The following is a 67,147-nucleotide window of genomic DNA, read 5'->3' as shown; positions in this document are numbered from 1 at the left end:
ACTCCCACGCTGCACGAAAGGGAAAGGACGGGTGACACTGCCATGCGCCTGTGTGTCCTCCTCCTGGCTCGGCCCCTGGGTGCAGAGATGTGCCCAGCCGTCCCCATGCCTGTGGGACCCCTCTGGGGTTGGGGTCTTGTGTGGGGAGGGGGGAGAAAGGGGCACATGTGGGTCTCTACCAAACCCACATCTAAATCCCCTGGGCTCTGTGGCCCTGGGGTCAGTGACAGTGCTGCCAGGGGGCAGCGAGAGTGGATGGGGACAGGGATGGGGACAGGGACGGAGATGGGGACAGGGATGGGGAAGGGGACAGGGATGGAGACAGCTCTGCTTCCCCCACAGAGGGGTCCGGCTGTGTTGCAGGAGGAAATGGGGAGTTAAGGGTGCGTGGGGGCTGTGTCCGGGCCATGGGGGGTGGATGGATGAGACCCCCACGTCCCCACGGTGAGTCACCTCTGGGCAGGAGCGGTGGTCTCGCAGGGGGTTGTGTATTGGCCCATCAGACACAGCTTAGCAGCCATTCTGACCAGCTTTTCACCGGTGTCATTGTTCGGAGGGGTCCTGGGCTTCAATCTCTATGCAAAGCCCCCCCCGCTGACCCCCTCCCTGCCTTTCCGGCTCCCTGCCAGCTCCTCCTGGCCCCTAATCCCCCAGCAGTCGGTGGGGGAGAGGGCCAGCGGTGGGGCATGCGGCAGCAGCAGGGGCGGGGGGGGGATTTGCAGTTAGGGCAGCCCCCCCCCCCAGCTCACCCCTGGCCTGGTGTGTGCACGCACACGCATGTGCACCCCTCTGCGGCACAGCTGCGCCTGGCCTCTGTGTCCCTGGCAGAGTGTGGCAGCTGTCCCCTGCCTCCCCGGGCACCCCCAGGCTGCCAGGGCACCGCCACCCCCTCCCCAGCCATCAGGCAGGAATCCCCCCGCTGAGTTCCCAAGTGAGAAAAAGAAGAAAACAAGGAAATTTCCAGAAAATTTCTCTAGGAGGAAAAATAAAGGCCAGAGTGGAGGGGGGGTATGGGTGGGGGGGAGCGACTCATTAACAGGGGGGTAGCAAGTGCTGCAGCACATGTGCTCCCTGACGTCACGACGTGCTAATTCATTCCCGTTATACCATCGCCGGCGAGGATAAATTCACAGGCACCCCCCCCGCTGCGAGATCAGCCGTGGCAGCCACCCAGACGGGTGTTGGGCTCGCGAGCATCCCCGCTGCGCCCATGGATGGGGACCTGCCACCGCCACCCCATGTCCCCCTTGCCCCTGGGGGTCCCGGTCCTGGCTGGTGCCCACAGTGGGGTCCAGCAGGGTGCAGGAAGGAGGATGGCTCTGTCCCCAGGGTGTCATGTCCTTGAGTTTCCCCCCGCCTTACACAGTAAAGTGACACCGGGGACACAGCCCTCCCTGGGAGACACAGCGGGACTCCTGGGGCGATGGTTGTCACAAGTGTCCCTGCGCAGGGAGGACTCGCTCAGGGCCAGGAGGGAGAGGAGAGCTGGGAGCCGTGTCCTGGCCGTCACCTCGAACAGCCTCCGACGGCCCTGTCTGACGGTGACAGAGATGCTCTGGGGCATCCTCAGCCCGGGATCCAGGTTCGATGTCCCTTGGGATGGGACAGTCTCTGCGCCAAGTGGCCTGAGCTCAGCCCTCCATGGTGAGGGAGCACTGAGAGTTGGATCCAAACCTCCCTCCAGCTGGACAACGGCTCCACAGCAGCCGAGCTGGCCGGGCACCCTCACCTGCAGGGCCCTTCCTGGAGGGCAGGACCCCTGGCACCTCTCGGGGCCAAATTCCTTCGCTTCAAGCCCCGTGCCTCAGTTTCCCCTCTGCTGATGGCTGATAAAACCCTGCACTTTGCACATCCAAGCATCCCCGAGAGCGTGGGGCTGCTGGCTGTGGGCACCAGCGTGTGTCCCCTGTGCCCGAGACCCTCCTGGACACCCACTTGGTTTCCGGCGCTCGCCGAGCACCGGTGCCCGTGGCGGGGCCGGGGAGGATGTGGCTGACGGTGCAGGATACGCCCCGTGGGCCAGGGCCACGCTTGCTGCCGCACAGGCTCTGCCCCACCGGCCGCAGCCGTTCCCGAGCCAGCCGCAGCACCGAGCCCGTGCCCGTCCCCAGCAGGATTTCCAGTTTCCTAAGGGCCAAGCCCCAGCATCGCCCCATGCCTCAGTTTCTCCTGCTGCAGCTGCAGGGTGGAACATCCCCATCCTTGGGGTCTCCAGTGCCAGCATGGGATGGGGGTCAGAGCCTCTGTGGGTGGGTTACCCCAGACCCCTCCTGCTCCACGTCACCTCTGCAACACGGCTCCATCCCGCATCTCACTGTTCCTGGGCATCAGCCCCAGTGCCGGCAGGACCAAACCCCCAGCAGAGGTGCTGGGCAGGAGCCAGCCCCACGCAGGCTGCAAGCCCATGTCCCCATGTCCCCACATCCCACCGTCCCCATGCCACCCTCCAGCCCAGACCCCAGGCAGGTGCCGGTGCTGCTGTGGGGATTTGCCTTCCCGGTGGGAATTTGGCTGCTGGGGACCAAGGGGAAACTGGGGGGTTATTTTCTGAGTAAATGGCATTGTTCCTGTTTTCATTATTAAAACGAGCGCGAAGGCACCGGGCACCCACGGGGGCTAAATTTGGTCTCAGGGAAAACCAAAAATACTCCCCCCACCCCAGAGGAATTTGCATCTCGCTGCTGCTCGAAGGCAGCGCGTTGCTGAGAAGTTCATGGAGGCATGAATGCAAACCGCAGCGCGGCCGGGCCAGGCTGGCCACCTGCCACCCACCCGGGGGACCACCAGCGCACCCCAGCCCGGGGCTGCATCCTGCACCCGGCTGCATCCAGCCCTGGGTGCTTTGCAGCCCAGGGGCTGAAGGGCACAGGGTGAGATGGAGCCACATCCCTGCTGTACCCCGGAGTGGAACAATGCTGCTGAGCCCCCCCAGTAGCCTACCTGGGCTCCTACCCTGCAAAGCCCCCTCCTGCACCCCCAGTTTGGCCATCCCACAGTCGGAGCACCCCAGGCACCCTGTTGTGTGTGTGTCCCCCCCCTCCCCAGGTCCCATGCCACCAACCGTGCCCTCTGAGTCAGGGCGGGCAGGGGAAATCGAGTCACGGGTGGTGATGGGTGGGCAATGAGGCAGAGCCAGTGGCCGGTTTGGGGGGCTCAGCCCCCACTTTGGTGGGTCCTGGGGTCCCTGTCATCCCCCCACCGCCACACCTCACCCTGCACCCTGGCGCTGTCGCCCTCCTTCCTGCCCCAAACCACCCGGCACTGGCAGGCGGCCACCACCCTCCACCCCAGCCTTCGGCAGCCCCACTGCAGGGGGAAGCCCCACGGGGGGGGCCCGGGGGGAAGGAGGGGAGCGGGGGGGGGGGGGGGGGCGTGATGAGCTCGTCCCACCGTGGGGCTTCCCCTGAGCACCCTCAAACCACCTTCTGATAGGACAAATCCTGACCAGGGCTGGGAGGATGCTCAGCGCCTCCAGCCACCGGCCCCTGCTGGAAGGGGAGCACCCATGGGTGCTGCCCCTTCCCCAGCACTGCCTGGGCCAGCCGGGGGTGACAAGTTGGTGGCAGTGCCGGGGGGGTCAGCAGCCGGGGGGGGGCCCAGCAGACGGCTCCTTAATCTCGGGGAAGGAAGCGGCTCTGGTTACGGAGCTGCCCTCGGTGTAAAAGGAGAGCAACAGGAAGAAAAGTCATTAACATCGTTCCAGCCGCTGCCATCCAAAACCCTCCTGGTGCTCAGCCCCGCGCCCCCTGCGCCCCCGCCACCACCGCCGCCACGCTGCCGGGGGCCCTGCCGTGGGGTGCCACCGTGGGGTCTGGCCAAGGGACGCCCCCCCCTGCTTCATCCCCGGCCACTCGAAGCCCCAGCACCCAGGGTTGCGGAGCTCAGCGGTGGTGGGTGCATTGCCACCTGCCTGCAGGACTGATCCTGCCCACAGCTCCAGGGACTGAACCGCAGCTTGGGTCCTGGCCCTCCTCCTCTTCCTCGCCCTGGCTGTGGGAGCCTGCGTGGGTGGTGGCAGTGTGCACGGAGCAGCCACCGCGTCCCTGTTGGGGTGCCACCGTGTCCGGGGTGCCACCGTGTCCGGGGTGCCACCGTGTCTGGGGTGCCACCGCCCCCCCGTGCATGGGGCAGTGCATCGATGAGCATGGGGCTGTGTGGGTGTGCAAGGGGTCTGGGGTGGGGGTGTGTGCAAGAGGGCTGGGGGGGGCTGTGCACAGGCGTGCAAGGAAGCTTCTGTGTGCTTATGTGCAGGGAAGCTTGTGTGTGAGTATGCCTGGGTGTGCAAGGGGCCAGGGAGTGTGTGTGTGCAAGAAGACACGGGTGTGCGAGGGTGTCAGTGTGTGCCCAGGTGTGCGAGGGGGCCAGTGTGTGTGTGAGGGGTCTGGGGTGTGCTGTGGGTGTGCAAGGGAGCCTGTGCATGCATGGGTGTGCAAGGGCTTAGCGTGCGCACGGGTGTGCACGGCTCGGTGTGTGCAAGGGCTTAGCGTGCGCACTGGTGTGCAAGGGCTCGATGCGTGCACGGTTGTGCACAGGGGCTGCTGTGGGTGTGCAAGAGAGCCAGCCATGTGCGTGCAAGGCTGCCGGCACGAGCGTGCCCGCGTGCGCGCAGGAGGCCTGCCGTGTGCGCGTGCGTGCGTGCAGCACGGCAGCGGAGCGGGGGGGGGGGGGTGTCCGCTGGGTATACCAAGGCCCCCCCGCCAGCACCCAGTGGGCCGGGGGGAGCCTGTGTCACCCCCCGCCACGGCCCCTCGCCCCCCTCCTGTACGAGGCGATTTGCTTCAGCGGGAGCCAGATCCTGGGTGAAAAGCCGCGGCTGTGGGGAGTGCCGGGGGGCTGCAGCCCCTGTCTGGCCGGCTTAGCGTGACGTGGGCGCGTGGGGCTGGGGGCTCAGGCCCCCGGCCCTTCCTCTTCGTCAGCGGGAGGCGAAGGCCGGGGAGTGATGTGTGCTGAGCGGGCGGGGGGACGGTGGCTCCGACACGGGCTATAGCTTCTGACAACGTGCAGCCCCGCTGGGCACACGCGTGTGCGGCATCACCCACGCCGCTGCCACGGCCCTCCCGAGAGCCCCCGTTCGGGGGTCCGGCCATGCAGGGGTCCCACGGGCTTGGGGGCATGGGGGACATGGGGATGTGGGGGGCTGGACCCCTCCAGGATGGGGCTGAGGATGCTGCCGCCCAGCAGAAGAGCTGGTGGTGGCTGGTCCTGCCCCACGGGGGCCAATCCTGCCCCTTTGGGTCCCATCGTGTCCCGCAGAAACCCAGCTGGGTCTGGAAGGTCCTGCCACACAGGACCCTATCCCATCCCGTAGGGTCCAATCCTGCCCTGCAGGGTCCCATCTTCCCTGCCAGGGTCTGATCCTGCCGCAGAGAGTCTAGTCCTGCTTTCCAGCCACCCTGCAGGAAACAAGCCTGCCCTACAGGGTCCAATCCTGCTCCATAGGTTCCCACCCTGCGCTGCAGGGTCCTGTCCTGTCAGGAAGGGCCTCATCCTGCCTACTTGGGTCCTATCCACTCCTGCAAGGTCCCATCCTACTCTGCAGGGCCCTATCCTGCTATCTAGGGCTTGATCATCCTCCATAGGGTCCAATCCTGCCCCATGGGGTCCCATCAGGTCCTATGCAGTCCTACAGGGTCCGACGCAGCTCCAGAGGGTCCATTCCTGCCCTGGGGGGTGGTGCGGGCTGGGGGAGGCAGCTGGAGGCAGGGCAGTGGTGGGGATGGACACTCACTGCGTGCCAAACGGCAGAGCCGGGAGATAAAAATACCCGTGGGGGCCCTGCGACGGAAGTGGAGGTGTCGGCACCGGCTGCTAGGGGCCGGGGGGGCCACGCTCCGGTGTCCCCGTCCCTGCCGGGGACCCTCCTACCCAGCACCAGGATCCCACCAAAGCGCGTGGCAGCACCAGCCGGTGGGTCCCCACCATGCGGAGCTGTGCACCCTGAAACGGGCAGGAAGAGCGTGGCCAGCACCCATCCCACAGCGGGAGCACCCGGGCTGGCGCGTGCCCACCGCCACCGTGGCGGCAGGGTGAGGGGTCTCGGGGAAATGCAAAGTGACAAATGATGCCCCGCGCGCGTTAATTGATGTGACGCGGGGCTGACACCGTGGTCGCACCTGGGGCCGGCGCGCGGGAAGAAGGGGGAAAAAAAAAAAAAAATAAATATCCAATCAAATGTTAAAAATAGGTCAGGGGGAAGGAGCCGGAGCCGGTTTCATTTCAGCCGGCGGTTAAAGAGCTGCCCGTGGGTCCAGCCGGCGCGGCGTGAGCCCGGGTGGCAGTGGGGGCGCGAAATGAGGGGGGGGAGCGATGGGGATGGAAGGGGCCGGGATGCGCCGTCGGCACCGTGTGTCTCTGCCGGGGTGGTGGGACCCCAGCCCCAAATCCCACCTGCCCCAAGCTTGGCTCCTCTGAAGCACCAGGGCTCGGTGTCAGGTCAGGATGGTCCTGCTGGCACCGTCAGGGCTGGATTTGTCCCCAAAGTGCCACTTTCCTGCAGGCGCTGGAGGGTTTAGAGGGACCCCGAGGGTTCCTGGGGGGGTTCAGGGCAGGGTTCAGGGACTGCTGGGGCTGTGTGCCCCGTTAGGGTGGCTTGGTGCCTGGGGTGGCCTTGTGCTGGCAGTGGCCGTGGTGGGTCACCGGGAGTTCAGGCTGCCGGCGCGGGTGTCGATGGCCCCGGGCACCCGCCTGGTGCTGGATGTTGGGCCACCGGCCAGAGCGGGGCCACAGCGGGTCGTGGCCGTCACCGTCCCATGTGTCCCCTGGCCACAGTGAGGAGCCAGGACCTGCAGCCAGAACTGAGGAGCAGCTTCCTGGGGACACATCTGCCACAGGGCCACCACCGCAAGAAACACACGCAGGGACTGGGGACACATTTGCTGTCCCTCCCTACATCCCCAGCGCTCCCTGCACCACAGAGCATCACCTCCGGCATCCCGCTCTGGTGACAACCAGGGACAGAGGGGGACAGGGCACAGGGGGACTTGGGGAGGCATTTGTCTTCCACGAGACACCCCCTGCCTTGGATGCTCGATCCGGGTGACCCCGAGTTTAACCCCACTTACGGCGCCAGCAGACGCTGCCCCCGACGCAGATGGGTTGTGACAGCCAAGAAGTACCCCCCGGCGGGCGCTGGCGAGGCGCTGGCCGTGGCGGGGGGGGGCACGAGGCCCATGTCACGGCGTGTTGGCTCCGTCACCTCCCTGCAGTGAGATGGCGGGTCCCCCGCGCGAGGCTGGGCCCCGGCCGGCAGCCTGTGGGTCCCTGGGGGGCCTGGTGGCACTTGTCTCTCTGCAGCATCTGTGATGGCTGGCGCTGGGCACATGGCAGCCGGGGCTGCGTGTCCCTCCTGCCCGCCGTCATTTGAGGCTGTGCCCCCCCCCCGGTGGTTGGGAATGGAGGTGGGGGTCACCACAGACGGATAATAAAGAGCTGATCCCATCACAGGGGTGAGGACGGACACCGGGGTGGCTTGGCCGGGAGGGGACACACCACATCCTCCCCAGGGCAGCAGGATCAGCACATCCCAGGCGTGAAGGGCAGGAGGTCCCCGGGGACTGTGGGAGCCACCACGGCCCCCCCAGGCTGTGGGGAGCTGGGGCTGGGGAGGACGAGGCACGTGCGAAAACCTTCTGTCTCTCCAGGAGGAGCATCTGTGACAGGCCAAGCAGCTGCCGGCACACGTGCAGGAAGGGCACCCGCAGCCAGCGGTGCCACCGCCACAGCCGGAGGTGGCAGGGGGGTCACAGGCAGCTGCTGCCTGCAGGGCAGGAGGGCTGGGCACCCCGGGGGCCATGCATCCTTCGTGGGGGAGGGACCAGACTCCCTGGGGATGCAGGCACCCCAGGGTGATGCAGGGCCCAAACACCCCAGGTGGATGCAGGCGCCTGGGAGTGATGCTGGCACTGGGTACCCAGCCTGGACACGCTGATGCAGCGACCAGGCACCCAGCTGGATGCAAGTACCCAGGGTGACGTGAGCACCCTGAGCTGGTGTGGGCACGCAGGGTGATGCTGGCACTGGGTGCACAGCCTGGCTGCAGGCGCCCAGGGGTGATGCAGGGACCAGGCACCCAGCTGGGTGCAGGTACCCAGGGTGACATGAGGACCCCAGGCTGATGCGGGCACCCAGGGTGATGCTGGCAATAGATACCCAGCCTGGACATGGGCACTCAGGGGTGATGCAGCTGCATAGGTGCTGCAGGGTGGGTTTGGGGACTGGGATTGCAGCAGGGGTGTCACACATGGGAGGCATCGTGGCACCGTGAGCCCTGCAAGGGGTGGTGAGGCACCCCAGGGTGCAGCAGCCCCCAGGAGCCCCTGTTTCAGCCTTGGACTGGTGTCCCAGGCACCCAGCTGGGTGATGGGAGCACCCTGGGCTGGTGTGGGCACGCAGGGTGATGCTGGCACTGGGCGTACAGCCTGGTTGCAGGCACCCAGGGGTGATGCAGGGACCAGGCACCCAGCTGGGTGATGGGAGCACCCTGGGGTGATGCGGGCATTGAGCATCCCTGGGAAAGGGCTGAGCTGAGAAGCTGAAAGCAGCAGCCCTGGGTCCTCTGCAGAAGATGTGGGCCAGGAGCTGAGCCCGCAGCCACCGCTGCAACCTCTGCCCATGGGGCCAAAGGGCTTCTCCCGGAGGGCACGGGCGAAGCCCCCCGTGCCAGCTGGGGTCCCTTCCCCGGCAGGGCAGCCTCTCCATTTCTTATAAACGCCTCTGGCGATGCTCCCCTGTGACATGGCAGCTCTGGGGCTTGTGGTTAAACCCCAGGGCTCCGGCTTTGACTCACACCGGATCCGTGGCAGAGAGGGGCCTTTCGGCGCCCACGGCTGGAAAGAAACGCTCACCCGGGCAGGAGCGCCGGGCGCTTCCCTGCAGCGCCGTTTCCTATAAACCCCGACGGAGAGGCCACGCTGCCGCCACAGCCCCCCAGCCCGGGGGTCCCCCCTGGAGCCTTCCTGGAGCCGGGGGGATCCCTGCAGCTCGGTTAAAGGGGATCGGCTGGTGCACGTGGGTGATCCCTATGAGTGCACGGAGCCCTTCGACGGGCAAAGCGGGAAGGAGTGCGGAACACCCAGGGCAAGACATCAGCACAACCCTTACTAGACATCAGAGAATCCCCCTTCACGGCACACACAGCCAGGGACACCAGGACGCTGTCTTCCCTGCTTGGATCTGGCCCTGAACACCCAGCAATGGGGCAGGAGCATCCCTGGTCCCATCCCCTGCCCCCCTCCCCGTGCCGCAGGACCCAGCTGCTGGAGAAAGCAGGACCCGAGTAGTGAGAAGCGTTTCATTTTCCCCCTAAAAGATAGAAAGGCTGAGAAAAAAAAAAAAAAGAAAAAAAGAAAAAAAGAGAAAAGAAAAAAACCCCACAACCAACCCTGAAAACCTGCTGGAAAAAGAAACTTTTCAACCTGCCCAAAATAAGAGGGGTTTTTTGCTGGGAGAGAGGAAAAAAAAATAATAAGAAAAAGAAAGTTGCTGGATGGGAAATGGCAGGTGTGACCTGCTGCGAGGCTGGCACAGGGGCTGGGGACACCGGGGACACTGGCACGGAGCCAGGCGTGCTGCAGCCTGGCCCACCAGGGCTGGGGGGCACAGCCCCGGGGTGGGGAGGGGGCTGCCCACACGTGGGGGGCTCCTGGGGACGGTGCCCTGTGCAGACACTGTGACATCCCTGGTGTTCCGGGGATGATTCCCCTGGGGATGCTCCCGCTGCCCTCAGGACAGGCTGGAGGAGACGGACCCCAGCCCGTGGCGCTGCGGGAAGCCCCCCACTGCCCAGCCCCCTCATGGCGGCTTGTCTCTTGTCACTGCAGCTGGCACAGCCAAGCTGCACTGGGGACCACAGGCCTCGCCCACCAAGACCCCCTGAACGCCGATGTGGGTGCTCCCACCCCTCGCTGCCAGCGGGACCCCCCCACCCCCGCCCCAGGCATGGCCACCACCCCATCCTGGTCGCCAGCCACCACTGCAGGGTGAGATGCTGGTGGCAGTAGGGGGATGCTTGCAGCCACCTGGTCCCCTGCCCCAAGCCATGGGGACAGCAGGGCCACATCGCCCCCCCCCAGCACCCCTGGGGGCAGGGCAGCTGCAGAGGCACTGCAGGGTGGGTTTGGGGGCCGGGATTGCAGGGAGGGGTGTCACACACGGGTGGCATCGTGGCACCCTGAGCCCTGCAAGGGGTGGTCGGGCACCCCAGGGTGCAGCAGCCCCCAGGAGCCCCCGGTTCAGGCTTGGGTGGGTGCCCCAGCCTAAAGCCCTGCCACCCTGGGGGGGTGAGGGTGAGACCAAAACCACAGCCCAGCGCTGCGGTTTGCAGCTCCCTCCTGCGAGGTGTCGAGGAGGCGGCAGCACCCGGGGGGGGGGTCAGAGGAAACGGGGCCGCACACACAGACACAGAGCAGCCCCCCCCTTCCCCGGGCAGCCCCGCTTGCCCTGCACGCCGGGCCACGGAGCCGCAGCGGGGTGGGTGAGGGAAACTGAGGCACGGCGGTCCCAGGCTGCGGGAGGCATCGGGGTGGGGGGAGCGGTCCCTCTCACAGTGGGGATGTCTCAGGGTTTCCCCACACAGAGCGGGGACGAGGCAGGGTGGTCCCCACTGGTGAAGGGTGGGGTGTGCAGGGGGTGATGTGCCCGCATCCTGCTCACGGGACGTGGCAAGCTGCTCAGCACCGCGACCACAGGCCACAGCACAGCCACCGGGCACGGAGCCTTGTGCTCTGCATGAGCATCCCAGGGCCACCACCAGCCCCTCATCATCACCCTCCCCCCCCCCAGCACCATGCAAAGGGCAGCCCCCAGGCTTCGGAGCTGAACACCCCAAAGCAGAGGTGCTGGGACCCCCGAAGTCACACGAGCATCACGCACTCGGGATGGGGGCGCATCTGCCCCGGGGTGACACGTGTCCCCAAGCCGCCTGGTTCCTCCTACAGGGCCCAGGAGCCTGCGAGGGGCTGGTGGTTTTGGGGGGGGGTCTGGTGGTCTCAGTGCCCCCGGGGGAGCCCTGCAGCCTCTTGACTCAGCGGCTGCCGCCCCCGGAGGAAAGCGGTGCTGAGTCGGTGGCAGGATGAGTAACGGCACCCGCCGTTTGACATTTATCACGTGATTTCAAAAAAAGTGAGAGAAGCCGGGGGGGGGGGAGTGGGTGGCAGGGCAGGGTGGGGGCTGGACACCCCCTGCCCGCTGTTGGGCCACACCTCCACCCCCATCCCAGTGCATTTCCAGTCTAAACTGGTGGATGGGGACAGAAGGAGCCTGGCCATCCTCTACACCACCCCGAGTATGGATCAGGCCTCATCCTTGGTGGGTGCAACCCCCCGGCCCAATTTGCTCTTTTTGGGACCCTTCCCTGCAGCATCATGTCCCCATGGGGGTCAAGGCGTGTGTCCCCCTGGCTCAGCCCCCTTGGTGCCTGGCATGAGCCGGTGCCCAGCTGGGGGGCAGATCCGGCTCAGCCGTGGGGTAGGGGCTGCTGTTCCCCCCCCCTCCCCTGCCAGATGCAGAGATCAGCCGGCGATAACGCCCGCCGTGCCACTGCCTCGCCGGCAGCACCGAGCCTATCTCCTTCACACCATCGCCCCACAGCCTGCTGTGCCGCAGCGGCTGGGAACCAGCTCGTATCCTGCTTGGGGAGTGGGGACAGAGCCCCCTCCCCACCCTGCAGCCTCCCCTGGGCAGAGGGGACTGAGGACGGTCACAACTCATCACATGGATGCTCCCTGCCGGAGCCAGGCTAGATGAGAGCTGGGATTTCCCACGAGCGGCTGAGTTTAGGGGTGTCTCGGCACCCAGGTCATGCACCTACATCCCCCAGGGTGCAAAATCAACCGAGACCCCCCGAGGGCCGCCCCTGCAGCCCCCTGCCCCTCAGCCCGCAGGCAGGGGGGCTGTAGGCCCTACAGTAACACGGAGGAGCGGGTCTCGGCTGTGCTGCCGGAGCAGTGGCACCCATGGCGGTGGGAGTGGGCTTCCCCGGGCAGCCCCCCAGGACAACCAGGAGGATCCCACCGCCACCTTCACCCCAGCCATCACTCCCCACCCCCTGAGCCCTGCGGGGTGTCCCCACCCTGGGCTGGTTTGGTGGCACCGTTGGGGAGGAGGAGCAGCTTTAGCGAGGCTGATGACGAGCAGGACACCGGAGGTGTGAAGCCTGGCAGCCCTCCCCACTCCCACCAGCTGCCCGCGATGCTCTGCGACCATCACCCTGCCATCATGCCCAAGCGCATCCCCTCCCTCCGCACTCCCCCCGGCGCTGCCCTCCCACCCCACTCGGCGTTTTGCTCACCTGGGGGGTCTCTGCTTCCTCCACGGTCCCAGCCCTGCCACCTTCGGGACTGCACGCTCGACGCATGCCATGTTGCTCACCCGTCGGCTCCTCCTGGGGGGTTTGGCGTAGCCCCTCCACTCCCCTCACCCAAATAACAGGGAAGGGCAGCTCTGCTCCACACCGGGGTCCCATGTGGGGCTGGGGGGGGGGCCATGCCCATTTTATCCCCCGTGGGCCACCCCACGAGCATCACCAAGGTAAGTGGCTCAGGGCTGTGCCATTGTGCCATGGGCGCTGTGGGTGAGCCGAGCCCAGCACCCATGCCAGCACCATCACAACCACAGTCCCCCCGCGCCCACCCTGCAGCCCCCCCCAGGCCTGGGACAAGCCCAGGGGGGGATGTCCCCAGCTACAAGGGGACCCTGAAGGTGCCCGTGTGGCTGCATGCCGGTGCTGGAACTGGCAGGGCTGGGGTTTGGCCATGTCCCTGCTGTCACCCGTGGGGCTGGCAATGGTTTTTGTTTTGCTTTTGATTGTCCCATTTCTTGCTGCCTGCTGGGCCACTAAACCTGAAACGTGCCACCGTGCCGGGAACGGGGCCACGGGTGCAGGTCACCCACAATGGGCACCCTGAACCCCGTCACCCCTGCGGCTGGGCCCTGGTGACACCAGTTGGCTTTGCCAGGGCTGGATGTGCCAGCACCAGGCTCACCCCCTGCTCCAGCCTTGGGGGGAGGTGCACCCACAGCCTGGCCCCCCGCTCCCTCCCTAGGGACCCCAAAAAGAGGAGATGGCTTCGCCCCCCCACAGCGTTTTGGGCGCTGGAAAGGTTTTATTGGAGTTGGTGGTGTTGCAGAGAGCACGGATCCCTCTGCCCGGGGGTCCCGGTGCAGTGGGGGGGCCGCACTTGGTCAAGCCCCTGGCGGTGCATGGGGGGTGCACGCCGTGGTATGGGGGGGACACATGCAGCGCAGAGCAGCTCGGGGGGGGGGCACGGCACTGTGAACTCCCCCTCTCCCGGCAGCTGTGAGGTAGATTGAACGTGGGGGAAATGGGGGTGAGAGGGCGGGGGGCTCAGGCTGAGCAGCCGCCTGCAGCCCTGGGCTAAAGCAGGAAGGGAGGGGGGGCGCTGGGGGGCTGCACTGTCCCCACACTGGGGGGGGTGTGTGTGTCAGGGTCAGGGAGAGCCCTCAGGCCACAGAGCCCAGTGCAAGGGGTGTGTGTGTGTGTCATGCTGTGCCTCGAGGTTTATCCCTCAGCAGCATCCTTGTGGGGAGGGGGAAGAAATGGGGAGGGGGCTTTCAATGTAAAAGAGTGGAAAGATGCTTAAACCGGTGAGACAAGGCAAGGGGGACTAAGAACAAGCAGCTGCCCCCCACCTCCCACCCCCCCAAACCCAACTCTGACCCGAGGAGCTGGGGAAGGCACAGCCCCTTCCCTTCACCTGCGTCCTGGGAGCTGGATCCAGGACCCAGCCCCTCAAATCCTCCCTGAGATCAAGCAGCAACACCCAAGGGTGCAGATGACGCCCAAGGGTGCAGAGGGGTCCCCTCCAGCCGCCACCCGGGATGGCGTTATCCTGGCGCCCCGATTTGAGCATCCAAACCCGGTGCGGATGCAGGGATGGGGTGAGGCAGGAGCGGAGGGGCCCGCTGATGGGGGGCCAGGGGCTCTGGGGTGGGGGTGGGGGCTCAGTCTTTCTGTAGCTACTGAAGACTTGGAGGTATTTCGGGAGCCGTGTTGCTCCTCGTGTGTTTTCATGCAGCATCCAAAGATCGGGAAGGGGGGGAAGGCTCAGATCTTGCTGTTCTCCAGGTGCGAGTCGATGTGCTTTACCAGGGCATCGTCCGGGTAGCCGATGGGGAAGGCCAGCTGGCACAGCGGGCAGCTCCGCACCTCCGAGTCCACCGTCTCCAGCAGCAGCTGCGGGGGCACAGGGCAGCGCTGAGCCCACCCCCCGCTGCCCATCGCCTCCTCCCCGGCCCCCTCCCCCCACCAGCTGCCATGCCCTGCAGCCGGTCCAAAATGGGGAAACTGAGGCACACCACAGGGTGACCACCCCGTCTGCGTGGTGGGGGGGTTCCCTTGCCTCTTCCCCCCCCCCCCCCAACCCACCATAACACAGCCCCGGGGGTGGGGGGGGTCCCACGTACGTTGATGGAGGGCCAGGACTGAGCGTGTTCTGCCCGGGCATAGGCAGCAGCCGTCCGGTGCGCGGCGTCGGCGTCGGGGATGGGGAAGCCGGCGCAGAAGGAGGCGCAGCGGATAGCCCCCGCCTCGGGGCTGGGGGGGCTGGGGAGCGCCCACTCCTCTTCATCCGACGATTGCTTCTCGAAACGCACATGCTCCTCGAAGGGCTCCCGGGCGCTCAGGGGGGCTCCCGCGCCCCCCAGGTACACCTCGCCATAGGGCCTGTGCTTGGGGAGCGTCGAGGCTTCGGGCTGGAGCCAGAGCGAGCGGCTCTGCTGGTACAGGGCCACGTTGCTCACCTCCGAGTAGCTGCGGCGGCCCTGGAAGCCGGCCTTGATGTGGCGGCTGGAGGGTTTGGCGTAGCCCAGCTCCATCCTCTCGCCAGGCAGCCGGTGCGGTGATGCCGAAGCCGGGGACGGGCAGGATGGTGGTGCTGGGGACCGGCGCTGCTGGGCAGGTGACTGGCTGGAAGGAGGAACTGGGGACCGGCGCTGCTGGGCAGGGGACTGGCAGGGACCAGGGGCTGGCGAGCGGCGCTGCTGGGCTGGCGACTGGCTGGGGGGGCCCGGCGAGCGCCGTTGGAGTGCTGGCGACTGGCATTGGGGCGCCGCGGCACGTCCCGGTGGAGCGGGCGAGGGGCACTGTGGGGCAGGCGAGCGGCGCTGCTGGGCTGGCGAGTGGCACTGGGACAGTGGGGAGTGGCGCTGGCCTGCAAAGAAAATGGGGCAGGAGGTGGTGGTGGGGAAGCATAGAAAATACCCCCCATCAGCTCAGCGGCACAGAAAATACCCCTCCTCACCCATGCACTCCCCAGGTGGATGGGGGATGCGGCCGCAGAGGTCCCCAGAGGGAGGGATGCTCCCGGGGAGTGATGCAGCGAGGGAGGGATGCTGCCAGGGAGGGATGCTCCCCAGGATGGATGCTCCCCAGGGAGGGATGCTCCCCAGGTAGGGATGCTTCCAGGTAGGGATGCTTCCCGGGAGGGATGCTTCCCGGGAGGGATGCTCCCAGGATGGATGCTCCCAGGTAGGGATGCTTCCAGGGAGGGATGCTCCCAGGGAGGGATGCTCCCAGGGAGGGATGCTTCCCAGGGAGGGATGCTCCCAGGGAGGGATGCTCCCCAGGTAGGGATGCTCCCTGGTAGCGATGCTCCCAGGTAGGGATGCTTCCCAGGGAGGGATGCTCCCAGGTAGGGATGCTCCCCAGGTAGGGATGCTCCCTGGTAGCGATGCTCCCAGGTAGGGATGCTTCCCAGGGAGGGATGCTCCCAGGTAGGGATGCTCCCCAGGTAGGGATGCTTCCCAGGGAGGGATGCTCCCCATGTAGGGATGCTCCCCAGGTAGGGATGCTCCCAGGTAGGGATGCTCCCAGGTAGGGATGCTCCCCAGGTAGGGATGCTCCCAGGTAGGGATGCTCCCTGGTAGGGATGCTCCCTGGTAGGGATGCTCCCAGGGACAGACACACACAAGAGCTCAGCACCAGCTGCAGGATGAGGGTAGCCAGCACGGTCTCCCTGGTTTTTGCATCACGGCCCTGTCCAACCACGGGGTGCCAGCCCCCTCCCAGCTGCCCTGCTTACCGCCATTGAGGTTCTTCTCCTGCAGCAAGGCACGGAGGATCTGGCTCTGCAGGGAGCTGAGATTCCTCAGGCGGCACAGCTCCTCCGTCAGCTCGGTGTAGGCCAGCGCCAGGTTCACTCTGCGGCAGGGACGAACCATCACTGAGGGCAAAGCAGCCCCGGTTCCCCAGCGGGGGCGGGGGGGGCCACCCTGCCATGGGGTGCTGTGGGGCACACCCAGAATTAACCCGAATTCAGGTTTTTAACTCTAAAGGAAAAAAGTTGTGGCTGCGCACCACCCAGCAGTGTACCCGCAGCCTCCCCCGGCACTGGGAGCAGCCGGGAGCGGGAAGGCGGTGGGTGCTGTGTGCCCCCCCCCATCCCCAGCTCTTGGAAGCCCTGACAAAGTCATCAATTCTTCCCCAACTTCGGTGTCGCTTTTCAAACCCATATCCTCCGCGGTGATGCGAAGGGAGAAGCCGTCTCCCCAGGCCCCCCCAGGCTGGGGGCTCGATGCGCCCCGCGCCGTGCGCGGAGTTCAGCTGAGCCGTTGTGACACCCCCGGGACCCAGCAGCCGCCGCTCGTAACAGCAGCTGACAGGTCTGCCCCTGGCCGCCCTCCTGCCATCTCACTGGGGGGAGAAAAAAAAAGAAGAAAAAGAAGAAGAAAGGGAAAAAAAAAAAAAAAAAAGAAGAAAAATAATTGGAAAAGAAGAAAATAGAAAAGGAAAAAAAATAGAAAAGGAAGAAAAAAGAAAATAGAAAAGGAAAAAAATAGAAAAGGAAGAAAAAAGAAAATAGACAAGGAAGAAAGAAGAAAATAGAAAAAGGGAGAAAAAGGAAAATAGAAAAGGAAGAAAAAATAGAAAAGGAAGAAAAAAGAAATTAGAAAAGGAAGAAAGAAAACAGAAAAGGAAGAGAACAGATAAAAGGAAGAAAATACAGAGAAAACAGAGCAAAAAAGATAAAATAGAGCAAAAAAGTAGATGGAAAAAGAGAAAAATAAAGAGAGAAAAAGAAAAGAAAGTGAAAAAGAAAAAGCCATTTCCCCAGCCGGGTCCCCATGCTGTGTCCCCAGAGTCCCCACGGCCCTGCTGCTGTGGCACCGAGGACACAAGCACCTGGGGACAGCTGCCCCCAGGACCCCCCCCTTGCAGCCCCGCCGGCTCCCACCTCTCCTGCCTCAGTCTCCCCTCTGTGGCCCATTGTGGGCACCCGGCTCTGAGCCCGGGACCCAGCACTGAGTCTGCGGCTGCTCCCTGAAGTGGGGGGGTCCCGCTCCCCCAGCCCCACCGCTGGAGTGTGGCCGCTGCCATAGAGGGGCCACCCCAGTCCCCACCCCCCCCAGTCACAGCGAGGTGCAGGGAGGAAGCGCCCAAACCGCAGTGCCGGGGCGGAGGAGCGAGTGCTGCCGGGGGGGGGGGTGTGAGCAGCCCCCTGCCCCCACCCAGGCCACGCTGCTGGGACCCCTGCCTGCACCGGAGGGAGGGCAGGGACCCTGCCCCATGGGTCCCTCTGTGGCCGAGGGGGGCTGCGAGGGTTTCCAGAGGTTTGGTGCCAGGGGAGGGAAATGGGGGGGGGGGGGGGGTGTGCGCGCGTCTCAGTGCCCCCCAGCCTCCAAAAAACCTCTGTTTCAGGGTAGACTGTGGGGTTTTGATACGCAACTGCAGATAAGCCGTGAGAACAAAACAGCCGCCGAAAACCAGCCGCCTACGCGCATCGGGCTGCCGAAGCACCACGGAGCATCGCTGCTGCGGCGGGAGCGGGACCGCGTGGGACCCCCGTGGCCCTGCCAGGACCACCGGCATCGCGCCCCATCCTCACCCCCTGCCAGCGATGCTGTGGCCAGGGTGGGGGCCTGCCAAGCACCGCTGAGACCCCCCCCAGCCAGGACCAGCAAAGCGAGGGGCTGGGGACACGCGGTGGGGACGGAGTGCTGCGTGTCCCCTGCTGACAGCACCCAGTGGGGGACCCCAGACCCAGTTACGGGGGGCAGCGGCACAGCCTCGCCCCGGCAAATGATACCCATCGCCTCTGCGGCGCAGCTGGTACCCGGAGAGATGCCAACCACATCACACACCCCTCCAGCCCTACCGCAGGGCTGTGCCCCCCCCCCCCTGCCGCCCGGCACCGCGTGGTCCCCAGGAACCTGGGGGTGGGGGGACAACACATGGTGGTGTCTTCGTACCGCCGGGCCTGGGGCTTGGCCCCCACCCTTAGCGGCAAAGTTAACCCACAGTGTGGGGGTGCTGGCCAGGGCACAGCCCCCCTGGGTGGGGGCCAGCGCGGGGGGGCGGGGAGGAAGGGGTGACCTCGAGCGAGTCACACCTGGTAAACAAGAAGCCGGTGAAGACTGAAATAAAATCAGGAACCGCAGGCGTAGCTGCCATCGCCAGGCTGGGGGAGCGTGGGCTGGGGGGCCAGGCATGACCCCCTCACCTGCCGGGCCCCCCCTTGGCCGCAGGGTCGGGGGAGCAGGGACGGGGATGTCCCAGCATCGCTGGCACAGGAGGTGGTGAGCACGGCGGCAGCCCCGGCACAGGCACCCATGGGCGCAAGAGTCATTAAACCCCAGCAAATCTCCCCAAAACGGTGCCAGCAGCTGGGCAGCGAGAGGGTAGGGGGCTGGTGGGGGGGTGCTCCGACCTCCTGCACCCCCAGCTTTGGGCACGGTGTCAGCCCTGGGTGTCGGCAGCGATGTCCTGGGGAGGGGTCCTGCAAAGCCCCGCAGCCTTCCAGCACCTTCCATCCCCAGCACCCCCACCTGGCTCCCCCCGGGGCTTTCCCAGTGATTTGGCTCCCGGCCTTTCCCTGGCCCCCTCCTGAGGAAGCGTGGATGGGGTTTGCTGTGGCCTCAGAAAGGAAGAAAAAAGAAAAAGGAAGAGAAAAGAAGAGACAAAAGTAGAGACAAAGAGGAAAAAAGAGAAAAGAAGAGGGGAAAAAAGGGGTGAAGGAAGGGGTGAAGGAAGGGGGAAAGGAAGGGGGAAAGGAAGGGGGAAAGGAAGGGGGAAAGGAAGGGGGAAAGGAAGGGGGAAAGGAAGGGGGAAAGGAAGGGGGAGAAAGAGGGGGGAGAAAGAGGGGGGAGAAAGAGGGGGGAGAAAGAGGGGGGAGAAAGAGGGGGGAGAAAGAGGGGGGAGAAAGAGGGGGGAGAAAGAGGGGGGAGAAAGAGGGGGGAGAAAGAGGGGGGAGAAGAAAGAAAGAAAAAAAGAAAGAAAAAAAAGAAAGAAAAAAAGAAAGAAAAAAAAGAAAGAAAAAAAAGAAAGAAAAAAAAGAAAGAAAAAAGGGGGGCCAGAGGGACCCCCGCTTTGCTCACACGCGGCAGCCCGGTGACTAATTCGGCAAAGCGACGGAAAGCGCCGAGAAGGCACCTTTCACACCAACCCCGTGGTGGAGCGGAGCGGGTTACAAAAAAGAGCCGTATTTCCAAGAAAAGACCGGGGAGGGGAGGGCTGTGCCCGGGGAGGGGGGAAGGTGCCCCCAGGCCTGGGGGTGAGGGGCACGGAACCAGCTGTGCCTCAGTTTCCCCACCTTGGCCTGGGGAAGGCTGGCTGAGCAAGGTGGGTTTGGGGTATATTCATACATAAATCTGAAGTTTTATTTCCCGGTGGGGGCTGGATATCGTGGGCAGGGGGACGGGGGGTGGGGGGGGGCACTGCGGGGGGGAGGGCACAGGTGGGTGAGGTCAGCTCTCCCAGCCAGTGGGGCTCAGTTTTGTGACAAATAAAGTGAATTAAGGGACACACACACACACACACACCCCTGGGGAAGGTTACCAAGGGTCGCCCCCCGGGATGCACGGGAGAGACAGGGCGGCAGCCGCCCGGCCGCAGCCCCCCGGGGGTGCCAGCGCGGATGCGGCCGCCCCCGCCCCGCTGATTGACGCCGGGGAGACAAGAAACGGCAAAAGCATCCAACACCTCAGGAAAAAGGAGGGGGACACCCCCCTCTCACCCCCACACCCCAGCACCTTCCCAGGCGAGGCCCCGCGTGTCACCTCGTATCTGTCCACAGCCTGGCACGGGCTGGCGGCCCCGGCACAGCCCGACGTGCCCGGAGGAGCCGTGATGCCAGCCCGGCACATCCCGCCCGGAATCACGGCGGGGAGTGGGGGGGGGGCACAGGTGCGAAGTCCTGCTGCTGCCGCCCAGCAGCCCCCCTCGAAGACAGCGGGGTAACGAGGCTGTTGCCTAATTAACCAGGTTACGGACAGCTGCTTTGAGGGGAAGGCTCAGCACCGGCACGGAGCTGCTCTGCACCCCCCCCCCTGCGATGCTGGCGCAGGGCTCCGGCCACGGGAAGCACCCCCCTGCCCTGGCACAGCGGTGCTGCCCCCCCCCCCCCCCCCCCCCCCGCCCCAGCCCTCCCCAGATTTGGGGGTGTTTTGGCTCAAACCCCGCCGATCCCAGGTGCGCAGTCCCTGTCCAGCACCACGCGGTGCCGGGGGCTGCGCTGACAGAGCCCCCGGCTCAGCGAAGAGGCACAAGGGATGGTCCCCCAGCACCACGAGGGCTCCGCACCCAGTTACACCAGTGCCACCAGAAATACCCTGGTGGGGTTTGATGTGGAGCCGGTGAGCCGGAGAAGGGGCAGCCTGTGGCGCCGAGCAGCCTGGACACGCTCCCGGTGCCTCCCGGTGCTGCCGACATCCCGCAGCCTGGCACGGCCACATGGCACGGCTCGGTGCGGTAGGGTGCCGGATGGGTGCTGTGCGGTGCCGGATGGGTGCTGTGCGGTGGCTGCTCGGCAGCCACAAGCTGTCAGTGCCCTCTGGAGGCGGCGGCGCTCGCCCAGCCAGCACCGCGCAGCCCGGACGGTGCTGGACACCGGATTGTGGCCACCGGATTGTGGCCACCGCACGCCCGGAGCCCAGCTCAGCCCCAAGCTCCCCGGTGTCCCTGGGGTGCAGGATCGCACCCACCTGCAGCACTGCAGTGGGGGAAGCCCCCAGGGACCCTGTCCCCCCCAGGACACCCTGCACGGGAAGCCCAGTGGTGCCGCAGTGCAGCCCCGTGTGCCCCCCAGCCCTCCCTGCCGGGACCCCCACCACAGCCCAGCCCTTGCCCCCGTTGACCCCCAGCACTTACTGGTCATCGCCCACCTTCTTCACCCAGGCCATGTCCCGCTCCGACTGGTCCTGGGGAGAGGGGACACCCTGTGAGCACCCAGACCCCCACCCGTGGGGGATGTGGGGTGGTCTCGCGTGGCCAGACCCTGCACCGTACCTGCTCCTGGGTGTCCTGCAGATGCTTCAGCTCCGCCTGCAGCCGCTCACACTCGGCCTTGAGATGCTCCTCGCGGTGCTGGGCGCGCTGGGTCTCCTGCCGTGCCGCCTCCAGCTCGGCCTCCAGCCCCCGGCTCTGCCAGCCCCCGGCCCGCTCCAGCACTGCGGGCAGCCCTCGACTCAGCCCCCGGCACGCAGCCCCGGCTGCCCCGTCCGGGGGTCCCGTGGGGTGGGGAGGGGGCTGCTCACCGTGGCTCAGGCCGGGGTTGGGGTGCAGGGTGAGGAATGGCACCTCCTGGCCCGGCAGCGGGGCACCCAGCCCAGGGAAGGCGCTGCCATCGCGCTGCCGCAGCTGCTGCTCCAGGCTCCGGATGCGGCTCAGGTGCGTCTCCACCAGCGCCCGCTGCCCGGGGAGGGGAGGGCTGAGCACCCCGTCCCCCGGGTCCATCCTGCCCCCCGCCCTGGCGCTCTGGGTCCCCACGGAGCTGGTGGCTGCAGTGGCGGGGTGATGGGGGGATGTGTCCCCAGCACGTGGCCAGCCCAGAGGAGGGTGGCACGGCAGGGGTGGCCCCCTGGGCTGGCAGAGCATCGTGCTGGGTGATGCTGGCGGAGCATCATCCCAGGGGATGCCAGGGATGCCCAGCAGTGCCGGACACGCACCACACTGGAGCCAGGAGCATCCCCTGGCAGGGCAGGAGTGGGAATTGAGAGGGATAAAGCTGCACCACGTGCATCACTACAACCCCTCAGCGTGGCCGTAACAGGGGCGAGCAGCTACGGCCCCCCAAGCCCTGCATCCCCAGCGCGTCCCAGCAACAGCACCACGATGGCGGTGCCATTTGCCCAGCTGCTGCCACAGAGAGGGGAAGGGGACACTGATGTCCCCAGGCACCGGTCCCTGCCGGCACCCACCATCTCTCCCAGCTCGGTCTCCAGGTCAGCCTTCTCCACGCAGAGCTTCTCGTAGGCCTGGATCATCTCCTCCAGCTGCTCCTCCCGCTCTTTGCTCTTCTGCAGCTGCGAGGGAGGTGGGGACGGTGGGTGGGCAGCTCAGGGGGACCCCCCCCGGACCCCTGACCCCACCGGCCCCGCTCACCTCGTGCTGGAACTGGTTGAGCTGCTGCTGCAGCGATGCCTTCTCACTCTTGAGCAGCGATGTCTCCTTGGCCTCGTAGAGGGAGAAGATGTGCTCCTCCCCAAACTCACTGATCAGCGGGTACTGCGGCCGCAGGGCAAAGACATCAGCGGGGACCCCCGGCCCCGCGCCCCCCCCGACCCCCCCTGGCCCCTCACCTTGACCTCGTACATCTTGAGCCGGCGCTTGAGCGTGGAGTTCTCCCTCTCCAGCCCCGTCAGCCGGTTCTTGATGTCATCGTAAGCGGTGATGAGGGCGAAGTGGGAGGCCGAGCACATCTCACCTGAGAGGTCGGTGTTGGGGCTGTCGAGCCAGTCCTCGTCCGGCCCCAGCGCCTCCTGCGTCAGGATGCTGATGTCGTCCTCGAACATGGAGTCCATGTCCTGCCTGGGGGACAGACGGACGGATGGACAGACAACCACCGGTGACCCCACGGCAGGGATGAACCCGGCCAGGGGCAGCCCCCGGAGCAGGCTGGGCTGTGGGGACGCCGGGTGCAGGATCCGGCCGTGGGGGGCCAAGGACCGGTGCTGCCTGGCTGGGTCCTGGGGATGGAGCGGGGTCTGCGGGAGCTCAGCATGTCCCAGTGGCAGAGCGATGGGGGAAGGGATGGTCCTGGGAGCTGCCACCGGCAGTGGCTCCAACCCCACAGCCTTCCCTGGGTGGTGGGGGGACACCCAGCATCTCTGTCCCCACCGGGGAATGGGGGGCACAGGGGTCCCAGCACCCCCAGAGCTGTAACCATCACCGCCCGGGATGCGGCTGGGAGCTGCGGTGGCAGAGAGCATCCCTGGCAGAACATCCCCGGGGGGGACACGGTGACTTTCCCCATGTCCCCCTGGGAGCAAGTGCCAGAAATAGCGGCTGGTGCTGCCGCCTCCCACCCCGCACCGCACGCGAGCGGCTTCCCACCCTCCCACGCCCCCACGGCACACGCAGCTCGTGCCGTGCCCTATATACCGGCACTGCCGCTCACCCCCCCGGGAGTCCCCTGCACCACGGCACAGCTCCCCAGCCAGCCCCGGGGGGGCCTGATCCTGCCCAGCCCACTCTGCCGCACTGCCCAGCACCGCAGGATTTGTCCCCGGTCAAGGATTTTGGGCGGCCACCGGTGGCTCTGCTGCAGCTCCCTGTTTTTTTGGCACACTCGGGCCAGCGAGGCGGCAGCGGGTGCCGGTGCCAGTGGTGCCGTGGCACTGTCCCCCCCTCCCAGCCGGGGACCCCGCGGGCACTGGGGCAGCCGCACGCAGCCTTGCGGCTCGGGCAGACATCTGGGAGCCACCGCACAAATAATTCATAGCACAAAGCTGGGAGAGGAAGGTGATATCTGCAGGGTGATGGGGTGGGGGGGACGATGGACGACAGCCCAGCCCCCCCCCCCGAGCACTGGGGCCAGCCCAGCCCCACTGGCACCCCCCAGCCCCGCTGTGCCCTGGGGGGCAGACCCCAGGGCCGGACAGCCTGGGCTGTCACAGTCAGTGCTGGGACAAGGAGCATGAAACACAGACACCCCCCCACCCCCCTCCTGGCATCACGACCTCCCCTCTGTCCCATCCTGTAGGGGCCTTAAATCCACCCCCCGGGGCAGCAATGGAGGGGACCCTCTCCCCGGCACAGGCAGGAGGGTACCATCACCGTCCCCTTTGGGGAAACTGAGGCACCCCCATAAGGCAAGATGAGACTCCCTGAGCCCCAGGTGACCCCCTCAAAGCCAGACACCAGGACCCCTGGCTCATAGGGCCGGTGGGTGCCCAGTCCCCTGCCCAGGCCCTGCCTGGGGGTCCTGGGGGCAAGTTGGAGGCTGAGGGGGAGCCCCCTGTGTCAACTGGGAACGGGACCCTCCCCGACACACAGGGCAGCGGCTTTGCACCCACAGCCTGGCCCAGAGCCGCCTGGTCTGGCCCTGCTGCTTCCCAGACCGCCGTGCCTCAGTTTCCCCATCCATCGCACTGTGGCACCTGCCTGGCAGCAGGCCCCGGGCGCGGGGCGCGGGGGCGCGGGCTGGGCAGGGCTGCGGCACAGGCACACGTGTCTCAGGCGTCGGCAGCGCGGGCAGGGAGCCGCGGCGGGCAGGAGCTCACGTCAGCCACGACAGGGTCAGCGGGAGCTGGGCAGCGCCGTCATTAGGTTCCAGGGTTAACGGCGCAGATCCCCACGGCACCGCACCAGCTACGCTGCCTCCATGTTCCCAGCGGTCAGCCCCTCCTCGAGGCCTACAAATGCCTTTAAAGAGAGCAAAAACGGGGCTGCAGCTCATCGCCCCGCTGGGCCAGGCGCACCACGCTGCCGGGCCGCCGGCACCCAGCTGGCATTTGGGGACAGCCACCGCGCAGCTGCCCGGCCCCCCAGCACAGCCCCGCTGGGGGGGCTGCGAGGATGCGCGGGGTAGAACCGATCACCAGCGCAGCGCCCGGCAGCCGCCCCCAACCATGCACCCCCTGCCCCAAACTGGGGGGGCCTGTGACGGGGCAAAGCCCCCTCCCCACTGCTGTAACCCCCCTGCGTGCCCTCCCCACCGCTGGGGCCAGGGGGGCTGCGCGGTGGGGCTGGTGGAGGCCAGGGGGGGCAATGCCACCACCACAGACCTGGGCAAGCGCTGATGGGCTGTGAAGCGGCGTGCAAACCTCCGTGCAAGCCTGCGTGCAAAAATGGTGTGTACACCTGCGTGCAAAGCAGCGTGCAAACCTGTGTGCAAACTGGTGTGTAAACCGGCGTGCAAACCTGTGTGCAAACTGGCGTGCAAACCTGTGTACAAACCTGCGTGCAAAGTGGCCTGTAAACCTGTGTGCAAAGTGGTGTGTAAAACAGCATGAAAACCTGTGTGCAAACTGGTGTGTAAACCGGCGTGCAAACCTGTGTACAAACCTGCGTGCAAAGTGGCCTGTAAACCTGCATGCAAAGCAACGTGCAAACTGGCGTGTAAACCTGTGTGCAAAGTGGTGTGTAAAACAGCATGAAAACCTGTGTGCAAACTGGTGTGTAAACCGGCGTGCAAACCTGTGTACAAACCTGCGTGCAAAGTGGCCTGTAAACCTGCATGCAAAGCAACGTGCAAACTGGCGTGTAAACCTGTGTGCAAAGTGGTGTGTAAAACAGCATGAAAACCTGTGTGCAAACTGGTGTGTAAACCGGCGTGCAAACCTGTGTACAAACCTGCGTGCAAAGTGGCCTGTAAACCTGCATGCAAAGCAACGTGCAAACTGGCGTGTAAACCTGTGTGCAAAGTGGTGTGTAAAACAGCATGAAAACCTGTGTGCAAACTGGTGTGTAAACCGGCGTGCAAAGCAGCATGCAAACATGTGTGCAAGCTGGCATGCAAACTGGTGTGCAAACCTGTGTGCAAAGCAGCGTGCACCCCAGCATGTAAACCTCTTGTGCAAACTGGCGCAGAAACCTGCGTGCAAAGCAGCATGCAAACCTGCGTGCAAAGCAGCGTGCAAACCGGTGTGTAAACCGGCACACAACTAGGTGTGCAAGCCTGTGTGCAAACGGGTGTGCTAACTGCCGTGCAAACCTGTGTGCAAAGCGGCACGCAAACCGACGTGCAAGCCTGTGTGCAAACGCGTGTGCAGACCCGGCGTGCAAAGCTCCGTGCAAGGCGCGTGCAGGGGGGGAGCGTGCCCCCCGGGCGGGGCGCGGGGCCGGGCAGGCGGGTGAGCCCGGGCGGGGGTCGCGGGCCCCGGCGGGGGGGGCCTTGGTGCGGCGGCCCCCGGTAACCCCCCCCCTCCCCTCCCGAGGGCCCAGGGGCCGCCCGCCCCCAGCCCGGGGCCGCACCGCGCCGGGGTCGCCGGGGCCGCAGGAGGGGCCCGGGGCGGAGCCGGGGATGGAGCCGGAACGGGAACGGGGCCGGTAACGGGGATGAGGATGGAGCTGGGAACGGGGCCGGGAACAACGGGAACGGGGCCGGTAACGGGGATGAGGATGGAGCTGGGAACGGGGCCGGGAACAACGGGAACGGGGCCGGTAACGGGGATGAGGATGGAGCTGGGAACGGGGCCGGTAACGGGGATGAGGATGGAGCTGGGAACGGGGCCGGGAACAACGGGAACGGGGCCGGGAACGGGGATGAGGATGGAGCTGGGAACGGGGCCGGGAACGGGACCGGGGATGGGGCCGGTAACGGGGATGAGGATGGAGCTGGGAACGGGGCCGGGAACGGGACCAGGACCGGGGATGGGGCCGGGAACGGGACCGGGGATGGGGCCGGTAACGGGGATGAGGATGGAGCTGGGAACGGGGCCGGGAACGGGACCAGGACCGGGGATGGGGCCGGGAACGGGGATGAGGATGGAGCTGGGAACGGGGCCGGGAACGGGGATGGGGCCGGGGCTGGGAAGGGGAACGGGGCCGCGGCGGGGCCGGCGGAGACAGGCCCGGGGGGGGCAGCCCGGTAGCCCCCGGCCCAGCCCCGCACTCACCGGCCAGGCGATGGCTGCGCTGCGGCGGCGCCGCCGGGACCCCGGCCCCTCCCGCCCCGGCGGGTCCCGCTCCGGCCGCCCCCGCCGCCGCCCCGGCCCCGGCCGCCGGTTCTTCCGCTCCGGAGCCACCGCGAAACCACGTGGGCACCGGGCGGCCCCTCCCCCCGCCCCGCGCCGGGGCCGCCCCCGGGGCCGCCCCCCCCTCCCGGGGCACGGCGGGTCCCCGGGATGCTCGGGTTGGGGGCACACGGCGACACGGAACCCCTCCTGCTGCCCCGGCGCCCACCCCCCAGCAGCCCCCCACCAGCTACCGACCCCCGCCCTGCCCCGGGGGGGGGGCGACACCCCGGACCCCAGCCCCCTCCCGCAGCCGGGTCCCCCCCCCGCTGACCTCGGGGCTGGGGGCCGCTCCCTTCCCGGGCACCCCCGGGGGCAATGGCAGAGCTGCAGCCAGTGGGGGCTGGGCTCGCCCCCCCCCCCCCCCCCCCCCGCGAACATTTTATTCCCTGAATTGTTCTCTGGGAGCTGCTTCCATTATGGAATTACATTTTTTTTCCTTTGCTGCGCAGGGTTATTAATAGCTGCTCTCCTTTCGCTGCCGCCGTGGCTGCCGGAGGCCACACCGGCGAGTCCCGTGCTGTGGGGGACAGCCCCCTGCAGCCCCCCAGGGTGGGGGGATTGCCGCCAGCTTTTCACCCACGGACCCCGAGGCCTGGATGGACCCAGCACGGCACCGAACGAGCCAGACAGCACGAGCATCCCTGCAAAGGCCTCATCCCACCCCACCGGAGGAGCTGGGGGAGGGGGCAGCAGACCCCCAGGGATGGTGACTGGGGGGGGTGGGGGGGTGGTGTCGCTCCTTCCCGGATGCCAGCAGCAGAGGTGAGCTGGGAGATGTCAGCACGGAGCCATCCCACATCCCGGCCATCTGCCTCCATCACGCGACGGCCACACCAGGCGGGGGGAGAAGGTGTCGGTGCAGAAGCGCTTGGCTTCACCCAGCCCTCGGCCCCCCCTGGCAGACCCAAAGGGAGTGAAGCCCCCAGTTGAGGCGCTCCCACGGGGGCCCCCCACCCTAGACCCCCCTTCCTGGCACTATGTTTAGCACAGATGTATCATCGCTTGGATGGAGCCCGGGCTGTGCCGGGAGAGCGCGGCGGTGATTCAGCACACGGAGCATCGCCGCAGGAGCAGGGCCACCGGCGGTGGCATGGACGGACCCCCCCCACCCACCCCGGGTTGACATCGGTGGGTACCACTCTGGGGATGCTGAGGTGCTGTGTGATTCCCACAGCTGGAGCAGGAGCTGGATCCCGCACGGGGGGTTGTGGAGCTGAAAATGCAACATGAGGCCCAGGAGGTTTTGGGAGACCGATGCCAGGCGGGCACCGGGGTGCTCCGAGGCTTCAGCGAGCAAAGCACGGCCGCTTCCATCTGAATTTCCACCGGGGAATGGCCGTGTTGCCTTTGGTGCCTGGCCTGGAGAAGCCACACAGCTCTTGGGGGGCCGCCGGGGTGGGCTGAAAGGCCGGGGAGCATCCCTGATCCCAGGGGATCAAAGGGGGGCAGGCAGGAGCCGCGGTGCCGGGCTTTGCCGCAAGCCGGGCCCTGGAAAAATCCCAGTGCCAGCTCCGGCTTTGCTCGGCTGGCAGATTGCTGCAAAGCGCTTTGAAGTGCAAATTAAGGTTTTCCATCAGGTTCGAAGTTAATTGTGACGCAAAGAAAACAGCATGGCCTCAACGCGGCATGTGTGGTGCTGGGGACGCAGAGCCCAGTGGGGAGCAGGGGGACACGGCCCAGTGCCCCACCTCCCCCACCCCCCCGAGACCCCCCGAGGGGCTGCACGCAGGGAACTGGGCAGAGAAGTTCACTGGGGATGAAGGACCAGCCTCGCACCACCCTGGGGGCTGTCGAAGGGTCGGCTGCAGAGAGGAGGAAGGCAGATGGAGACTTTGGAGGCAGGAGGAATGATCCAAGCTCCTGGAATTGTCACCTGAGCCAGGCCTTGCGATTTGGGGTCCCCATTGCACCCCCACAGCCAACGCACATTCCAGGATGTTTGCTATGGACAAAGCTGGATCCATCCCGGCCGCCCCACGGGATGCTCTGCTCTTCCCAAGGCTGCAACAATCTCCCTGTACCCGCCCCAGTGCAGCAGGGATGTGGGTGGTGGGAGGTGAGGGGGTGCAGGGCATCCCCCCCCGTGGCATTTTCTCCTCCTCCCAACAGTTTCCACAAAGTTTTAAGCCGAGGGCAGCGTCGGGGATCAGATCAGAGGTCCCTTGTCCCCTCGTTGCTGCCTCTGTGGTGCTGGGGACCAGCCTCATCCTGCAAAGGGATGATCCCCAATGGCAAGGGCCAGCCTGCAGCACCCCTGGACATTTGGGGTGCAGCAGCTGGGAGGTGCAATGCCCAGAGTGATGGGAACGGCTCTAGAGCTGCCTCTGCAGCCGGCTTTCACAGCAACGACTGCAGCACCAGGTAAAACCCCTGTTCCAGCAGTGTCCGTGCACGGGAGCGCGGCGGGCAGGGCAGAGCCGTCGCAAGTTGGTTGTTCTGCAGTGGTGCCGCTCGCCGGCTGCCCCGGGCAGTCCAGCCTGATGGCAAAGGCACCCGCCAGCGCTCAACGGCACCAGCGGGCAGGGATGCGGGCAGGGATGCAGGCAGGGGTGTGGGCAGGGGTGCAGGCAGGGGTGCGGGGGAAGGATGCGAGCAGGGATGCGGGCAGGGATGTGGGGGAAGGATGTGAGCAGGGATGCAAGCAGGGATGCGGGCAGGGAGGTGGGGGAAGGATGCGGGCAGGGATGCGGGCAGGGGTGCGGGGGAAGGATGCGAGCAGGGATGCGGGCAGGGAGGTTGGGGAAGGATGCGGGCAGGGATGAGGGCAGGCCTCCACAAACTCACCCCATCAGACTTGGCTTTTCTTTGCCCGGCTTTGCCTGCAGCAGAGGAAACACCAGCACCCACCTCCCTGCCCAGGAACTCCACCGGCTTCTCAGCCGCTTCAGAATCCTGCCCAAAGCCACATGTCTCCATCCCCCGCGATGTTCCAGCGGCCTCGGCTGCCTGCCAAGGATGGTCCCTCCCGCTCCCTCCCTGCTGCCCGGCCGTGCTTCACCCTGTGCCGGGGGGCTGCCTCCCCCTGCATTTCCAAGCATCTCTCGTGCCTGCCTCTCTCCCAAATCCTCATCTTCACTCCATAACTGAATTATTTAACTCTAATGCATTTTGGATATGCTCAAGGCCTCAGCTAATCGGCACACTTCCACAGTGCCCGTGGCGGGGAGTGATGGAGAGCAGGGGAAGAGCTCTCCCAGCCCCCAGCCCGCATCTTCTCCTCTGACAGCCCGTGTTACTTGGAGGCTGCAAACTCCCTGGCCTGTGCTGTGCTAGAAACGCCAGCTGAACCCCAAAACGTGGCCTTCGTCACCCCTGGTGAGCCCCTCTCATTTGTTACCCCCTTCACCACGTTGAGGAGGAATGAAGGAGCCTGTTGGATCCCTCGAGCGAAGGCCTGAGTGAAAGTATTTAGTGCATTTATGGTGGAGGCAGCGTTGGGCTCCTCGGTTATAACCAACAAAAAAAATGAGCCTGGCTGCCTTTTGGTGGGGGACACTTCAAGTCCCCCCCTGGTGACACCCAGCAGCATTAGCTGGCTGAGGTTTTCCCTTCCACCCCAACCAGCTCTGGCTGCCAGTGAATTCCCCCGTCAGTTCCTGCTCATGGACCGGGTTTAACTGGAACAGGGATCCCCCTTCCCACCAGCAGCCGCAGGGGCGGCGGTGGAAGCACTACCGTGGGCAGAGGGGTCAGAGCGGCGCAGTGGTGTCTGTGCGGGGAGACCCTCAGCACCCTGCCACGCGGAGTGGAAAACTGCCGACCATTTCCCACTGGATTTATCCGAAAAAAGAGCCCTGCATGTTCCAAAAGCTGTCGGCCAGCTCGTCTCCCACCTGCACAAAGCATCTCTGGGCTGGCTGGAGGCACCCGCGGGCTCCCCGGGGGTGTCCGAGCACCCGCTCCACACCCCAAGCATCCTCAGCAGGATGCTCCCCCCGTGCATTCAGTGCAAGGGCTGCAGTGATGTTCCCAGCCCTGCGCTGGTATCGGTGCCTGGTGATGATGGGGGGCTGCCACCCGGCAAGCCAGACCGGCACGTCGCGCTCTGGGCTCCCCAAAACTGGTGGCTCTGAGTGTGGAGCGACTTTGGTAAAACACGGAGCACGCGTGGGTGTGGGAAACCATTGTGTTCGCTGGCACCGGAGAGCTGCGGTGGTGGGATTCTGCATTGGTGCCATCTCTTGCCGTAGGGTCGAGCTCAGCGTGGCAGGATGAGGGCGAAAGGCTGCGAGTCCCCGCACAGCCGCGTCCCCTGCCCCGGCCGTGGCCGCGACGAGCGGAGCGGGGTACAGGGGAAAGCTGTGACCAGAGAGCCCAAAGCTCTGTAAGTCCCTGCGCCAGAGCCCGTCCTGCTCAGTGCATCCGTAATTGTGCTGAGTCCGGCTCAGCACCCCCGCAGCACCCCCAGCTCCTGGGTGCTCACGGCAGGGAGGCTGCGCATCCGCTATCTGGACTCGGCTGTGGCAGGAGAGCCCCGTGTCCTGCTGGGTGAGGGTACAGGGGTGATGCCGCCGTAGCCGCGCAGCACCCGGGTTTCCCACTGGGGTGAGGGATGCTCCTGGCCGCAGGCAGTGCGGGACCCTCCAGCCGCCGCACGGACCATGTGCTGCCACCACGTGCGAAGCCACCTGCTCCGCTGGCAGCAGCACCTCAGTGGCGTCAGGGAGGAGAGCTGCAAAATCCAGGTCCCCTCGGCTGGCAAGTTTTTATTCCAGAGTGGTGACACCAGCTCAAGGGCCCTGCTGAGCCCCCATCCCCCTGTGCCACCCCCACGGGTGGGAAACTGCCGCGTTCGGCAAGTGCCGGCGGTGCCAGACAGGAACCGGGAGCCACCGCAGCCCCGAGCGGGGGGGTGCCGAGGCCACAGCATCACCTCCGAGGCTAGAAAATCAAACTGCTGGTTGTTTTTTTCCACCACCCCCACCAAGGCTGCAGGAAAACCCGGGTTTCTCCTCTCCCCATGGGGCCGCAGCACTCTGGGGGCAGCCGGGCACGTCCCCCGGCTCGCCTCGGGTGCCCATCGCCAAAAAGATGCTACATCCCAAACCCCGGCGCTGGGAGAAGAGCCCCAGCTCCTGCTCCCAGGAATAGTTCCGCACGGCCCCGCTATCCTCGGGCGCCGGGGTGGCACATATGGCTGATGACACACTGCTGTCACCTCCGGCTCCCCCGAGGAGGAACCGGGTGCTTGTCACCCACCGAGCGCCGTGCACCCACGCAGTCTCGCCGAGCCACCGTGGCGGGGGAAGAATGCTGGCAGGAGGAGACGCGGCAGGCTCTGGAAAAATGAAGCAGCAAAAAAAAAAAAAAAAAAAAAAAAGTAAGAAAAACAAAAATAAAGCTTTATTTTTTAATTTTTTTTTTTAAGAAGGTAAATAAATCAGTCCTACCGATTCGTTAGTAATCGATCCTTTCCAAATGATATTACCGAGGGGGCGCGGGGTCGGTGTCACGGTGGGATAAAGGCATCGCGGTGGGGATGCAGGTGAGCGTGGAAGCACCGGGTCCTTCACCGGGTGCGACTGACAAACCGACAAAATGAAGTTAATAAAGGAACTGGCTTTGGAGCTGGAATTTCAGGATCACATTAAACACGCACTTTGCAGTTCTAGTGCTGAAATGGCACTGGGAGGAAGGAGGAAAAAAAAAAATCAAATCAATTATTTATTCCGTTAATTAAATCTGCCAAGCAGTGAAACCAGCTCTTAAAAAATAAAACAAGTCTATAAAATCGGTACTTGGCGCTCCTTCTGCAGCCGGCAGAAGGACCAAGGGTGACGGGCACGGGCTGCGGAGCGGGTCCCACTCCCCACTTGGCGCGGGTGAAGCCTGCCCCGCTGCAGTCGCTCTCCACAACCGGTTCCTTGAAACAAAATAATAAAAAAAAAAACCCAACCCCAAAAAGCCCCAAAACAAACAGGACAGACACAAGGTTTGTTTCCACTACTGTCTCAGTGTACTTTATTCTCCTGCTGTCTACAGCTGAACAGCCACACAGGACAGAAACAGGTAGCACTGAGGAATGATCAGATTTCTTCCCTCCACGCCCCCTCCCCAACTTCAGGAATGGCTTTTTCTTTTTTTTATATTTTTTTTTTTAGGAAATCCCACCCCACCTCGAGAAACAAAATAAAAAGAAAAGGCATTACTAGAAACGTGACCCAGGCGCCTCTCCCTAGTCCGTGCTCCAGAGCTGGCTGGCTCTCCCAGTTCACAGAGCTCCTCCTCTCCTCTAAACACCTGGGATTTTTTATTTTATTTTATTTTTTTTGTACACTGGTTCAAAGTCGGCACTTCGACTGCAATCTGAACCCAGCACTGAAAGGCACATATCTGATACCCTGTACAAGAGCTATTGTGGATGCTGCAGTGCAGATGGGCAACGAAAGTGGATTCCATTTGTCATGGATCCTAGGATCAGACCGGGAAAAGGAAATCGGGGAATAAAGCAGATCCTTGCCTGCTTTTTAGAAAAGGAAAAAAAAAAAGAAAAAAAAAAAAAAGAAAAAAAAAAAGAAAAATGGAAAAAAAATACTGGCTAAGGTTTTCTACTCTCCCTCCCACAAGCAGCTTTTAAAAATGCCCATGTTAAACTGCAGATTCAAATGCTGGTAATATCAACAGCTGCATTAATAAAAATGAAATGAAAAATAGTCTCAAAACCCTGCACCTCCTCCGTTTTTTCTTGGCTTATTGCTGACAATCTAGGATAAGCAAGGGACCGTTCCTCAAAAGCAAAAGTCTCATTTAAGAGGAAATGAGAGATTCTGATCCTTCATGTGAAAATAAAGACGTTGCATGACTGGGGAAGCAGCAAACAGCCAATTAATTTCCGAGTTGCCCATCAGACTGTTACTACTCTATTGAAAAATAATAATAAAAAAAAAATTAATGGGTTCCCCTTTTACTGGAAAGACCAAGAATACAAAAAGGAAGTATTGGGGAATGTTTGACACCATTTTATTAATCTTCAACTGCAGTGGAAAAATATAACCTTTTACAAGTGCCGTCTTGTGTAAGCTCAAGTCAGTATATATATATTTTATATAAATTTATTTTTTCCTTTTTTTTTGTTTTTGAAGTGCAGCAAGAGACCAATACCACATTAAATTTGATCAAATAAAGAGCACAAAAGGCCAAGCAGTTTCCAAATGGCATTTTATCAGATTTTGTTTGAACATTGAATTTATCCTCATTTTGCAATCCAAAATATTACCTGAAGTTTTATTTTGTTTTTCAACTCTTTGGCACAATTTTTGTGGGTGTTCGGGCTGCTACAGTACAAGTCAGGAGAGATCTTTCCCTTTGCGTTCTCACTGCCAATTCGGAGCACTTAATGTTTGTTTGTGTTTGTTTGAAGCCTGAAATCTTGTTAGACAATTTATTTCTATTCCCTCTAACGCAAGAGTTTTGTTTTTCCCCCATTTCTACATTCACAGTTGAACAATATTAAGGAAGGAAAGGCGCTTTGATGAAACGAGATCATGAAAAGCGTCACTCAGAACGGGAGCTCTGAACATTCGTCAGTGTTTCCCTAAAATAAAAAGCCCTAAAGAGCGACTTTCCTTTTTTTTTTTTTCTTCTTTTTTTTTTTCTCTTTTTTTTTTTTTTTTTTTTTCCTCTTTTCTTTTTTACATCTCTTACGCTGCATCAGTAGACTGAACTTCGGTTAGTTTATGAAATGCAACAGCTAACCCTTTTTTATTATTATTTTTTTTTTTTTTTTCTCGGGAAAAGATAAACTGCAATGACTTGAAGTTGAGAATGTGGATACCGCCTCATTCACACACACTCACTCCTAGACTGAAAATCCTTCACCCCCTCCTTTTATCCCATGCACCGACAGCATCGTGTGGCAAAGGTGACGGCAGGCGGCTGGAGACCCCGGCTCCGTCTCTCTCTCCAGCAGCCAACACCAGACCTCAGCCCAAGAGCACCACAGCTGAACCCAGTTTTCCTCTCCTCCAAACCGGCCGCTCCCCCCTTCTGCGCCGGCCACGACGGAGAAGCCAGTCCTGGTCTGTCGGAAGAAGAGACTCGCTCGTGACTCGGCCAGGGATCGCTCGCTCCCTCTTCCCGACGGTGGCCGACGGCAGGTTCCCTGCGCAGGTCAGTGCTGCTGCTGGGGCTGTGGCGGGATTTTCAATGTGGTGTGTTTCAAGCCTCACTCACTCATCCTCTCATTCCCAAACATTCAGCATCCGTGCACACTCCTCACTTCCGGGTTTTTTCAAAAGATTGGAGATTTCCAGTGGGGGTCTCGGGTGTCATCCCAATGGTAACAGATCTGCAAGCAGAAAGGGCTCATCAAACAAGAACCCCAACACCAGGAAAGCCCACGCCGGGGAGGTCGGACTAGCAGAGAGTGGGGAAAAATTGACTTTGCAGAAGAGAAAGGACAGGGGCACCGAGGAGTTTCTCGGGAGGGGGCGAGGAAGCTGGAGCAGACACACCATCACACACCCCCCCCCCCCCCCCATCTGCTCTTTTTAAAGGGCGCTTCGGCAGAACCACAGAGCATCTCAGGTGGGAAGGGACCCCTAAGGACCACCCTGCCTCCGCCCAGGGCTGGCTCGAACTAAACCGTAAGGCTGAGAGCATCACCCCGGCGCTCCCTGGACTGCAGGTAGGACCGAGGAGCCGAGGCTTGGACTCCAGCGTGCCTGGAGGAGCGCAGGACGCGCAAGGGCGACGCACCCCCCGGCGCCAGCCGCCCTCCCCTGGGCTGCCCAAAGCCAAGCGCCTTCGCCGCCTCCCTGGGGCTGGTGTTTGTTCTGATCGACGGGGCTTGTTTACAGCAAAATAAACCCGACCCAACCTTCTAGAGAACAAGGCTTTTGTGCGGCGGCTCTCCCAGGCTCAGGAGTTTAGCCGGTTTTATAATTACGCCACATGAAAAGGTGGGTGGGTGTGTAAAAAGAGGTGGGTGTCATCCCTTACCAAGCTTGATTCTTCAGTTTTCTCAGTTCTTTAGTTGCCCAGGTAGCAAGGGTTTTTGTTTTGTTCGTCTTGGATCTTCTTCCTTCAGTTAGCAGTTCATGTATCATGGGTCTAGCTTCTACTAATTTCAGTACATCTTTTCCAAACGCTGTACACAAATCCCTGAAGAAGAAAGAGAGGCTTTGAGGCTGAGCACCACAAACAGATGTGCCAGCACCACTCCGATCGGCTCTTGCTAGCAAAAAGAAATCTGACTCACAGCTAATGTCCTTTTTAAAATGCTGCATATGGTCACTAATTTCAGCAGGAGGAGAGCTGAACAGTTCTCTGAAATTGTGACTAACCGGAGACATTCAATCTCCTGTCCAAAGACCGATGTCCCCAGTGTTGCCCGTCAGCTCTTCCTAAATTCAATAGAAAAGATTAAAACACCCTGACCCGAGTTCCTCCGCACCCAGGGCATCGAGGGTGGGGTGTTTTGTTTTTAAGCCCAGGTCATCCTGGAAAAACCCTAGATCTGGCCGGGATTCCTGGAACACACGTCCAACTTTCACTCCTACCTACTGGTTCTCACCCTGTCAGCTGAAGGACCCTCACCCTGCGTGACCGCTTCACACCTTGGGTTAAACATCCAACACCAGACGGTAAAAAAACTCCAACCTGATGTTAAACGCTTCAGACAGTCATAAAAACGCAGCCTCAAACATTTAAGGCAGTTGTACAAAGATTTTTTTTTTTATCTACCTAACGAGCCTGCTGTCGGTTGAAATCAGATCAGGATGCTTACCCTATGAGTCCGGCAGCACACGCCACTACTCCGTCGGTGTGATCCTCATCTCCAGCGATGTGGTCGATGTAAGACAGAATAAATTCTACTCTGGGCTGCACCAGCATCACGTCCGCTGAAAGCAAAGAGCTTTGTCAGAGCGGGGTGAAACACGGCTCATGCCCTTCAAAAGGGACCCCAGCCCACCCCTGGGCAGGCAGGATCGGACCCTAGGCAGGCTCTTGGAGACGGGGAGGGGAAAAACTGCCAGAGGAAGAGGAATCGTAAGCGAAGGGCTCTAAACCCACTCCCTGCTCACAGCAGCGGAACATTCACACCCACACGGATGGGAATACACGAGGATGTGCCCATGGACGTGACAACAACCGTGAAGCAGCTCGTCCAAGCAGAGTTCTTCCTACCTCCCTTTGTCATTTTGGGCACAGAGCCGACACAGCAGCACAGGCTACTCACGATGGACGTTTTCTTGGTCTCCTTTCAGTCCCTGGATGATGCCGGTGTAAGCTTCCAGGCAGCCCTCCCTCAACTCGTTCAGGTAATCCACCATGTCGTAGTCGGACTGGGAAGGCAACGGGAGAGCATCCTGCAGCAACGCCCCGGCGGCGCGGGCACAGCCCTCGCTCGTCCGGGATTTTCATGGGAGCGTGCCCCGGCGGCTTACCTTATCGACCTGCGCCTGGGAGGCCTGCTGCAGGGTGTTCAGCACGACGTCTAGGTACTTCTTAAATTCTCCTCCGATGGCAAGGGCGATATCGCCAAACACCGAGAGGATCTGAGGCTTCACAGACCGATGAACGTTTTCGTTCTGGAAGAGATTTCAGCGCCCTCCAGTTGGACTTCTTTTGAAGCGGGAGGGGGGGAAGCTAATACATCAAGACACGGACTTGAAGTGTAAATCCTTACCCCCAATAAATCTGGATTCCATTCAAATAGTAAGCAAAAAAGTTGTCAAACACAAGATCTTCAGAGCATGCCTAACACTTCTGCTTCTCCCACCTCCCACTTTCTTCTCAGTGTGCAAGCCAACTGTTACTAACTGGCTAATGAGAAGGTAAACACTCACCCCCAAGTTCTCCAGGAGCAGCTGCATAACCTCGTCGCAAAAAGGCAAGATGTTGGATTGCAGGGCTCGGCACAAGTCACCCACCAGGCCCACCGCAGCCAGACAAACCTGCAAACAGAACAGCAAGAGAGACACCCACCCAGTGAGTCAGGCCTCCACGCTCCATCCTCAACAGCTTATTAAAGCACCAAGCAATGGTGCAGCCATCGCACCACCAAGAACAACCACCCTCATCTCATCTAGCTGACGAGTCCCTGCTTCGTTTGTGTCACACAGCTGCAAAGAGCTTCAGCCAAGGGGGAGGGCAGGAGATCCAGCCGCCAAAGCGACAGGTCCCCGCTCTGAACAAACGCTGCCAAACGCAGCAGCCGGGCGGTCTGAACACCCACCCCTCGCCGAGCGCCGTGCCTTGGCCTTCTAAAGGAACCACAGCACCGGCAGCCACCTCTTCCCTCACCGAGGCCGACTAATATGCAGCCACCGTGAAAACCGAGGTGTCACGACGAAAGCCTTCCACTAATTAAACAGAGCAGAGACTGAATTTGCGCATGTGGCCAGTAATTAGAGAAAAGTCTAGGGGGCTCCGGGTTTGGTTTCATCACCAGAAGCTGTGGTGTCTCACGGATGCACCTGCTGAACCCAGCACCTGGGAGCAGAGAAGGATTTCGATGTTGTGAGCACGGGGCTGCCTGGTTTGACCTCTACCTGGTACTCGGCATAGTTCTTCAGTCCGATGCCAAGGAACGGTTTGAAGGCATCCATGTACTTCAGAAACTCTCCACCTAAGACTGTGCAGGGAAAATATTCTAGTTAGAAGAAAATCCCGACCTGTGACATATTTGCTGGAGTTCCACAAGACAGAAGCCCACCATTCCATCCCACCCAAACCCGGTACCCGCACCATCCACAGAAGCACAAGAAATTAATTCTCCACTAGACATCACGCGATGACTGAGCGTTAGTGAAACGTGTCCATCTGGACTAAACGTTTGAGATGAAATCGCTCGATTCCTTGCAGGCCTCTGAAGGCAGACACCCCCCTCCTGCGCTCAGAAAGGACGTTGAGATCTTCCCAGCTGCGCAGACCCGGGAGAGGGATGTGGCAGCACACTTCTGACAGCGCCCGGTATGGTTACGTTGCACCCAGCTGAAAACTCTACGCCTTTTCACACGGCTTTATGGCCACAGCATCTAACATCTTCCTTCTGGAAAGAGCTGCTCGACCTCGTTAGAGCCGCGCAGGTCACGCCCGGTGCTCTGCGGGATGTTTCCATTTAGGCAATATCCAAAGTAAAATACTTCAGCTCCCCTCCGCCAGCTCCTACCTCCTCAAGTCACTTGCATTGCCAAGACCACGCACGCAGCCTTACCTATCCCAAAGCGAAAAGGCTTGTGTCCCAAGAGGATACACAACTTTCACTTTTACTTGCTGGTGGGCTCACAACGATCCCACCCAGCCTCCTCAGGCAATCCCCCTGAAGGCTGCCCGGGTACCCACCACGGGCTGGCTCTCCGGCACGTGCTACTGTTGGCAGGAGCCAACTCCAAAATGCCAAAATTAAACTCTGCCACAATTACAAGGTGCTCCGTGTCCTCAGCAATCAGGCACGGAATTGTCCAAGGCCAGGCTGGACGCGGCTTGGAGAAACCTGGTCTAGCAGCAGGTGCCCCTGCCCAGGGCAGGGGGCTGGAAGCAGGTGGGCTTTAAAGGTCCCTTCTGCCCCCAACCATCCTGTGATTCTACCAGAAACGGGTCCTGTCACCTGCCCAGAGCCCCGCAGGCTAGCCAGGGTAACAGCCTCAGGAAAAAAGGAGGATTCAAAGCAGCATCTCTACAAACTCATCTCCCTGAAGGCCATTTCCAAATCACGCACGGCTTTCATCGGACAAGGCAGGAGCGTCAGGCAACGAGCTGACGTACAGCCTTCCAGCGGCGCCTCAGCTTTCACACGTGCGTCCCTAGAGCTCCGGATGACGCCACTGCCACCAGCCTCTAAACCTGAACCACCGAGCTCAAACTGCCTGGACCATCACAGCCCAAAGTGGACTTCCTTTGCCTAGCCCAACCCACTCCAATGCCCACCACTGCTGCTGTGACTTCTTCTAGGCAAGAACGACGACTGTAAATCCGCCACTGACCAAACTGCCGTGGGTCACAGGCAGCAGCGAGCACTAATCGTTAAGATAACGTTGAATCCGTCCTGCAGCACCACGAGGAGACCAGGTCCCCGTCGGGCTTGGCCCTGCGCAGTGTTTTTTTCTGGCAGAATTTGCATCGTAGCTACATCATGAACCACAACCGACCCATCCGATCACCGACCGCAGCCTAGCCCAGCCAGCCAGCCTCGGCTCCACAGACGTGGCGAGACGTGTGGTCACAACTGTTCCTCAAGGAAAACCAGGATAATGTTTTTCAACGTGTTTTCAAGCGGAGAAGGCAGCGAGGCAGCTCTGCCTCGCCCCGCGGCACAATACTGACCTTCCACCAGGGTGCTGACTGCCATCAAGGCATCCTCCTGCACGCCCCCCGAGCCCGCTGTGCTCTGGAACATTCTCAGCAGAGATGCCATCACCACATCCGAGATCTGCAAAGCATCCTGGTGCTGGACCTTCCGGAGGACATTCTAAGTGGGAAAGGAGAAAAAAAAAAAAAAAAAAAAAAAAGTATTGTCATCGCTTCCATCTATGCGAGGCTGGCTCACGCCTTTACATCCCCTGCGCTAGCTCCGAACACTCGTGACCACGTCGGGCTGCTAAAAGCGAAGCTGCTGTTTGAACTCTGTGGCTGCAAAAATATGCTTTGTCAGTGCAAGCGCAGAGTCCCATTCATTTTAGCCGCATTCAATTTTCCAGCTACAGAACAAGCTGAATCCACCTTTCCTGCTGCATAGGCTATTCTCCAGGCTTTCCATTTCTAAGCTGGCATTAAATGCGACCAGCCCAAATTTGGCCCCATTAAAAAAAAAAAAAAAAAAAAAAAGCCCTTTTCCATCGCAGCAACGTGACTGCGATCTCCGGCTGCCAAGTATGGGTTGCACATAAGCTTTGCTTCTAAACCACGGAATTAAAACTTCAGAAATGCTGCTTGTTCAACTCCGACATAAGCGTGTCCTTACCGCTAACTGCAGTCAAACCTCTCCCAGCCAGGATGAATGGAGAATAAATTAACATACTACCAACGCAAAATACGTTTACAGGAACATGTTTAGCACCGAAAAGCAAAACTGATTTCTGGAGAGAGCAGAGGCAGTTCTTACACACTTAGACACAAGCAGAGCAGGCTGGTGAGCCCACATGTGCTCTCTGTTACAGAGCAGAAGGACCACAGCAGCATCCCCAGGCGAGTTTATCCCGAGCTTAACCTACGCTCTGCTCCCACGGCACAGCTCTGACCATCCCCTTCCAGCATGTGAACTAGAGAACACAGCTCTGACGGATCCCGATTTCAAATAAATTTGCATTTCCTATGAAACGAGAAAGACTGATTGCTTAACCTGCGGAGGAAAATAATGATTTCAAGTCTGCTTCTTCGAACTGAGTCACTCCGAAGAGATTGACTTTGACTGTTTAAATAATTGGTCTTGATTTTCTCATTCCTTTTAAAGATTAACAAATGTTTTTCCTCTGGTGGATGTTCAGAATTTTATTTCCAGCAGAAGAGGAAAAAGTTATGTAACAAAATAGTATATTTGACTATGTAACACCAAAAAGAGTCTCTCTGCTGGCTTCCGCCGAGTGGTACTTAAGGATCTGCTGCAACTAATGGAAATACTGACGGTTCGGATTTTGCAATAATGAAAAACCACAACGTTTACAAATTAGAACTAGCAGTTTAATTCCACCTGTCCTACGCTTCCGACAGGCAAACAACGCCGTCCTGAAAGGATCAGTGATCACGCTGGGCCAAAAGGAGATTCCAGTATGGAAGCCTCCGTGTTAAAGCCCATGGAAAGGCAGATTATTCCCATCTACCCATTATTTGATAAATTATCCCCAAAACCGGCGAGTGGAAGGAACTGCTGATGCCGTGGGCTTTTGAATGAGGAGGATGGAGTTAAAGGTGTCTCAAAACAACCTGGAGACAACCCCCCGGAGACCTCCTAACCTCGCTGAAGAGGACGGGAAGCAAACCCAGGTACAAACCGGCTGTTGTCACCTGTGGGCGAGGAAAAGGCTCTTGCGCCTGGGCTACGAGGAACGGCAGGGAACCGCAGCGAACAGGCACCCCCACCCCACCCCCAAAGGGATAAATCTGATAGAGGGAAGTGCTCTGCCCTGCTTTTATTTCAGGTTACACAGCGCTCCGGTTACACCTCCAGAAGAAAACACTCCTTTCTTCCCCGAGCTGCGCTGACGCTGAACCTGCGTCTTATCAGAGTTTTAAAGCTCGTCACCGTTAATAAGCTAGGCATGACAGCACAGGAGCACCCCTCCTGCAGCGCAGACAGGAAAGCCTCAGCATCAGACACCACGTGAGTTCAGAAAAGGCGAGCTGAGGACTCGCCTGAGCAGTTTGGGGGGCCAAAACCCCCCAAAGTGGCTGTTTTGTAGGAGTAAGGGGAGGAACTGCAATGCGCTGGCACTCCGAGTCACAGGGGCCCTTCATTACCAGATGTTTAATTTCAAGGGCACTCAGTGCATTTTAATTAGTGCCGTTTTAAATAAGAACACCAACCACAAGAGGCAGATGAACAAATTAAAGCCATTATGGAGTTTTTTCGTCTGTGCCAACCAAAGTGATTGTTCAGCCTGTAGCCACCTAAGAGCCAATCTGAAGGCATATACAATCTCTACCATGCTGCATATGGTGTTCTTTATCCATATTGCCCTAAATTTCCCGAGTCCTGTTCCACTGAAGCCTTCTGAACCTTGCATCACCTCCTACACATCAGCTGGGACACAAGATCCAATTTTCTTACGCAGAGCTCGTCAACAGGACCACGACTGCGTCCCCAGGGGCATAGAAACGTCTCGAAAAAAATCACCTCTCGCCCATACCCACGAGTGCAGGAGATGGGAACTTACCTGTAGAGTAGCACAAAGAAGAGACTGAAGATCATTGAACTGGATTCTGTCAGAAGTGCTCTGGATATGAGACTGAAAAAGAACAAAATGCCGCACGTGAAAAGCCTGCACCATGGTCCGTGCAAGCCCAGCAGATTTTGATGGCACTAAGAGTTCCAGAGATTCAATTCTGAATGTTTCTTCCAATTTAAGACAAGAAGTGCTGTTCGGAAACTTATCTACCTATCGATATAAAAAAACCAAAATACCACCTTATACCATACTATACGCAGTCAGCACCAAAACCTTTTTTTTTTTTTTTTTTTTTTTAACCCCCCTACACCAGATAAAGCCACCACCACACCTGAGTTTCCTCAACCTCCTCACCGTAACGGGGGTTTACAACCCCGTTGCCTTACCTCCATCTGCAGCACTTGCTGAAGTCGTTCCATAATGACCAGAGTTGTCTTTTGGACAGCAGGGTAACAGTCCTTGGCACTGTTTTTCACTATTTCCATCAGAGATTCATATGCAGAACTCCTCAAGTTATTCTGGTGTCCATCAGGCCTGTAACAGAAGGAATACATTTGCAGCTCCCAGTGCTCAAGCTTGCTTAGAAACAGAGATTTTATTTTTTTTTTAGTAAATCGGTAACAGCTAGATTTTAGTGTTGTGACAAGCAGAAGCACTTGCACGCCTGTATTCCAAGACTTGAAAGTAAATGAAATTTGTGAAGCCACTTTTGGAACTTTTTTTTTTTTTTTTCCATTTGCTGTTAATAATGACTTCCAGGATCTTCAGGCATCGGCAGCAAGTGCAGGAAGAGAAAAAAAAAAGCCTCAAAGCCACCCCTCCCCCGCCTGGGAGGAGATGGTCTCGGGAGGTGAGCAGCATACATTACACACCGCCATCCCTCCCAGCCGTCAGCGAGGGTGTCAAATTTGAAATAAAGACAGCTGAAATCTGCGCTAAGATGACTGATGGGCTTCAGAGCCTTGAGCTAGACACCACGCTGCTGGTCGGATGTAAATTAGACGGGAAGAGTTTAGACTTTGAACCGTTCAGACAGGGACACCGCGTAAGGAGAAGGAGTCCTGCAGCAAAAGGCTTCAACAGGCGCCTGGACTGATCCAAGGATTGAACTCCGAGCTGTCAAGATGTATCCTGCCTCGAAGGTCGCATAAAACTTCAGTATTACCTTTAGTTTTTGCAGCTGCAGAACTGAGATAAGTATTTTGCCTCATCTCTTTACGCTTCAGTTTAGTTGGGCAAAGGAGGGTACCCAGCCTAACCGGGTCCTCATCTCCTCCGGGAGCAGCCGGTGCTGATGGGGTGGATGTGACGCTACAGCAACAGCCACGGCGCGGAGCAAGCACAGTAAAACAACTGGACGATACGGTTTGGATCGTCCTAATTATGTCTTGCTGCAATTCTGATTATCCAGCGGCCTCCTAAGCCAACCTGGAAGAGGCTCTGACTAAATGTGCGTAGCCTTCAACTGTGCTCAGAGGCTTCGAAGTGCAACAGGGAAGGGGCACTCCTGGAGAAACCCCGGACCTATTAAAGCAGGTAGAGACAAACCACCGAGAACTCATCCCGTGTGAACGGCTCCCTTCCCAGGGATTAGCACTCAATATGCCACATGATCCCAAAAAAGCCCGGTTCTGATAAAACACCATTCAGATCTAAGCTGCAAGAGCACCAAGAGCCTGAAGTAATAATAATAACAATTAAAAAAAAATAAATAAAAGCATCTTTGCAGAGCTGAAGCCAGGCAGTTTTGTATTACCTATCTGCAGTCTCCAGAAGTTTCTGAACTATTAGCTCAAACGAAGAGGATAAGCAATAGGTTGCTGGTTCTTCCTGATCATCAGCTACATCTGCAGCTTCATAGGCAGCTTCAGCAAGACTAGAGAACGCCTGAAACACAGAAGCACCGTCGCGATTACCCAGCTGAGTTCACCCCAAAAACACACGATCCAGCCGCTTTCTAACAAAACCACCCCAAAGAAACCCCCCAAACACACGCAGGCTTAACAGCTCCCGTCACCAACAGCTAACTGCCCAGGGCACAGGACTTGGTGCAACGGCGGCCAAATTTTCCCAGATTTCCGAGGTAACGTTAACGGCGAGGCAGCGTTACTGGTCTCGATAACTGGTAGCTGCCAGGATCAAACGGGGTCAGGGGCAGACTGACTGGACCTCACGGGGTACGGACAGCAGACTCTACCCCCTCCCCAGCATCATCACCCTCCCAAGTTAAAATCCCGGTTTAGACAGGGCTGCGGATTGCTCCGCTTCCCGACTGCGGAGCACTCGTAACTGCTCGGAGACAGGTGGCTCAGAGGAGCTGAAAGCCTCCTGACTTTCATTTCAGTCTAAAAAACACATCGCAGTCGTCCTCTTCAGAAGACAAAAGCCACAGCTACGTGGACTTTTGCCAGGATCGACGGATTGGGGAAAAGCTTCTGCGCTGACTAGAAGCCTTCAAACCTCTGGAATATGAAGAGAACAAATTCTCTCATTTCTCAAACTTGTTTTGACACGCAAATACTCATCTCTAGCTCAATTCTTACTGAGCAGCTCTCGTAAAAGGCAGTAAGGGACACAGCCTCTTCACAGCGAAAAATCAGCTCTGCTACTCGGTAGTAGACGTGTATCGTGATGACGATGGGAGTGAAGTTAGCAACCCAGCCCGAGGGACTGCAGCTCTCCAAGTGTACCAAACCAAACCCTCCTGCTCCTCAGCTCGGCCCTGGAACCACTGCAGACACGGGCTTTGGTGATGGAAAACGAGGTGTCTCGTCTCTCCCTTAAGATGAAGCGAACAACCCAGCCGCCCCCAAGAAAAAAAGCTAAACCCCAGCGTGCCTGTTCTGAACAGCCATCGCACCAGTTCGCATAGAATTCTCAAACTGAGGGCAGCTTCTACGCCCAGCGAACATGAGCAGTTTCCTCCTTAAAAAAAAATTAAAAATCCGTTTTTCCCCTTTACTCTTTCCTACCAGAGCCACAAAGCAGCCCCCAGATAATTCACTGTTAACCACACTTGCGTATGCTGGGTGACCGAGCCATGAGTCACCTCTGCCATCCATTTCAGCGTGCATTACACATCCGCGTGTGTATTCACGGATGGGAAGATGAGCTGCATTCCCCTCGGTGCTCGAAACTTCTCTCGGGTCCAGCAGCCGCCTTACCCAGCAGACGTTGGAGGCCACCCTGGGCTCCGCGCTCAGACCCTCCATCAGACACTGCAGCAGTGGAGCGAGGTAAATGTCATTGATGGCAGCTTCGGGAAGCATCTCACAAATCCTGCCCACGGTCCAAGCAGTCGTGTCTCGAACCACAACGCTGGGGTCCTTCATTAATTCTATTAAAGTCGGCATTGCCTGGAACGGAACCGCAGACAGGAGAAAGATGAGATCACGCGCGATATCTGGAAATATGAATTTGCTGCTGTTTCTGGGTTTAGCATATCCCCTTTGAGCTACCGACGGATGGGACAGTCTTGATCCAGTTGAGCTGTTGTTCTGGTATTTTAAGATTCATCAGGTTATTTCCCAGGGGTAAGACTTGAGAACTGAGGCACACGGAGTCAGGCATCCCGTCGCTGCGGATCAGAGCTCCATAACCAAACCACCCACCCTAAGCCTGCCAAATCTCTCTAAAGCATGATCAAAAGGTGGATCCTTTTGCTTTCCATTAAGAACAGCAACGTGCAAAGCAGGCGTCCTCCAAAGAAAGCAGAAAGTTTTCGCTCTACAAGCCTCCAAGGGAACGCAATAAATCTTACCTGTATGACTAGTGGTTTGAGCTGGTTAGGCTCTGGTCCTTCCAAAATGCACCCAAAAGCCATCACAGCCGCATCTCTGTATCGCCAATCTGGATTTTTAATGTGTTCTTTAATAAAGGGCAGCACGTGAGGAACAATGTCGTCTTCGCAGCAGGTCGCCAGAAGCATGAGGCAGACACCCGCCGCTTTGCAGGGATTCCAGTCGTCATCATCGTCGTTTTCATCCTAGGAGGAGAGCACCCCTGGTCAGTCTTGGGGAAAATATCCCTTCCCAATCACAGGCAGCAGCATCCTGCTGGATCTACTGCTCCCTTATTACCAAGTGCTATATTTAGAAATTAATTCCGGTCTGGAAGTGCTAGCTACATCTCCGGCAACCCGAGTTACTCGCATCAGCCACACCTCATCCACCCCGGCGTGAGGCTGCTCGCGCTTTTGTGACGCACCGACGCACCTACAGCAGCCTCATGCATCTTCCAAATCTGCTCCTCTCCCATCGAGGTTGGGATTTTGTTCCTTTGATCCATGCCACCGCCTGGCGCAGCAGCCCACTGTACCGGTTAAATAGCTCATTTCCCCGGGTGTTAGCTCAGCCACTTACCAAATTCCTTTGAAGCTGTGTACCTGCCTTCTCTTATCTGTTTTATCTTTCCCCTTTTAACAAGCACTTCAGAACCTCCTGCAATTTAGTCTCCGCATCCGAGCGGACAGGGAAACAATTCCCTGGACTCTAAACAACAAAAACAGGGAAACAATTCCCTGGATTCACTGAGAGGACCGTGCGTTTTCCCAGTTCATTGCAAGAAGACAAATGAACTCCATCCTGTATGGCTTAATTAACAGTTTTATTTTATAATTAGACCTGCTGTAGCAAGCGATTCCATTAATTTTGATTAGACTGTGAAACACAGTCCAAATAAGTCCCTGTGAAGGGTTTAACGGGCACTAAATAAACACGGGCCTCACCGTTCAAGAAGCAAAGCCAAAGAATTCCAGAAATTGGATCTCAAATGACGCAGAGAGTGCACGTCGGTTTTAATTTCACAAAGGTTTCATTAGGAATACAGATAACTACCAAACCCCTCCGGAAACCATAAATACAAGCATCTGTTAACAGTATTCAGCACGAAAACGACCCTGCCCGCAGTCTCAGCCCTAAAAAACGATGCATCGCTCGGTCGGTGGTGCGTGATGTGATGCCTTGGGGCAGACCGAGGACCACCACTACAGATGCTCTTCAGAAACGACCCAAGGGGACCTAAAGCACCTTTGGGACCAAGGAGTCACCTATGCAAGGGAGCAACGGCCTCCACTGACAATTTCTTCCTCCGCGCAACAGCAGCATCGCTGCCCCAGAACTTGCCAGCAGGCGCAGGAGGTGGTTTTGGTGGACACGCAGTGGGGATTTCGCAACTCACCTGTTTCGTTAACGTTTGTGTTAGAATCGGGACCAAATACTGTAGCGCTCCCTTCGCGTAAAATTTGCTAGTGTGCTCTGGAGGCCTTCCTTGCTCTGCTGCCTAGAAATAAAAGGTTACAAAATGATGCTCAGTGGCTACATAGGCCCGAGGTCTGAATTACCAACTCCAGTAGATGCAAATTTGTCTTCTGCACACTTTCCTCCCCAGCACAAACCTTACATTATCGTAAGACACGGGAACCTCAAGGACACCCTGCACCCATGCCAGTTAGATATTCCATCAGCAAGTTCAATTTGGCATTCCATACACGTAGAGAGCCCCTCCTCACATGGTACAAATATAAATATTTTCAGTTTGAAGTTATGTATAATTAACAAATGACCCCAAGCAGAAGCAGCAAAAGGTCTGCAGCACATAAACTAGACCTACGTGCTGCCGCCTGTCCTTTTATCCTTGCTATCCTTACTCTTTTGGGCATTCAACATAAATATATATTTAGCCGCTTTTAAAGATGGATATGATTCATCTAGAGCCCTTCAAAGTTTAAGCTATTATTGATCTCTACAGCTAATTTATGCAAACAGCATCTGCATGCAGAACAAGACCCCAAATTCCTCTCCAGCCCCATCCATTGTATGGGATGATTACTTTCATCCTATAATTTTATACTTATAAATAATGTATTATCTAGAATGCGATCAATCTTTTTGCGCACTGGAGTAGGGCCAAGTCCCTCGTGCCTGTAACAGACCCCGTATTTCTTACATGTTGGTGTAACGGAGTCTGCCAGGCCTCCAGGAGAGCAGGTAGTTCAAGGAACGCTCTCCGTTCTGTGCGGTACGTATATCTCCATTCAAGATGCTGTCTTAATGAAGCAACAGCTCAAAGATCTTCAGGATACCGAGAACCTTCTGGTATTATACTATGCCTAGTACACACGCTTAATGCACGTTTGGGTTAACCTCACAGAAGCAGCTCGAGTTGACTTTTGAAGGCTAAAATGGAATCAGGTAGCTGTCAGGTACCGTTTGCAGAAAGCTAGCACTCGGGTGTCACAGCGTGTTCTCATCAAACCTGTCAGAGAAGCTTTATCTCCCGTAGTTTCAATTCCCAGCTAGGCTGGCAGTAAAACCGTTTTGCTCACTTAAAAAGGCAGCTCGTAATCTAGTGAGCAAAAGGGGCTGTATTCGAGCTACACGAAGAACTTTGTCAGGCTGCAGAGCCTACAGAATAAAGAGTCCTTCAAGGGAACGCCAAATGGCAGCCCCTGCGCAACGTTGGCTACGAGCTTTGTGTCTGTGTCACCCCCAGCAGAACCCTGGCTCCGACAGCCGCCGGGACCCCGGTGAGCAGCTACAAACCCAGGCGGGTGGGCTTCCCGCAGCTGGGGGCTCAGCTTCTGTCACAGCCATGCGTCACGTCGCATCGGAGTGGCGCACGGTGCCCCGTCACGGACCCAGGCGTGCCGCACGGGGGGCTCTGATGGGCTCTCCCACACCATTCCACTTGGGAGAGCAGCAGGACTTCTGCATGTGGCTCGGCATTCCCAAAGAGAAGCTCACGGGCGTTTGGAGCTCACCTCGGACGCCTCTATAGCCAGGTCCATCTCCTCATCGCAGACGTTTGACCAGAACTCTATCCCCTGGAGAGCCACCTCATCTATGTCACTTTTCATTGCTTCGATAGTTATCTTGAGAAACACGAAAGCAAGGAGGGGGAAGAGAAGGACATTGAACAAGTTATTTCTCCTGAAACACGTGCCCCAACTGACAGGAGATTCAAGATTGCCTAAAATTGGATGCCACGTTAGTTATTGTTCCAAAAACAATCTCCTCATCTCGAGGTTTACCAGCCACCAGCACCCCAGGAGGGCTGCAGAGCCAGTCAAGCAACCTGCACTGTCCTGACTTTGGGAGTCTCAAGTCTGAAACCCCGATGTTGGTTTTATGGATTTTGCTAGGAGAGGGATTCACAGCGTGCAGTCGCAGCCGAAGAAAGAAGAACAAACCAGGATCGAAAGAAACTTTTCCTCTGACATTAGGACAAAGGAGTACGGGGAGATCAGGCAACCGCACACGAGAAACCCGAATACTCACAGCAAAAAGCGCAGGACCCATGTATGTCTCCATATACTGATAATAAAGGGACATTATCTTCACCAAATTCTGTAAGGCAGCCACTCGTACCTGCCAGAGTAGAAAATGGATCAAAGACGTGACCTTTCCGAGCGCTTTCAAAACCAAGCAGCTGAATAACCCAGCCTTCCTGCTGATTTAGTTTCCTCCTTACCTAGTAAGGTCTTTCATACGTGACTTAAACCCTCCTAGTAGTTTACTGCTTCTAACTTTACAACCCATTTTGTTTGAGCACTTACATGTGCACCAACGGTTTAACAGAATTACTGTTTATTTCAGGTAACGCTTTTCAACTGTTTGTTGATGCTGGAGGTTCTAGCCTGGATCCCCAGAAAGCTGCAGCGGCAAATCAAGCATTTAATTTCACTCACCCTCGTATCTGGACACTGCGTTGCTTCACAGACTACTTGCATAATAAAGTGCCTTTCAGACTAGAAGAAGAAATAAAAGAACGTTAGAACTGCCTTACAAAAATCATTAGAAGTCCTTGCAAGTCCTCCTGTGGAGGGTGGACTTTGAGCCTGGACTAAGACAATCGCTCATGCAGCATTTCTAAAGATCAAGGAACGGTACAGGTACTATTCACTGCAGTATTTTAAATAATTTCTTCTCCAAGAGGAGAATCCCAAGCTTCCATTTTAAAAAGCCTTAGATAGATACAGCAGACCTAAAGACACCAGCTTTTTGGGGGGAGAAGAGAAAGCCCTGCTGTTTCCTGAAGTATTTCAGGAATTGTTCAAGAAACCTCAAAGCTCAGTCAGGACATAAATTCCTTGCGGGGCCGTACCTGGATACTTGCATTTGGGTAGGAAGGAACAGACTTGGGCCCAGGTTCTTTACGGTCCTGCAGCCCCACAGAAATCCACTCCGAATTGATCGTGCACCTCCCACCTCAAACTCTGAAAGACTCTAGCGGATCCCCATCAACCTCCACTGAACAGTTGACCAGGGAAAGGTGTCATTAAAAGACCTTCTTAGCTGAAGGCTCAACATTAATTCCATCTTCCCCACGCTCTCCCTGGTAGAGACCCAGAGGATAGACTTAATCCAAGAAAAAAAAAAAAAAAAAATCTATTGATTTGTCTGTTCTGAAAAGACCCTGGTTCTGAGGCCCCTGCTCTGAAGACTCTTGCAGGCCTTCCTCCCCCAGCGATTTTCAGAGGCAAAGTTAAATCTGGATTGCTGCCACACCACTCGAAAGAAAGTGCTGATCCAAGCTTGTGCTCTTACAGCAGCATTAGGGTTGAGTTTGATTAGGAAGCAGAGCGTCTCATAGGCTAAACTCTAAGGTCAGTTCAAATTTAACCAAAAAAACCCAAAAAACCCCAACTCAACGACGCTCCCTTTCCATTGATGAATCTCTGAAGATTCCCACAGCGTTTCTCCACCACCACAAGAACATCCCGGCTTTACAGAAATGAATCCAAGTCTCAGTTGCAACAGAATTATGCATCAAAACTCAGCGTGGTGCATGATTTCTCATCATAGACCGTGGATTCAACCCTGGAATTTTAGGTCAAGAATCGGGACCCCCTCACCTCTTTGTCAAAGTTTGCTTTGGTGAATTCCAAAGAGTTCAGGAGTGCGTTAGTAGCTGCTAGCTTCACATTGTTGCTGGGCTCTTCCTTTCTCATTCCCTGGATGATGGCTGTCAGGATCTCATTGGATTTGTCCTGAAGCTGCTCTGGATCCTAAAAGAAGCGTTGATCGAGTTATTTGCCAGCTGAATAGCCTTCTCCACATTTTAAAGCACTAAGTTGGATCCTGAAATCTACAAGTCGAAGTTTTAAGACGTTAAGGCCAAGAAGCCCTTTGTTCACTGGCAGGACCAGAAGACAACTGCAAGGAATTCGTACACCATTCCACCTCTACAGGTTCTGGGACAGGGAAGAGGAGACTGAACTGAGCGCAAACACTCCAGACACTCAAGGTGTCCATGCCAAATCAATGCCACTGTCCCAAATAACAGCCAACAAGCTCTAGACTGCTTGACTTCATTCCATCAGGAAGGTAAAACACACGTGACTCATTTCCAGCTCCTTTATACGCTGGGCAGAAGCCCATGCCAGCAGTTGTGGTTGAGATTTTTATCGGTAAAGTTGCCAATTTTTTTAGATCTAGGGCAAAACCACATTGCTGGGACCAGCAGCAAGGACAGGGAACTGTTAAGCATGTATGGCTTCAAGAATAAAGCTGGGAACATAAGACTAAAGATTAATTTTTCTTGGTGGTGAATTTAAAGACCGCGAGATGCCCAAATAACGGTGTTGTTACATCAGGATTTATGCAGCAGTAGGTTCCCAAACTCCCGTCACAAACTGTATCACAACGTGACTAACAAACGACAAAGCTCCAAGAGATCTTGGTTACAAAACACCCAACCAGCAAGCCAGGGTATCCAAAACTCTGGAGGCCAAGGATACAAACCACCCGAAGAAACACGGAACACGCGCTCACGCCTTACCCAGACTGGCTACAAACAACCTGGAGCTCTCCCCACACGCAGCTGGGGAGCTCCTCTTTTATTCCATCCGCCCTTCCACGAAGCAACCACCCCCTCCCCTCAGTAAAACCAGTCCCCTGCAGCCTGATGAAAACACCAAACCGAATGTTTCTCTTTCTACCTCACTACGCCGGAGGTTCAACCAGCGACACATACGTTCTCCCAGGCATTCAGTGGCACCAACAAAGCAGCAGCCACTTCTGTTTTCCAGTGGTCAGGCAGCGCACAGGGTTTTTGCATGGAATCTGCACAAGACACTTGATGCAACTCAGGGCGATGCTGCAAGCTACGCTGATAGAACCGCGAGACCTTTTGCAGAAGGTGCCTCAGAGCTCAACATTCCTGCCCGCGCATCAAAAATTCCTAAATTACGAATAAAGGGAGTCCCCACGCAAGACGAGGGGAGCTGTCGGGCTTCCCCAACACAAAAAGGAATCAAATGATTATCACTCATCACATTTGACACAAGTGGACGTTCAGCTGAAGTTTTACAACAGCAGCCCTCACCGTCACACGGCCGCAGCGACGTATAGATTTAAATCTGCACCTTATGGAAGGTGACCTGGATTTCAGCTGCGAAAGCGGGTCAGTCCGTTCAGACAGCATCCCCGCGCGTTTACTGCCCATCGCTCTGCCAGCACAGAGGCATCCTCCGGAGAAACATTAAAGGACAGCCAGAGGGAAGCATCAGAGCCTACGGGGCGTAGAGGTGGGAGAAAGGGAAGGCTGGAAGAGAGAACTGTGCTGGGGAGAGGCTGGGCCAGCACTTAAAACGTGCTCAGGATAATACTTAAAATGTGCCCACCATAACACGTAAAATGTACTCACGATATCCTGACAGATGTATCCAATGGCCTCCAACGTCGACTCTTTCATGTGCTCCGTACTGTGCTGGTTCGTAACGTTCGCTACCAACTGGGGAATGAGTTCAGGCCACTGATTCATGGGGATCTCTGCGCAGGCGATGCCGGCCACACACTGCGAGGCTGAGCTGGGCCGGTACGTTTCTGTCCCCAACGTTTGCAAAACCTGCGGGACAGATCAGCAGGCAACGGTTTGATGTCAGTGACCGAAGGGAAACGGGCGCTGCCTCCCCACCGAAGCCTTCGCTCGGTGTTACCCAAACATGACCCCTCCCCAGTAAAGCAATTTGGTTTTCTGCTTTCTCCTGCTGCAAACACAGCCGTGACCACGGGCAAATCATCTCTGAAATGAACGTGGCCACGGCTGCCCCTTTCAGGAAGCCAGATACAGCTGTGCCATCACACGTCCTTCTACCACATCCTTTAAATCCCGGACACAATGCTACACGCCGTAGCGCACAACGATGACTCACCCAACAATTCCTCCCCGCTCATACTACAAAGCAAAATTGCGAAAGCTAAACAAACTATGGTTTAAAAATCCCCCTCCTCAAATACCGGGCTGTTTATGCCAAGATAATCTGAATAGGGCTGAATAATTTCCTTTCATTTTAATAGCAATCAATTAGAAGAATGGTATTTTTTGGGGGTATTCTTCAATAACTGTTTCTTAAAAATATGGAGGGGCGTGCATTTTTCAGCACTGCCAGTTATACGCCTTCATTTTCCATATATCCACTTAAATACCGTACTCCTATTGTTTCTTGACAGAAAACAGTAATGAACTGGTTTTGTTAGCACCAGTACCCACCACCACAGCTCCCATTCACAGTGTAAGTTGCCCCTTCGCTATCACCACCATGCTTGCCCCACCTCCTTCTGCTAGCTGCAGATTCTATCAACAGAAAAAATATATGTAAAGTGTGCAGCCAACTCATATCTCTTTACAGAATGCTGCACACCTTTGCTCCCCACCAGCCAAAACCCAGCAAGGCACCACTTCTGCCATCGCAAATCCTGAACGTCAGCTATCCAACAGCACAGGATTCATCAGGCAAATTCCCCAGCTGCGTGAAAATTCAAGAATATCATTTCCCCTTTACAACTTGCAAATGTTTGACCCTATTCTACTCGTAGAATTTGCTAGGTCTCACGTAAACACGTGTGTTCGGACACAGAGCACGCCTCAATGACGTTAACGTGGATTGTGAAACAGCTGGGGAAGCTGTTTGAGTATAGGAAGAAGCCAACCCCAGCTCAGCTGCCATCACCCCATGGGGAAGCCGTGCCCATCAGCTCCCACAGCTGCACAACTATTCGGAGGCTCCTTGTAAAAGCCTTTATAGGTGTGGACTGAAAAGCAGCAGCCTCGTACCCGCTGCCATGCTTTTACCCCGATACATGCACAGAGGAAACAAGCCACGAGCACCAAAGCGCCCAAGCAAGTGCAGGTGATGCTGCTTGTGTCAGAAAAGGGAGCAGCCAGCAGAAGACCCCTCGGGTGGGAAAGGATGGGCGCGACGTTCATCGCTCACCGCCCCCCCGTGAGCAAGCGACAGGCGAAGAACCTGAAATCACAAAACTTACGTAGTTCTTTACTTCCCTGCGGGCGTTGGCGTCGATGGCGAGCCATCTCTGTTGGTACTGAGCCTTGATGTCGGGGTCCTTGGATGTCAGGGAGTTCTTGATCTGCAAGCCGGCCGCCACGCGGGCAACCTGGCTGTTGCCGGGATTTGCCAGCACTCTGGACAGTTCCACCAGGAAGGTCGGCTGGGGAGAGAGCAGGGCTCAGCGCCCACCCCCCTGTCCCACCCGCAAGGGGACAACCCCCTCCCCAGCCACCCATCGAAGAGCCCGTGACCCACGGGGAGCTCCTTCTCCACCAGTTCGACAGCAAAGCGCCGCCGCCGCGCAAGGATGGCGGCTCTATCCCAAGATTACGGGCGTTAAGCTCCTAATTAGAACCGCTGGAAGGCAACGTAAGTAGGCACTGACTTTGCTGGGTCTTTTTTAGCTTATTCGAGAGACTGTTACCTTCCGTGCTCCTGCCTGCTTTAAGGATTCCTTTAAATAAACTGCTGGGGTCATATGCCAAGATATGTATTTTCTGGATGGATATCAAGCGTGGCAAAGGGTAACTCTCTGCCACCTACTTCCTCGCTTCACAGCGAACACCCAAACCACCATCCAAGTGAAGTCAGACGCTCCTCTGGCGTGTTACAAATAGGTTTGCAGGATGACAAACTCCCTTTTCTGCATTCAGAGGTGCACAGACATAGATGAAGACGGCTCCCCGCAAAAAACGGGTCCACAGGGATAAAAATACCTGACATCCATGCCACTTGCTTTTGGTGAGAGCTAGTGAGAAATGCCTCCGCATTTAAACCCCTTCCCGATTTGACAGCTTTACATTTCAGAGGCTTCCGCTGGGTACAAGGCACAGCTAAAGTTTCAGCAGCGAAGCATTTCCATTTCGCTGGCCCTGGGAAGCGTCTTGCCGAATAAGAAAACCTTTCTAGGAAATAGTGGAAACAGCTGCACCGCTTTCAAAGCCATCTCACACCAAGCAGGAACACAGTTTTCCTGAAAACATTTAATATATAGTCAGACGTAACCCACGTCTATAGCCTCTGTAACAACTTCAGACACATAACAAAGCTTTTAGGGCACCAAAAAGCCCTTCCTAAAGCTAACTCCAAGCCTTTCCTAAAGCTAACTCCAAGCCCTTCCTAAAGCTAACTCCAAGCCCTTCCTAAAGCTAACTCCAAGCCCTTCCTAAAGCTAATTTAACTTTCAAAAGCCCAGCACCCTGCACTCTGCGTATTTTGGAAAAGCTGGGCTTGATCATTGAAAAAAATTTTTACTTGGGCTATCCATTGCTCTTCAACATGGAAATTGCAGAATTTGGAAACAAAAATTGCAGGACCACTTGAAGTGATGGGTGTAGGCTGTTAAAGACACTGATATTTTAATGCAATAGATAAAACCCTACAAATATACCACATGAAGCCACTTCCCAGCCATCAGGATTGCTCACGTTTTATACACCGATTTTAATGAAAGTGGGGAACCATTCAAAAAAAGTTCACAGGACAAGATAAAAATGTTGCTGCCACCTTTGAGAAGAAAACTGTACTAAAACGCAAAGGTGAAGAAGCGTCCTTGGATTTCTCACTCATAAATTAGCAATAAATAAATAAAAAAAAAAAAAAAAAAAGAGTGTCTTTTCATGGAGCTTTAAGAATAATTTTAGCTAAAACAAGAGAAGCACCACATTAAGGCTTCCAGCCTTGAGACTCAAAGCAGATGCAGATGCGTACGACCTCAGCTCCCACACCCACAGAAGTGTCAATGAAAATCTCAGAAAAGGGTCTAAATTAACAACGGGGAGGAGGAGGAGGATGACGAGGAAGAACAAGCTGCTCTGCAGACGCACCTCCATCAGCTGGGAGGTCGCTCCCAGCCCTGGGCGCAGAACCTCTGGCTTGACCCCGTACCTCCTACCCCTTCCCACCCACCACAGACCCGGGGGGGGTGGGGTGGGGGGTGGGGAGCAGCCCCCAGCCCCACACCCTGACCCTCCTGCCTCATCCTCCTGCAGCGCCAAGCCCCTGAGCACCCCTGCCACCTGCGGGGAGCCCCTCAGCCCCTGCCCTTCCCGAGGTGGGACCGTCCCAAATCCCACCAGGTCACATGCAGGTCCCAGCACAAGTTCCGCTGGCTGCCCCGACCTGCCTCTCGCCAGGCTGCAAGTCTAAATGAAATTAGTGCATCCTTCCTGCAGAAATTAGTGCATCCCTCGACTCAGGATGATGAGCAGCCCGAGCACATCGCCCCGAAACTTCACATGCACAGATCCAGGGGGCTTGTTGGGGGGGGTGGGGTGGGAATTGTGAGATGTAAGAAGCAGCAATTTAGGGAATTTTGACTCAAACCCCAGGTTTAGCACAAAGGCTCCATCAAACCTGATACCAGGGGACATGGCACACCCCTGAAAGCGGAGCAATAGGAATAAAGGCGCCGTGACCCCCCCCCAGCCCCGCGGAGGATGCCCGTGCTGCTGGCCATGGAAAGGTGAGTGGGAGACCCCCATGTCCCCTGCACCAAACCCAGCCCTGGGGCAGCTGCAGCACCATCACACCTTGACTAAGCAAAAATCTCCCTGGATCCCTGCGAGCTCAGCACCACCACCCCACCACCCCCCCCCAAACCCCGGGGGCACCGGGGGGAATGGGTTGGTTCCCCCCCCCATTATTTTATTTTTTTTTGCTTTTTGGGGTTTTTGATTTTTTTTTTTCTTTTTTTTTCAATTTTATTTTAAAGCGGGTGACGAGGAGCACCGCATGCCCAGCGGCTGCCCAGCAGGACCCCCGCCTCGGGCTGCGCGCCCCCCCCCCTTCCCCTCCCCGCCCGCCGCCCCTGACCTCCCCTGACCCCCCCCCCTCCCCGGGCCGGCGGGGCTCCGGGGCCACCCCCACCCCCCAGCGGCTCCGGGGGGAGGCAGCCGAGCCCGGGAGCGGGGCCGGGGGGCGGCAGGGCCGGGGGGCGCGGCAGGGCCGGGCGGCGCCCGGGGCAGCGATGGCCGCGGCCGCACATGGCCCGCGGCCGCTCCCGCAGCCGGCACCGCCCACCCGCCCGGCGCCGCGTTCCTATTGGCTGGGAGGGGAGGAGGACGCGTTGTTATTGGCCAGGCGCGGCGGCCGGGCGCGGGCAGGGTAGGCTGCGCTCCATGGCGGTTCGGCCTGGCCGGGCGGGGCGGGGGGGGGGAGGGGAGCGCCCGCCACCGGCCCCGGCCCCAGCCCCGCCGTCCCCGGCCCGGCCCCACCGCCCCCGGCCGCTCACCAGGTTCTCGATGGCCGCCTGCTCCAGGAACTTCTGCGCCGCCTCGAGCTCGGATCGGTCTGCGGTGGGGGGGGGGGAGGGGAACCGGCGTCAGTCAGCGGGAGCGCAGGGCCCGGCCCTCAGGCCCCAACGGTAGCACCGCGGCCCGGCCCGCTCCCCACTCCGGCCCCGCTCCCTCCCGCCCCCGGCCCGGCCGCCCCGCGGCCTCCCCGCCGCCCACGCCCTGCCGGGGCCTCAACCGCCGCCTCAGGGGTACGCGGCCCCCGCCCCGCCCGGTCTGGCCTACCCGCCCCCCTCCGCCGGCCGCCGCCGCGCCCTACCCGGCGAGACCGTCTTCTCCAGGATGGTGATGAGCTCCATGGCGGCGGCGTGGCGGCTCCGGCGCCGGCGGCGGGAGGCGGGAGGGAGGGGAAGGGGGGGGGGGGGGGAGCGGGGCGGGCCGGAGGAGGGGAGGGAGGGGAAGGGAAGAAAGCCGGGCCTGCCCCGCAGACGCGGGAGGGGTGCGCGGCAGCGGCCTGGCGGGGCGGGGGCGGCGGCGGCGGCGGCTCCTGCTGCTGCGGGTGGCGGAGGGAGAAAAAGGGGCCGCGCGAACTAGGAGGGCGCGCGCGCGCACACCGAGCGGGGCGGACGGCGGAGGGATACCATCCGCTGCCCGCCGCCCCGCGCCGCCGCGCTCATTGGCTGACGGCACCTAGAGCCGCTCGCTCTGATTGGTGGATAGGACCGGGGAGCGGCTATTGGCGGGGAGCGGAGAAGGAAGGACGGGGATGGGGCTTCCGGCGGCGCGCGCGGTGATTGGGCGGTGCCGGGAAGGGCGCCCCGGCGGCGGCCACGTGGGGGCCGCGCTGCGGGCGGGGGCGGCACCGGGCCCCGGGCCTGGGCACCGCGCTGTCCCCCCATCCCACTCCCCCGGCCCGCCGCGGGGGGCCGCGTGCTGGGCCCTAGCCGGGAGCGTGGAGCCCCGGGAGGGACCCGGCCCTGCCGGGTTTAACGCTCCGCCGTGTAACGGAGCGGGGGGGAAGTAACGGCGTCCCGCAGGAACCGGCGCTGAACGGTGGGGACGGGACACCGGTGACAGCTTCCGCCCCCCCTGCGAGGCCCCGGTGGCTGCGGCGGTACCGCCGGCAGCGTCCCGCGTTTGTGTGTATGCGGGGACCCCCTGGGGCGGCGGGGACCCCCGGCTCCCCCGGTCTGGCCCGAGCAAAGGGGGCGCACAGCTGCACCCCCGGGGCTGGGGAGGCTGGAGCCAAAGCCAGAGGGTGGGGGGTGGCTGTTGAGTGAAAACTTGGGGGGCAAATAAAGGAAAAATGAAAAACTGGGGGGCAGGGGGGGAAGGAAAAAGGAAAAGCTTGGGGGGGAGGGGGGGAAAGGGGGGGGGCAGAACAAAAGTGTAGCTGAATAATTAAAGGCACGTAAAGACAGTCTGTGTGAGTGGCAGGGCTCTAGCTTGCTCATCAGGAGAAAGCAATTAGTAACACAATCAGGCTGCTTTGTGGGACTAAATGAATACCAGGGCCACGGGGGAAGGGAATGACCTGGCAGGCCCGGGTGGGGGCCAGCAGCTGGGGGGCCGGGGGGCTCCGCTCTCCTGGGCAGCCACGCTTCCCCGATTCCTCATCATGGTTCCCTGGGAAAGGGCCGCACTCCAGAAAGGGGATGGGGTCAAATGCAGCTGCCTCCGAGCAGGGAAATGTGGGGAAGGGGGGACGAGGACGTGTAGCTGGCGGCAGCTGTAGAAAACTGAGTTACAAATACTTGGGAATAGTTGATGTTACCGGTGTCACGGCCTGTCCTGCCGGCCGTGTTCTGCACCGTGTGGCACACGCGGAGCCAATCCTGCGGCCCAAGTTTCTGTTACAAACAACCGCATTTATCAACCGGCTGTGAGAAGGGTCCAAGACACGAGAAAAGTACCGGACGCGTGAGCACCACGGCACCTGCCAGCCTCCAGGTGCTCCGTGACCTTCTCCAGCCCAGGACACGCAGAGCTGGAGCAGCTTCCAGAGGCCGGCGTCGCCACCGCTGCCTCTCCCTGTGGGCTGAAGTCCTGGGCAGGCTTCCCTCTCCACCTGGAAGATGGGGAAAAGCAGTCGTAACTCCTCCTGGATGGCTCCAGGTCTCCCTGTCTGCTGCTGCTCCCCCCCCAAACACAAGCTGCTGCTGCAGAGCCAGGCAACTGCTGGCTCTCGAGGACTAATCCTAGGAAACGGGCTTACCCATGGCCACACAACACAAAAAATTCATTGTTCCCCTAAAAAAAAATTCCGGTTACAGGGACAGATGAGCACTGTGGTGCTCAGGAGACCCAGCTGCTGTCCCTACCTTTGCCAGCTGCCTGCAGGAGAACTGGGAAAACTGATTTTGTCTGTCTGTGCCCCGAGCCTCAGATTATAAAACAGGGACATACCCGGATCAGCGTCTTTTGTAAAGCGCTTTGCGATCTCGGGGTGAGGAGCACCTAGCATCGCGCTGGCAGGTTTAATGCAGTTACAAGCTGGGCTAAAAACCGGCTGCACGTAGGGATGTGATATCTGTTTGCCCTGCTCCATCACCTCGTTGCGTGTTCTTGGGGTGTTTCGGCCATTCCAGCTGGAAAAACAAGGCTGAAACCGACCGACCTCGTGAAGGTGGATGGGGACTGATGCGCTGGGGGCTACAAAGCTTGGAGATCTCCGTGGTGAGACGGGGAGGGAGTGCGGGATGCGGAGGCATGGCCAGGAGGAGAAGGGTGCTGCTCCATGGGAAACCTGCACCAGCAGGGAAGTCAGGCCGGGCAGCGTTGTAAACGCTTCACATCACTGACTCGTTTAAGACCAATTTCTATTTACAGCTTGACTCGACGGAACAGAACGGGCGCGTTATTCAGCCCGAAGGAATGGAGCTCGCTTTGCCTGCAGCCTCTTCCCCGCTCTGTAGACAGCGCGCCTCTGCCAGCAGATCAAAGCCAGCTCATTGAGCAGCATTTGGGTTGCAATGGGGTGACATTCCCTCTCTTGCAGCTGTTCCCCAGAGGGAAGGAGGGACAAGGCAGGAGCCTCGTGCAGCTGCAGCTTGCTGCTGGGGTTAGCTGAACGCCGTCCTGCTTCTCCGTTCCCCTCCCCACCCCTGAGCTCCAGGACACGACCCAGAAGCGGCCGGTGCTTCACCCAACGCACTTCCACTGACCGTTACAACCCTTCCACGTTGCTGACCAGGATGACTTTCCTTAGGGGACTGCTCCCAGAGGAAAGCCAAGGATGGAGAGAAGGATTAAAGAATTTTGTACAAATCTGGCCTCAATAGCAACAAAAGCCTGAAAACCCAGTGTAAAATCAGGGTAAGTGACTGTGGAATCAGTTCCCCCTGGTAGTGCTCGGGCTGGAGCTGTAAACTCGAGCTAGATGCGCTGATTGTCTCACTGCCGTAAATGGCACACTCAGCATTCACATTACAGAGGCTTGTATCATCTCCTGCCTTCAGAAAGTGCCTACAGAAACGGGGAGAGAAATGCTGAAAAGCTGCTGACTCTAGAGACGGGGTACTTGGTGTTATTTCAGTAAATGCAAATGGTTAGAACCAGAACTAGGTGGCCAGGTCTCCCCTTCCCGAGTCTACCGAGGATGCTCGGTACCTTCAGGTTTCTCAGCAAATCCTACGTCAGTTCCAAGAGACAGGAGCTAGTTGTGATTCTGTGTATATCCAGAGCTTGGACTTCAGTGGAAACCACCCTAAATCAAGCAGAGTTTAGGTGATGCCAGGTTTAAGAAAGGAATCCAGAATCAGATTGTCTACACGAACAACCACGTGGAGTGAAAGGATGAGGCATGCGCCAGGTGCAGCCCTTCCTCTGTGGGGAGCAACATTAAAGGCTGCGTTAACGCTCCACGTTTCTCTACCCCCAAAGAGAGCAGCGTGGTGGATTTCTGTGTGCTCCATCTCACCCTGCTGGAGCAGCCCCAAGGCTGGCTTGCGTGCTGCATGGAGAAGATGCATTTTCCTAAGTCAGGTGATGAAATCCAGTTTTGAAAAAAAAAAAAAACAAACCAACCCCAAAAACCTGGATGAAATCCAGCCGGCACAGATGACTAAGTTACACAAGGCTGAGCAGAGACACTCACCTGGTTTTCCTTGCTTACAGGGAATGATTTCAAAGCACTTTGGTTACGTTCAGCCTTAAAATAACCTCACTTTTCTTTCTTGGTTTGGATTCCTGCAAAAGAAAAAGTTAATGAGTCCACAACATCAACCTAGTGAAAAAGATTACAGCGGAGCACAGCACGCCGTCCTCTTTGGCTCCGAGTTTTGGCACATACGTGTATTTTCCCCACACATTTTCACTTGAACATGAGTAATTTTAACCTGAAACCGCAAATTTAGCACAGTGAGTTGAGCTCTCCCATAATGAAAGTCTGGAAGAGCCCAACCGGAGCTCACCGAGCCAGCCACTGCTCAGCCTGATTTTGGATGGTTTGATCCTGCTTGGACCTTCCTTCACCAGGGTGGAAGGATGCTCGTGTTGACATCGTCACCGAGGGATGAGTCACGTGCCATCCTCCTCCACTAACCAGAATCCCTGTGGTCACAGAAGAGGGTTTTGCTCACGTTGGTATCAATCCTACAGCTGCTGTGAGCTTTGTTCCGCTCCTGGTGGCCGAGGCTCATTTATCTGTCACCTGCCACGGAGCATTTTTACTCGTGCAGGTATTTTGCGTGGCTTAAGGTACCTTTAACAGAACCTGGGTGTAAAGTCTCTGAAACACAGCGATAGAATGGCTAAGCACAGCGACAGTCGGTGGTGGGTAACACCGAGACCTCACTGCACCTCATGACCCTGCACAGAAACAAGTAGGTACATGTTAGAGAAGGATTTGGCAAGTAAAGTTTAGGGTTTTGCTCATTTTTTGACTGGTTTCTTTTTGCTGTACACCATTTAGCTTTACTGTAATTTAAAATATGGAGCACATTCTAAATACAAATGTATTTGGAAAAAGTCTGGCATTTGGGCAAGCAAATATGTCCTTCCAGATGCTGCAGTTCCACTTACGCTAGATAAAATTTTGGTCCGAAATCTGGGTATTTTTGGAGAGTAAACTGGATTCCGAAACTTTCTTTCCCAGCTAATTCCACATCTGCCTAGCAAGCTCATGCCTTTTTCCCTGACAGATTAAATATTATTCTATCCTGCGTGTAAGAGTCTTGCAAATATCAAAGCAATGACTATATATAGGAATGTATGTTTTTGTTATTGCAAAACTTGCCTTTTCCAAATTGCTTCGGAGAGTTCACACATGCAGTTGTTATTTTTTAAATGGAGGCGACACTTGCCGAGCAAACCCGGCTGTGTCAGTGGCAGGACTGGATCTGGCGTCAGTGACGGCAGGGCAGGAGGCCACTCGTCCTCCACCCACTGTAAGCATTCCTAAAACCAATTCAAAAAACTCCATTTCCAGTTGACGTGAAGCTCAGCATTCTGGTGTCGTGGGGCCAAACGCAGCATGGGTGCCTGACCGTACCGGCTCAGTACCGAACTGGCTTTGTACCAGCTTCCAGCCGCAACCAACATCAACTAGATTTTAACTACTTGCATGATTTTTACTGCCCCTAAGGAAAGCGAACACACGAATGTGCTGAGATTTCCTTAAAACTCAGGTTCAATTATCTAAAGCTGACGGGGTAGAAAAAAACCGGACACATCTCAAACGGCAGATCTGCCTAGGCAAGGCGGCTACATCTAACCGTGACCGATAAAAGGCGATTAGGGAGGCTTTTTTAAAAAAGGACAGGTAAAAAACAAACTATCCCCCAACAGTCTGCAGCATGGAGTTTTTTCAGAAATGATCTTAAAATACAGATTAACCCTTTAATCTCAAGGCTGAAGGAACATTACACAAATCGCTCACGCATCCTCTGCTCGAGGACAAGTAATTTAAATGGCTTTGATATATTTTTCTTCATAAACTACTGCCTCGGTTCACATGTGAGCGGGAAGCAGCCCCTGCAGCAAGGGCAGACCTGAAATTCAAGCGAGCAGCTTTGGCACAGCACTAAGGCAGCTCGCTAGGCAGAAGCCTGACTTCAAACACGGATTGATACAGCTGAGTTGCACCATTCCACCTGAGCAGGGATCGAGCTCCTACTTCTTTAAAAGGGGCATCTTTACGGCAAGGTAGCACCTTGGGCACAGCACGGCCAAGGGGTCTGCACCAGAAATCAACAGCGAGGTCTGCAAGAAGTGCTGTTCCCGTACGTCTACCTGAAACTGTAAAGAGAAGGGCAAGGCAACAGCGACACACGCCATTTATTGTGGAACAACTCTTCCGCCTCCTAGGCGGGGGGGATGCTCACTGATGAAAGCTTTTTGTGGTTTTGTTGGAGGAGGGATAGGGAGGCAGACAGGCAGCCAAAGGACAAGGTTACTTGTAAATGCCAAGCCTGGAGCCAGGTAGTAGCGCTGTTATCAAAAAGGTAAGTTAAAGCAGCAACAAATCATAAAGTATCTCAAGTTGGAAGGGACCCTTAAGGATCATCGAGCCCAACTCCCCGCTCCTCGCAGGACTGCCTAAAAGGAAACCATGTGATGAAAAGCATCATCCAGACAGTCCTTGAACTCTGACAGGCTTGGTGCCCCAACCGCCTCCCTGGGAGCCTGTTCCAGGGACTAGAAAGAATATGTCAGGGTTTCTTCAGATGTGTTTCACCTGCACAGATACAGCAGAGTCCTCGTTAAGAGCCGGCTTCTGTATCCTTTCAGGTATCCCTGATGCAGGTGCAGTGTCCAGCACACAACTGCCCCAGTGAATACACTCAGTTCTTACGGGCAATATCCTCACTAATCATCATGTGAGCCCCGTTTCATCTCTTTCCTCATCCACAATAACTCTTGCTGTTCTTGTCCTGACCCTCTCCTGAGCATCAGTTTGTCTCCAATGGAAAAAAAAAAAAATTATTTCCTATTAAGTGGACAAATCCCAAACTTACTTTCACGAAGAATTAAAATCTACTTTCTTTGCATGCAGAAGAGACTAGGACTAGTCAGTCTGCCGAGACTATTCAGTTTGCTCAGTGACCACAAGCTTGTTATTTTTGTCACTCTCCTTCAACTGCTTGCATGTCATTTGCATTGTTTAAAGTCAAAACAAGATCACCTCAACTTGCAGCTACAGTACTTCTCATTTCATACATCACCAGTCATGCTGGAATCACAACTTTGCATGTTATTTTGTCAATGTGCAAGAAGCAGAAGAGAAACCAGCTTACTCTTCCGAAATTACATTGGATCTGCAGTGCTGACAGCAGGAAAAAACAGCAGTCAAGTTAACAGATATGACTCGGGACAAACAGAATTCCTGTTTCGATCTCGTTTCTGACCATGTAGCCACACTAGCCCAAGGGATACCAACCAGTGCGATAAAATTCAGGAGCACTGCACCTCCACTTACTATAAACCTGCCCAAACTTGCCCATTTCTGGTGTGTAGCCCTGCCCTGGCTCGTCATGGTTGGCATCAGCAGCATTTGCACAATACTATTTCCCTCTTGCAGAGTCCCTCAGCTTTTCAAGTGTTTAACAGAAATTTGTTTACTGACAGGGTTTCCCCCCCCCCCCTTTCCTTTCCCTTCCTTTCCAAATTCTGCCCTGGTTAGTTCTTTAGCGCTTGACTACAATCTTTATTCAGATTACACAAGATCTACTTACGATCAGTACGGTATGTGCTCATTCAGCTGCCCTAAGACCTAGCACTGATAGCAGAAGAGGAGAAGGCTGAGAACAAGGGTTTCCTTGGGGCTGTTAAAGACACCATCGACACGTGACCTCCGCTGTTCCCTCAGAGGTTTAGGTCCTTTGAAAGCAGCAACACTCTTTCAGGCTTCAAACAGAACACAAGATCAGGACATGAATTTCACATTGACATTTTTATTAACGCCAACTGTTTTAATTTTTTTTTTTTTTTTTAAACAATAGCACAAAAATGTTTCAGGGAAGCAGTCTGACAGTTAGTCTGATGACCTTCTGAAATACAGTTAAGCCACACCAAATACGAATTCCTGTTAAAGGAAAAAAAAATAAAATATATGGAACTCCAACCTTTGTATTAGAGGGTGTTGTGTCTGGTTAGTAGACCACGCTGCTTTGTGAAGTAAATGATGGCACACAGCTTAGACTTCATCATCACGCCAGTCATAACTAATTTAAGGCTTCTGAATCAAATTACCATCAACATCACAGAAAGGAACGAAAAGCTAGTGTTGCTACGGCCATGAGGAGATTGAACAAGCTGGATCTTTTAGACAAGTAACGGTGTCTTGAACAGAAGAGACCTGCCCTAACAGCAGCCAGGAGAACCAGTCACACAGTAATCATCTCCTCATTTGCATGCATTTTGAGGGTGCAATTTAGTAAGAAAAAAAAAAATTGCATGTATCTTTCTCTTATTTAATGTGGCTATGAAAGATGTTTCCTTACAATTCCGTTATCTCTAAGAAGGACATCAGCAAGTAGAACCAAGGAGAAAAACCGAAGAGCAACAGAACATTTTTCTTTTTGCTGAGAGGTAACACAAAAGGGAGGGAACCTACTATCCTTGGATTGGGGGGGGGTTGCAGGAACATCTCCCCAAAACCTCGCACTTCGAATGATGCACAGACTCTATGTTATACCAGCTACCTGCCTTTCCAACTGACCTGTTCCACACAACGCTCAGAGGCATTAACCCATTCCTGCCCCAGATTCTCCACAAAATTCCACTGACCTAGAAACCACTGGTTTCCTTTTTTTGGGGAGGGCTGGGGGAGGGTGTAAAAAACAGAACATCTGTCAATAAGAGTGTCAGGAGGGGGGTGTTAAATATTTTAACCACTGACAAGGCTTGAGGAAGTTTCACAGTTTTGTTATGCTCTATTTTATTAC

General features: G+C 57.9%; 2 protein-coding genes across 3 annotated transcripts; both read right to left on the bottom strand.

The window, feature by feature from the left end:
• Positions 1 to 13,080: 13,080 nt before the first annotated feature.
• Positions 13,081 to 26,940, bottom strand: TBKBP1 (TBK1 binding protein 1). Its single transcript, XM_037411206.1, has 11 exons — positions 26,791 to 26,940; positions 24,331 to 24,595; positions 22,531 to 22,755; positions 22,334 to 22,456; positions 22,150 to 22,254; positions 21,487 to 21,640; positions 21,239 to 21,399; positions 21,101 to 21,150; positions 16,038 to 16,156; positions 14,422 to 15,167; positions 13,081 to 14,191 (listed from the first exon to the last, which is right to left on the bottom strand). The coding sequence occupies exons 3-11, from the start codon at positions 22,750 to 22,752 to the stop codon at positions 14,063 to 14,065; spliced, it is 1,809 nt and encodes a 602-aa protein (XP_037267103.1). The 5' UTR covers positions 22,753 to 22,755; positions 24,331 to 24,595; positions 26,791 to 26,940; the 3' UTR covers positions 13,081 to 14,062.
• A 6,906-nt stretch (positions 26,941 to 33,846) lies between these two features.
• Positions 33,847 to 58,875, bottom strand: KPNB1 (karyopherin subunit beta 1). 2 transcript variants are annotated; one of them, XM_037411108.1, is made up of 22 exons: positions 58,582 to 58,873; positions 58,262 to 58,320; positions 55,007 to 55,189; positions 53,385 to 53,585; positions 51,592 to 51,744; positions 50,425 to 50,484; positions 50,015 to 50,104; positions 49,498 to 49,608; positions 47,916 to 48,017; positions 46,498 to 46,722; positions 45,902 to 46,093; positions 44,494 to 44,624; positions 43,124 to 43,271; positions 42,726 to 42,797; positions 40,180 to 40,324; positions 38,406 to 38,488; positions 37,701 to 37,808; positions 37,299 to 37,442; positions 37,091 to 37,196; positions 36,638 to 36,752; positions 35,851 to 36,012; positions 33,847 to 35,197 (listed from the first exon to the last, which is right to left on the bottom strand). In XM_037411108.1, coding segments are annotated over exons 1-22 (2,631 nt in total). In that variant the 5' UTR covers positions 58,622 to 58,873; the 3' UTR covers positions 33,847 to 35,196. The 2 variants fall into 2 exon arrangements, with proteins under 2 accessions (XP_037267005.1, XP_037267004.1); XM_037411107.1 differs by lacking the exon at positions 33,847 to 35,197 and having other exon boundaries at positions 35,847 to 36,012; positions 58,582 to 58,875.
• Positions 58,876 to 67,147: the final 8,272 nt, after the last annotated feature.

Source organism: Falco rusticolus, chromosome 18 (genome assembly GCF_015220075.1).
Source record: "Falco rusticolus isolate bFalRus1 chromosome 18, bFalRus1.pri, whole genome shotgun sequence".
Classification (NCBI taxonomy): Eukaryota; Metazoa; Chordata; class Aves; order Falconiformes; family Falconidae; genus Falco; species Falco rusticolus.
This window is presented reverse-complemented; position numbering and strand designations above follow the sequence as displayed.

Coding starts and splice junctions, on each gene's coding strand:
- KPNB1 (XM_037411107.1), bottom strand. CDS start 58,621: ATGGAGCTCATCACCATCCTGGAGAAGACGGTCTCGCCGG. Junction 46,723..47,915: donor CACAAACGTTAACGAAACAG/GTGAGTTGCGAA, acceptor CTCTCCTCCTAG/GATGAAAACGACGATGATGA. Junction 37,197..37,298: donor CCCAGGCGCAGGTCGATAAG/GTAAGCCGCCGG, acceptor TTGCCTTCCCAG/TCCGACTACGACATGGTGGA.
- TBKBP1 (XM_037411206.1), bottom strand. CDS start 22,752: ATGGACTCCATGTTCGAGGACGACATCAGCATCCTGACGCAGGAGGCG. Junction 22,457..22,530: donor TCAAGATGTACGAGGTCAAG/GTGAGGGGCCAG, acceptor CTGCGGCCGCAG/TACCCGCTGATCAGTGAGTT. Junction 21,400..21,486: donor CAACCCCGGCCTGAGCCACG/GTGAGCAGCCCC, acceptor GGCTGCCCGCAG/TGCTGGAGCGGGCCGGGGGC.